At 46.3% G+C, this 70,910-nt stretch overlaps 4 protein-coding genes across 6 annotated transcripts; 3 read left to right on the top strand and 1 right to left on the bottom strand.

Moving 5' to 3' along the window:
• The first annotated feature begins 20,704 nt into the window (after window positions 1–20,704).
• Window positions 20,705–21,874, top strand: LOC109769379 (uncharacterized). Its single transcript, XM_020328130.4, has one exon. The coding sequence runs from the start codon at window positions 20,890–20,892 to the stop codon at window positions 21,622–21,624; it is 735 nt and encodes a 244-aa protein (XP_020183719.1). The 5' UTR covers window positions 20,705–20,889; the 3' UTR covers window positions 21,625–21,874.
• An 8,807-nt stretch (window positions 21,875–30,681) lies between these two features.
• Window positions 30,682–35,529, bottom strand: LOC109769360 (nuclear pore complex protein NUP35). Its single transcript, XM_020328110.4, has 3 exons — window positions 34,935–35,529; window positions 32,068–32,179; window positions 30,682–31,152 (listed from the first exon to the last, which is right to left on the bottom strand). Exons 1-3 carry the CDS (start codon window positions 35,453–35,455, stop codon window positions 30,829–30,831), a joined length of 957 nt encoding a protein of 318 aa, XP_020183699.1. The 5' UTR covers window positions 35,456–35,529; the 3' UTR covers window positions 30,682–30,828.
• Window positions 35,530–35,599: 70 nt separating this feature from the next.
• LOC109769369 (uncharacterized) lies at window positions 35,600–41,516 on the top strand. Its single transcript, XM_020328121.2, has 11 exons — window positions 35,600–35,886; window positions 35,992–36,036; window positions 36,352–36,408; window positions 36,579–36,648; window positions 37,878–37,919; window positions 38,870–38,943; window positions 39,124–39,194; window positions 39,824–39,909; window positions 40,063–40,163; window positions 41,059–41,120; window positions 41,205–41,516. Exons 1-10 carry the CDS (start codon window positions 35,677–35,679, stop codon window positions 41,116–41,118), a joined length of 816 nt encoding a protein of 271 aa, XP_020183710.1. The 5' UTR covers window positions 35,600–35,676; the 3' UTR covers window positions 41,119–41,120; window positions 41,205–41,516.
• A 269-nt stretch (window positions 41,517–41,785) lies between these two features.
• LOC109769345 (homeobox-leucine zipper protein HOX29) lies at window positions 41,786–49,412 on the top strand. 3 transcript variants are annotated; one of them, XM_073510084.1, is made up of 17 exons: window positions 41,786–45,363; window positions 45,475–45,581; window positions 45,721–45,811; window positions 45,906–46,001; window positions 46,122–46,235; window positions 46,327–46,410; window positions 46,497–46,652; window positions 46,745–46,819; window positions 46,922–47,028; window positions 47,122–47,314; window positions 47,396–47,581; window positions 47,673–47,750; window positions 47,908–48,042; window positions 48,128–48,447; window positions 48,535–48,643; window positions 48,755–48,915; window positions 49,203–49,412. In XM_073510084.1, the coding sequence occupies exons 1-17, from the start codon at window positions 44,989–44,991 to the stop codon at window positions 49,336–49,338; spliced, it is 2,523 nt and encodes an 840-aa protein (XP_073366185.1). In that variant the 5' UTR covers window positions 41,786–44,988; the 3' UTR covers window positions 49,339–49,412. The 3 variants fall into 3 exon arrangements, with proteins under 3 accessions (XP_073366185.1, XP_020183693.1, XP_020183687.1); XM_020328104.3 differs by having other exon boundaries at window positions 48,755–49,231; XM_020328098.4 differs by having other exon boundaries at window positions 43,126–45,581; window positions 48,755–49,231.
• The last annotated feature ends 21,498 nt before the right edge of the window (window positions 49,413–70,910 follow it).

Here is a 70,910-nt window from a genome sequence, read left to right on the forward strand (position 1 = left end):
CCATAGAGCACCTGCTTCCTCATGAGGTTGCCGAGCGGGAGCTGGAGATGCAGGAGGCGGCGGAGATCGAGGAGTGCCGGGAGGAGGAGTTGTGTGTGGCCGAGGTCGAGGTAGAGAAGAGTCTGTCCATCGAGGAATCGACGGTGGAGTACCAACACGAGCTCTAGCGCAGCCACTACTACGAGTACTACAACCTTGAGGGCGGCGCCGAGGACGAGGACGAGGATGCGGTCGACTTCAGCAGGGGGGGCGCGGAGTCCACCAACGGCGGCATGTCGCCAGGACAAGTCATCGACGTCTCATCTCACACCGGCGATGCATAGGCCGGCGCGGCGGCGGATTTTTAATTATGCGTACTTAGGTTTTGTTTTTAATGCTGGTCTTTTGTTAGAGCAATGTTTAGGTCAACTGGCTCTGTGTAATTACTAAAATTGCTCGATTCAGTAAGTGTGGTCTGTCTGTTGTACGCTCTTTTGTGTGCCCAAATTAGCAAGCGATGTTAAATTATGCAATGACGTACCCGGGGAAATTTCCACCAAAATTTGAATTATCAAACTCATCCCATGCGCGTAAAGCAGAAGAATCGTTTGCGATGCACACAATCGTTCAAAGTGAATGGTCCGGCGGCACCGCGCGCGTTCAAAGTGAATGTGCCCATGCCTTGAGACCAAAATTTGAATTATCAAACTCATCCCATGCACGTAAAGCAGAAGAATCGTTTGTGATGCACACAATCGTTCAAAGTGAATGGTCCGGCGGCACTGCGCGCAAAGTTTCCTCCTTCCCCCCTTCCCCCCTTCCCCAACCCCTTTTCTCCTCGACCACAAGTCACATTTCCCCTGTTTCCTCCTTCCTTCCTTCCTTGCTAAGCTATAGCCGCTTCCTCGCTCCCACCGTCTCGCATCCTACCGCCGGGGTCGCCATGGTCTTCTTCAAAGACATCTCCAGCGGTTCCTCCTCCGGCGACTACTACTTCACCACCCGGGTATGCCTCTCTTCTCTCTCTCGGGCGATGACTTGGAATAAGGATTTTTACCCAGAGGTCGATTTGAGTCGTTTCTTCCTCTTGTAGCTCCCTAAGACCATCAGTGGCAACGAATGGAGCGGGGTGGCTGAAGATCTATCTGCTCGTTGTCACCATCAATCTCCATGCGTGAAGCTACTTGCGTTTGATTCTGTGGACACTGGGAGGAAGTTTCTGGCATGTGCAGAGAAGGTTAGACCCTATTCCGTTGTTACAAATCATTTGTTAGATGTGATTCAGACACTGTCACGGTCCCAACCCATTCATACCACACCTTCAACCAAACGCATCCTAAGACAGTGTCACAGTTTGTACCTAGTATTTTAAATTGTTGCCATCTCATCAGCGGTGCCATTAGAAAATTATTTGGCACTGCTTCAGCAGTTTGTGCAGCCAACTTTGGTCCACGCATCTGAGCAGCCAAGCAGTAAAATACTAAATCTTTATGGCACGAAGGAACTGGGCATCGGAGCAACTACGTGCTCCGGAGTCCGGGTCCCTGATCTTTTTTCTACAGCATCGGCTCACCAGTTCAGGGCACCGGTGCGAGATGTAGCAACAGTTGTCTTTACACCAATTTTGGCATACATAGTGGACGGCCTTAGTGCTATTAGTTCTATATTACTAAATTTGTGCATGTACACACTGAAGGAAATATGCCCTAACAAAGTGTGCAAGCTCCTGCGATCCATTTATGGACTGCTGCAAGTCTCTCGGAGTTGGAATAAACGTTTTGATAGTGTGATCAAAGCATATGGTTTTATACAGACTTTTGGAGAAGCCTGTATTTACAAGAAAGTGAGTGGGAGCTCTGTACCATTTCTAATATTATATGTGGATGACATATTGTTGATTGGAAATGATATAGAATTTCTGGATAGCATAAAAGGATACTTGAATAAGAGTTTTTCAATGAAGGACCTCGGTGAAGCTGCTTACATATTGGGCATCAAGATCTATAGAGATAGATCAAGACGCTTAATTGAACTTTCACAAAGTACATACCTTGACAAAGTTTTGAAGAAGTTCAAAATGGATCAGGCAAAGAAAGGGTTCTTGCCTGTGTTACAAGGTGTGAAATTGAGTAAGAATCAATGCCCGACCACTACAGAAGATAGAGAGAAAATGAAAGATGTTCCCTATGCTTCAGCCATAGGCTCTATCATGTATGCAATGTTGTGTACCAGACCTGATGTGTGCCTTGCTATTAGTTTAGCAGGGAGGTACCAAAGTAATCCAGGAGTGGATCACTGGACAGCGGTCAAGAACATCCTGAAATACCTGAAAAGGATTAAGAATATGTTTCTCGTTTATGGAGGTGACAAAGAGCTCATCGTAAATGGTTACGTTGATGCAAGCTTTGACACTGATCCGGACGATTCTAAATCGCAAACCGGATACGTGTTTATATTGAACGGTGGAGCTGTCAGTTGGAGCAGTTCTAAACAAAGCGTCGTGGCGGGATCTACATGTGAAGCGGAGTACATAGCTGCTTCGGAAGCAGCAAATGAAGGAGTGTGGATGAAGGAGTTCATATCCGATCTAGGTGTCATACCTAGTGCATCGGGACCAATGAAAATCTTTTGTGAAAATACTGGTGCAATTGCCTTGGCAAAGGAATCCAGATTTCACAAGAGAACCAAGCACATCAAGAGACGCTTCAACTCAAGCCGTGATCAAGTCCAAGTGGGAGACATAGAGATTTGCAAGATACATACGGATCTGAATATTGCACACCCGTTGACTAAGCCTCTTCCACGAGCAAAACATGATCAGCACCAAGGCTCCATGGGTGTTAGAATCATTACTGTGTAATCTAGACTATTAACTCTAGTGCAAGAGGGAGACTGAAGGAAATATGCCCTAGAGGAAATAATAAAGTTTTATTTATATTTCCTTATATCATGATAAATGTTTATTATTCATGCTAGAATTGTATTAACCGGAAACATAATACATGTGTGAATACATAGACAAACAGAGTGTCACTAGTATGCCTCTACTTGACTAGCTCGTTAATTAAAGATGGTTACGTTTCCTAACCATATACATGAGTTCTCATTTGATTAACGGGATCACATCATTAGGAGAATGATGTGATTGACTTGACCCATTCCGTTAGCTTAGCACTTGATCATTTAGTATATTGCTATTGCTTTCTTCATGACTTATACATGTTCCTATGACTATGAGATTATGCAACTCCCATTTACCGGAGGAACACTTTGTGTGCTACCAAACGTCACAACGTAAATGGGTGATTATAAAGGTGCTCTACAGGTGTCTCCGAAGGTACTTGTTGAGTTGGCGTATATCGAGATTAGGATTTGTCACTCCGATTGTCGGAGAGGTATCTCTGGGCCCACTCGGTAATACACATCCCTATAAGCCTTGCAAGCATTGTAACTAATGAGTTAGTTGCGGGATGATGTATTACGAAACAAGTAAAGAGACTTGCCGGTAACGAGATTGAACTAGGTATTGAGATACCGATGATCGAATCTCGGGCAAGTAACATACCGATGACAAAGAGAACAACGTATATTGTTATGCGATTTGACCGATAAAGATCTTCGTAGAATATGTGGGAGCCAATATGAGCATCCAGGTTCCGCTATTGGTTATTGACCGGAGACGTGTCTAGGTCATGTCTACATAGTTCTCGAACCCGTAGGGTTCGCACGCTTAAAGTTCGGTGACGATCGGTATTATGAGTTTTTGTGTTTTGATGTACCGAAGGTAGTTCGGAGTCCTGGATATGATCACGGACATGACGAGCAGTCTCGAAATGATCGAGACGTAAAGATCGATATATTGGACGACTATATTCGAACACCGGAAGTGTTCCGGGTGGTTTCGGAGAAAACCGGAGTGCCGGAGGGTTACCGGAACCCCCCCCCCCCCCCGGAGGAATAATGGGCCTTATGGGCCTTAGTGGAGAGAGAGAGGGCTGGCCTAGGGCAGGCCGCGCGCCTCTCCCCCTCTGGTCAAAATTGGACTAGGAGAGGGGGGCGGCGCCCCCCTTTCCTTCTCCCTCTCCCCCTTCCTTTCCCCCTCCTAGTAGGAGTAGGAAAGAGGGGAGTCCTACTCCTACTAGGAGGAGGACTCCTCCTCCTGGCGCGCCATGGAGGGCCGGCCGGCCTCCCCCTTGCTCCTTTATATACGGGGGCAAGTGGGCACCTCTAGACACACAAGTTGACCTGTTGATCTCTCCCAGCCGTGTGCGGTGCCCCCCTCCACCATAATCCACCTCGATCATATCGTAGTGGTGCTTAGGCGAAGCCCTGCGTCGGTAGCAACATCATCACCTTCACCACGCCGTCATGCTGACGAAACTCTCCGGCGAAGCTCTGCTGGATCGGAGCTCGCGGGACGTCATCGAGTTGAACGTGTGTTGAACTCGGAGGTGTCATGCGTTCGGTACTTGGATCGGTCGGATCGTGAAGACGTACGACTACATCAACCGCGTTGTGCTAACGCTTCCGCTTTCGGTCTACGAGGGTACATGGACACACTCTCCCCTCTCGTTGCTATGCATCACCATGATCCTGCGTGTGCGGAGGATTTTTTTTGAAATTACTACGTTCCCCAACACACACTTGTTAGTATCAATTTGCTGTCATCCAAACACTGTCGCTATGCTGTTGTAGTTATATTTACCTTCCTCATAAAATGTTCAATTTGTTATTTATTGTACATGAGTAAGAACTTGTAGCGTTGTTGTAGTTAATTATAGCTTCTGATGTTCCAGAATTTGGTTGTTGTCTCAGTACCAATTATTTCATTTGCACATTGATCTTGTTGAGAAGATATGTCATAATTAACATGTTTGTTCAGTTTTTCAAAATAAGCATTTGTGATTTTCTATGTTGCTATAAACCCATTTCCCCTACAATTGTTACTGATCTAGTTTTAAACATTATAGGATGAACGGAAGTGTTCTTACTTGGAGTGGGTTGATCAAGAGTTGCCACAGTCTTTGAAGATATGCCTAACAAAGCTCTGGAGCATGTATGAGGAAGTGAACACAGCTAGGCTTAGAGAAAGTCTTGTCAATGCTGAAGCATATTTCAAGATGCGGGATAAAAAGTTGAAGGTGGAGAATGAGCTCAGATTTTTTTAAAGACTTTGCTAAGATGGTGTTGGCGAAGGAGGAGGCACTTTCCCAGTTGGCCCGTGCAAAATCGGTTCTTAGTGAACTGAAAGCAGAGGTGGATAAGACGAGCCTGGATGATATCGATTAGGGAAATGAATAGATTGTTCTTATGAAGTTGAACTAGCTATATGTTGTACTGTGTTGTTTTCATGTAGCTACCGTACTGTGATGTTATAATATATTTATGTGCCTGATATGAAATTGGCAAACAGTTATTCGATATGAAATGTGAATTTGCGTAATACTGGAATTATTAATTGTAAACTAATAAACCTGCTAAATGTGTCATGGACCTTTGCAAACGGTTCTAGCAGTAAAAGCGGTTGCGATGGATAGCCCAATGCCACAAAAATTTCTTCATCAAATCGTGTGTGATATAGTTGATAAAAGCAAACAGTTAACCAAGGAAGACCGTGTGTGATAGTTACACCTTTCACACACGAGCCTACACATAAAACTGTGTGGGACTTACGTCCTAACGAAAACATTTTCCCTGGATTGACTGTGTGGGATGTACATAAGAACGAAAACGTATTCCTTGGATTGACTGTGTGTGATATACATACGAAGGGAAATGTTTTTCTGGGATTCACCGTGTGGGATGTACATACCTACGGAAATGATTTTCTCGGATTACCGTGCAGGATGTACATACCTACAGAAATGATTTCTGGGATTCACCGTGTGGGATGTAAATACATACGGAAATGATTTCTGGGATTCACCGTGTGGGATGTACATACCTACGGAAATGATTGGGTTTCGATGCCTCGCCCGATCGCACACGGCCCCAGCCTAGGTCCCAGGATCCCCGACAATTTCTGAGTCGTGTGGGAAGGACACCCTATCGCACACACTCACTTGGCGACGGTTCCAAATGCCGTCGCGGAAAGGGGTAAAAACCGTTTGTTTAGGACCGACGCGCACCAGTGACTCATGTTACTAGACCATGACGAACCTACAAACTATGAGGAAGCGATGATGAGCCAAGATTCCGTGAAATGGCTTGAGGCCATGAAATCTGAGATGGGATCCATGTATGAGAACAAAGTATGGACTTTGATTGACTTGCCCGATGATCGGCGAGCCATTGAGATTTAATGGATCTTCAAGAGGAAGACGGACGTTGATAGTAGTGTTACTATCTACAAAGCTCGAATTGTCGCAAAAGGCTTTCGACAAGTTCAAGGTGTTGACTACAGTGAGAGTTTCTCACTCGTATCTATGCTTAAAGTCTGTCCGAATCATGTTAGCAATTGCCGAATTTTTGAAATTTGGCAAATGGATGCCAAAACTGCATTCCTTAATGGATTTCTTAAAGAAGAGTTGTATATGATGCAACCAAAAGGTTTCGTCAATCCGAAAGGTGCTAACAAAGTGTGTAAGCTCCGGTGATCCATTTATGGACTGGTGCAAGCATCTCGGAGTTGGAATATACGCTTTGATGAGTTGATCAAAGCATATAGTTTTATACAGACTTGCGGTGAAGCCTGTATTTACAAGAATGTGAGTGGGAGCACTACAGCATTTCTGATAAGTATATGTGAATGACATATTGTTGATCAGAAATAATGTAGTATTTTTTGGAAAGCATAAAGGAGTGTTTGAAAGGAGTTTTTCAAAGAAAGACCTCAGTAAATTTACTTACATATTAGGCATCATGATCTATAAAGATAGATCAAGATGCTTGATAAGACTTTCAGTGAGTACATACCTTGATAAGATTTTGAAGAAGTTCAAAATGGATCAGTCAAAGAAGGAGTTCTTGCCTGAGTTGTAAGGTGTGAAGTTGAGTAAAGACTCAAAACCCGACCACGGCAGAAAATAGAAAAAGAATGAAAAGTCATTCCCTATGCCTCAGTCATAGGTTCTATAAAGTATGCTATGCTGTGTACCAGACCTATTGTATACCTTAGCATGATTTTGGAAAGGGAGTACAATAGTGATCTAAGAGTAGATCACTAGACAATGGTCAAAATTATCCTTAGAGAACTAAGGAAATATTTCTCGGTTATGGAGGTGATAAAAGAGTTCTTCGTAAAGAGTTACATCGATGCAAGCTTTTACACCTATCTGGATGACTCTGAGTCTCAATCTGGATACATAATGGAGGTGGGAGCAATTAGCTAGAGTAGCTCCATGCAGAGCATTGTAGACATAGAAAATTTGCAAAATACATACGGCTCTGAATATGGCAGACCCGTTGACTAAACTTCTCTCACAAGCAAAACATGATCACTCTTTGGGTATTAATCACATAGCGATATGAACTAGATTATTGACTCTAGTAAACCCTTTGGGTGTTAGTCACATGGCGATATGAACTAATCACATAAAGATGTGAACTATTTGTGTTAAATCACATGGCGATGTGAACTAGATTATTGACTCTAGTGCAAGTGGGAGACTGAAGGAAATATGCCCTAGAGGCAATAATAAAGTTTTATTTATATTTCCTTATATCATGATAAATGTTTATTATTCATGCTAGAATTGTATTAACCAGAAACTTAGTACATGTGTGAATACGTAGACAAACAGAGTGTCCCTAGTATGCCTCTACTTGACTAGCTCGTTAATCAAAGATGGTTATGTTTCCTGACCATAGACATGTGTTGTCATTTGATGAACGGGATCACATCATTAGAGAATGATGTGATGGACAAGACCCATCCGTTAGCTTAGCATTATGATCGTTCAGTTTATTGCTATTGCTTTCTTCATGACTTATACATGTTCCTATGACTATGAGATTATGCAACTCCCGAATACCGGAGGAACTCCTTTTGTGCTATCAAACGTCACAACGTAACTTTTTGATTATAAAGATGCTCTACAGGTGTCTCCGATGGTGTTTGTTGAGTTGGCATAGATCAAGATTAGGATTTGTCACTCCATGTATCGGAGAGGTATCTCTGGGCCCTCTCAGTAATGCACATCACTATGAGCCTTGCAAGCAATGTGACTAATGAGTTAGTCACGGGATGATGCATTACGGAACGAGTAAAGAGACTTGCCGGTAATGAGATTGAACTAGGTATGATGATACCGACGATCGAATCTCGGGCAAGTAACATACCGATGACAAAGGGAACAACGTATGTTGTTATGCGGTTTGACCGATAAAGATCTTCGTAGAATATGTAGGAGCCAATATGAGCATCCAGGTTCCGCTCTTGGTTATTGACTGGAGATGTGTCTCGGTCATGTCTACATAGTTCTCGAACCCGTAGGGTCCGCACGCTTAACGTTCGATGACGATTTGTATTATGAGTTATGTGATTTGATGACCGAAGTTTGTTCGGAGTCCCGAATGAGACCACGGACATGACGAGGAGTCTCGAAATGGTGGAAAGGTGAAGATTCATATATTGGAAGGTTATATTTGGACACCGGAATGGTTTCGGGAAGTATCGGATAAGTTTCGGAGTACCGAGGGTTACCGGAACCGCCGAGGAAGTTAATGGGCCACACATGGGCGTTAGTGGAAGAGAGAGGGCCGGCCAGGGAGGTGGCGCGCGCCCCCCTTGCCAATCCGAATTGGAAAAGGGGTGGGGGCGGCGCCCCCCTTTCCCTCTCCTACTCCTCCTCTCTTTCCCTCTTTCCTATTCCGAAAAAGGAAAAAGGAGAGGGGAATCCTACTTGGACTAGGGAGTCCTAGTTGGACTCCCCACACCTGGCACGCCCCCCTTGGGCCGGCAACCTCTCCTCCCCCCTTTATATACGTGGGAATGGGCACCCCAAAGGCATACCAAGTCTTCTCTTAACCGTGTGCGGTGCCCCCCTCCATAGTTACACACCTCGGTCATATCGTCGTAGTGCTTAGGCGAAGCCCTACGCCGGTAACTTCATCATCACCGTCGCCACGCCGTCGTGCTGACGTAACTCTCCCTCGTCCTCAACTGGATCAAGAGATCGAGGACGTCATCGAGCTGAACGTGTGCTGAACACGGAGGTGCCGTACGTTCGGCGCTTGGATCGGTTGGATCGCGAAGACGTTCGACTACATCAACCGCGTTCCTAAACGCTTCCGCTTTCGGTCTACGAGGGTACGTGGACACACTCTCCCCGCTCGTTGCTATGCATCTCCTATATAGATCTTGCGTGATCGTAGGAAAAAATTTGAAATACTGCGTTCCCCAAGAAAATTCCCTACTCTCAGCCCCCAGTTCAAGTTGGGCGTAGTTCGGAGGTGACACTTCCGTGATGGTGAGAGATTGTATTAAGTCCAGCGTTTCGTTTAAGAGTGAAAGATGGAGAGGCGTCTGAGGATCTGCGGAGCTGGGTTCGGTGATAACCACTTGATCGAGCCCGATGGACGCAGACCTCGAGAGTTCGTAGTTGGCGTCCAGAGGCGAGTACGGCTTCCTGATGACTGGGAGAGTCCCGTTTGAGTCCGGGTCCGCCGACGGTGTGGTCGCATCTGGGTCTCCGGCTAGAAGCTCCATGATGGGAGAGAGTCCGGCGGGGTTCACCCTCCCGTCTTCGGACAAAGTGGTCCGCCCCAGATCTAAGGCCAGGACGGACATGAGAGTCGACCCCTGGACAGGATCTGATAGTAGATCCAAAGGGCCTCCTTCGTATGGGTGAGGAGCGGCGCCCGAGGCCGTGAACCCCTCGAAGATCAGGTATCCTGGGATATCAGCGATGTAGTTCAAACTTCCAAACTTGATCTGGTGACCACGGGCGTAGCTGTCGACCTGCTCAAGGTGACCGGTCGAGTTGGCACGTAGCACGAAGCCGCCAAACACAAAGAGTTGACTAGGGAGAAAGGTTTTCCCGGAAACAGTGTCGTCGTTGATGACGAGGCGAGCCATCGATTCTTCTGTCGACAACACAGCGGAACTCTCAATGAAAGCACCAATGTCGGTGTCAAAACCGGCAGATCTCGGGTAGGGGGTCCCAAGCTGTGTGTCTAAGGATCGATGGTAACAAGGGATAGGGATACAGTGTTTACCCAGGTTCGGTCCCTCTTAAAGGAGGTAAAACCCTACGTCCTGCTTGATTATATTCGATGTGTATAAGGGTTACAAGAGTCGATCTACCTCGAGATCGTAATGGCTAAACCCTAGCTTTCTAGCCTATGATTATTCTGATAGCCTCTACGGACTAAACCCTCCGGTTTATATACACATCGGAGGGGCCTAGGGTTGTACAGAGTCGGCTTGCAAAGAAAGGAAATAGTACATCCGGACACCAAGCTTGCCGTCCACGCATATAGGAGTCCTACCCGGATACGCGTGATAGTCTTCTGCTTCATCTTCACGGCCCATCAGTCCGGCCCATATCGAATAGACTGGACACCCGAGGCCCCCCTAATCCAGGACTCCCTCAGTGGGGTTAGGACTGACAAGGGCTTCAAGGAGGTGCACTTGAACACCGTTGCGAAGCAGGTGTTCAAGTTATGTGGCCAGGAGGTGACCGCCACCCAGGTGTACAACCACCTGAGGAAGTGGAGAGCTCGATGGATCCAAGTGTCCAAGCTCGGAGACCTTAGCGGCGCCTCCTGGGATCAGAGCACTTGCTCTATCGTTCTGGAGGCAGAGCACTACACCGGTCATGTCGCGGTTAGCTCACTGCCCCCTTGTTTTCACACTGTCAACCATTGCCTTGTAGCAACTAACAACACTTGTGCTTCTATCTTAGGACCACCCCAAGGACGCTAAGTTTCTCAAACCACCCATCCAGAATTACAACCAGACGCAACACATCTTCTCCTTCAGCATGGCAACCGGCAAGCATGCCATGGGCTCCGGTGAGCCTCTCGGTTCTCCCATGATGGAGTTCCCAGGCACCCCGGACGTAGAGGCAATCCTCGATGGCCCTGACAAGCCATTTGAGCATGTCCCTATATGGTCGATAGGAAGAGGAAGAGGGGCGTCTTGATGGAGGAGGAGATCAGTGTCTTCACCGGCATGACTGAGGCCGTGAAGAAGGTGGCAACCGCCATTAGGGAGAGCAAGACCCTGGACGTCCACCCTGGCCTATATAGCACCGTCATGGAGCAAGGTGGCTTCAGTGATGAGGCTCTCATGGCAGCTCTAAGCCACCTGCTGGACAACAAGGCCCAGGGTGTTGGGCTTGTTGCCATGGCAGATGCCCACAGGGTGCTCTGACTCAGGAGCTGGCTGGGCAAACACTACTACTAGAGTTTGTTGCTGGTTACCGCGTGCATGATCCTGGTGGGCGATGGCGACGGTGATGACAATGTATATTTTGTGTAGCTAGGGCTTGAAAATTGTTTGATGGTCTGTATATTTTGTTGAGGTGGTATATACTAACCCCTCATGATGATCGTGAACTTGTGGTGGTAGGATGACACCCTCTTTAGGATGTGGTGGTAGGATGACACCGTAATAGTGCTAGGTTAGAACTTGCTATGCCATATGATCATGCATGCTTACTACTTCTGCTCAGTTGCTTGCTTCTTGATTATTCTTTTGCTTGATGCTTCAACTGCTGCTCTTGTGCACTACTAGGACAAATGGTATGTGGTGTTCGTCGGGAGGGCACCAGGGGGTTATAGTTCATGGGAAGCTTGCGGTGAACAAGTTGCATCTTACAACAACAACAACCATAGAGGGTTTAAGACTAGGCAGGCGGCAGAAGAAGTTTACGCCAACTACGTGCGAAAGCACATAGTTGGCGTGGTTGAAGTTGGCAACGTTGCAGTTGCCAAGACGGCGCCATGCCTTGCGGTGAAGAACTTCATCATCATCGTGCAGTTCGTCACCATTGTAGTGTTGTGGCGTTGATGTGCTAAATGTGATCATGTGTAAGGTAACCTCACCTCGTAGGGTACAAGGTTAGCACACCTTGCACCGTGTGTGAACCAAGTAACGTGCTTATGTGTGAGTTCACACAATGCGGGCAACCAAACACCGTGCGCTAAGCTATCCCCTAATGCGTGAGAACTAAATGCGGACAACCAAACAGGTTGCAGATGTTGGTTTAGAGGGTGCATTTGTTCAACAAGCCTCATGTGAGCCAGACTCGGCTGCTACAGCTGCCAAACACGCCCTTCATGAATCAAAAAATTATTCATGAATTGTAAAATGTATTCTTTATTTCAGTAAATTATTTGAAATTGCAGATAAAATGTTGATAATTCCAAACTATTTTTGTAAAATATGACCATTTTTTATTAAACATGAACACGTTTTGAAAACCCGAACAAAGTGTGAAATTTCAAACGAAAATTGAAGATTTTGAGCATTGTTTTTGAAAAAAAACTAAACAAATATTGAAACCTTCGAACATGTTTTGATAAAAACAACAATTTATGATATTTGAAAATATCTTCAAAATTTATGAATAAAAAAATAAAAATACACAGTAAGAAGAAAAAAATGAAAGACAACTGAAAAAACCAGGAAAGGAAATGAATATACTAAGGAAACTAAACTGGCGAAATCACTAATTAAGGAGTACTCATTGTAAAGAACACTACACTTTCCCAGGTCGCGACAAGTGGCGCACATGCAGCGCGCCACTTGTCGCAACCTGGGAGTTTTCCCTTTTTTCGTAGATCCGTTTATTCAAAACGTTTTATCTCTTAAACCGTCCGTCCAAATCTCGAACCGTTTTCACCATTGGATTCCTCGCGTCAAGATCTTCAAAACTAGATCCCATGTTGATAGGTTTTGACGAACTTTTTTTCACGAAAAAACCGGACAAAAAAACCGAACCGGGAGCACGGTTTTTTCCCGTTCCGAAAGAGGCACGCCCGTGCCTCTCGCGAAATCACAACCGTTCTCGTGAAAGCAAAACCGTGACTCTCGTGGAAGAAAAAAAAACAAAAAACGTGTTTTTTTCGTTTCCGAGAGGCACGGCCGTGACTCTCGCGAAAGCACAACCGTGCCTGTCGCGAAAGCAAAACCGTGACTCTCGCGAAAGAAAAAAAAAGAAAACGCGTATTTTTTTCCCTTTTCGAGAGGCACAGCCGTGAGTTTCGCGTAAGCACAACCGTGCCTCTCGCGAAAGCAAAACCGTGACTCTCGCGAAAGAAAAAGAAAACAGAAAACGCATTTTGTTTTTCCCTTTTCGAGAGGCACGGCCGTGACTCTCGCGAAAGCATAACCATGCCTCTCGCGGAAGCAAAACCGTGACTCTCGCGAAAGAAAAAAAAAACAGAAAACGCGTTTTTTTTCGTTTCCGAAAGGCACGGCCATGACTCTCGCTAAAGCACAACCGTGACTCTCGCTAAAGCACAACCGTGCCTCTCGCGGAAGAAAAACCGTGACTTTCGCGAAAGGAAAAAAAAAAAGAAAACGCGTTTTTTCGCGCAAAAAAATGAATTTTTTTTTTATCGAAAAGTTAAGAAAGACCGAGGGAAAACTAAAACGTCGAAAAAACCCGTTTAAAAAGCCGAAAACACGTGCGGAAAAATAAAAAAAAAACAAAATCCGAAGGAAGCGTCCAGAGCACGACACGTGACGAATGGCTGAGAGCGCGCCAAGTGACGCTGATCGTTGCGAGGCTCCCGAAGGAGCGCTCGTTAACTAGTTGCTCCCACTAAACTGAAACCTCCAGAAGGTTCCTAAAACTGATTGGCCGGCCCATCTTCCAAGCTTAGTGGTTGAGGGAAGACTTAACGATTGCTATGAGCGATCCTTAGCATTTGTGCTCATTAAGCATCAAACCAACGCTGAAATGTATACGGGGGCTGCGGATGAGTTAAATGGGTCAGCCCATTTTTAGGTGCCAAAACATACCCCACATTGAACCAGCTTTCTTTTCTATATTGTTTTTTCCTTTTTTCTTCCAGAATTCACATTTTTTCGAAAACTTTCACAGTTTCAAAAAATGTTCACAAACTAGAAAAAATGTTCGGAAATTTAAAAGTGTTCATGTTTTTCGAAAAAAGTTCCCAATTTTAGAAATGTTCAAAATTGTTCACATTTGTCAGTAAATGTTCGGAATTTCCGAAATGCAAAAATGTTAAATTTTAATTCATAATTTTTTCACATAGTGCTAAAATACATTCGCGTGAATTTTAGAAAATTTGATATCATAAAAGATGTTCGTAACATTTTAAAAACGTTCATTCATTCCAAAAAATGGCCGTGCATTTTAAAAAATCACGAAATTTAAAAGTAATGTTTAGTACCATTCGAAAAATGTATGTGTATTTCAAAAAATGTCCACGTGTTTTAAAATTATGTTTGTGATATTTAGAAAATATTTTTGTACAACGTAAAAACATCCCCCTAGTTTTGAAATCGTAGCATTCAAAAAACAAATGGTCAACGTTGATTTGGATAATGTGCCCTCAAGACTCTGGTTTCATTATCCTTGGCCTATTCAGAGGTAATGGCTCCCCATGCAGTTAGGAATAGTGCTACACACCGGGAGTTAGGTCATTGCTTATGTTATCTGTGCAGACGGGCCATTGCTCATTGCTGCTCTGTGCGACCCACCCACGGCCTGTAGGTAAATTAATTATTCAGAAACCAGTGGCAAATAAACAATGGGTCGATCCCTCTGATCCGATCACCCACCCATGCAGGTTCTAGAAAGGAGGTCCATCCGAGGTCGCCAACACGAACAGATGGGCGGCGTACTGCACGCCATGAACATACGCGTACGGAGCTTGAATGTAATGTATGCAGGCCCATCGGCATTACAGCTTACATCGATCCATCCCTCCGTCCATCTCCTTGATCTGAAGCCTGCATTCCGCTCATTCAAGAGGGGGGCATGCGAAGACAGATTACAGAGGAAACACCGAAAAGGATTTAAAAAAAGCAGGAAAAGTGGCTAGCTAGCTACTCTCTCCGTCCTATAATATAAGAGCGTTTTTTACACTAGAGTAGTTTACAGAGGAAACACTGGTTTGTGAGCTGGGTAGCTAGCTACCTCTATACCACAACTCTGCTGATCTCTGTGAGAGAGCAGAGCACCCAACGGCGAGCAACTAGCATGGCCCTTTTCATGACCCAGCTGCTGATTAATCAGTTTCGGGCGGCACGAGATCTTTGATCGGTCCATGCTTGATCTTTCTAGTGCCCCAAAAGGCTCGCTAGTCGCTAGCTAGCTTTGCTCACGGACGCACGTATCTGTTGTGTCCTGTCCCTTTTGCAGATGCGCCTGAGCCTGCGATGGTTGACATGATTTGATGCGTATCTCTTGCCCCCAGCCGCAGGTCATTCTCCGTATCCCAACCACCGGCCGGGCTGCACCAACGGATACGGATGGATGCATGCGCATGCACGAGACGGCTCTCGTCTTTCCTCTCTCGCCGCCGTCATGTATGTAATACGTGCTCTCCCTGGTTTTGGTCTACAGCTAGAGCTCAAGTCACCGTTCTGTGCTACAGCATGCAGAAAACAATTTTCACTGCCGTAAAAAAGAAAGGAAGCAGGAGAAGAACAGGGACGTCCTTCACTCCGAATCCGGGGAACACGAACCCATGCTGCGCCGGATCGATCGATGAATACGCACATGCATTGATGCATGCACCCAGCCCAGCACCGCATTAACCTTGCACGCGCACGCGTGCTCGCCTGCATGCGTGCAACTCCCCACAGGGCGCCCGAATTAACGCGCCAAGCCAGGACTGCAGGCATGTACAGCGCTGCGAGAGGGAAAGCTACGTGCTGGTGCTCGGTCTCGCTCTCGTCCTGTGGCAGGATTGAAGATGCGTCGCGTGCCTGCAGGTCCAGCTAGCTATCTGCAAGAGGGCAACATGCATGCTGTCAAAAAGAAAAAGAAAAATCTGCAAGAGGGCAACGTGCCAAAAGTGAACTGAGTACACTGAACTGGTTATAAAATTTAGGAAGATCGAGCCAGTAAGAAATGAGTTAGCCGATGGGTGTGCTTAGTTCTTAGTTGGGTGAGATTTAATCAAATCTCAATCAAATGACATAACAATAATAAAGAAAAACTATTTTTTTTGCACGATCTCTACGCAAGAGCCCATGAATATTGATTAAGTCTCAATCGACTGAGATTTAGCAACACTGTTAGCCGATTGTGCGGATTTCCGTATGCTCTTCTCATCCCATAAGATGATGTGAACATGACGTGATCTCATGTGAGCAAAAAAAGAAAAAAAAAACTAAAATGATGACGTGATCTGGCGATGTGTACTCTTGCCTGCAGACTGGAGCGGAAAGGGGCTGCGCAATCTAAGAGCAACTCTAGCAGACCCCGCATTTTACCGACCCGTAAAATGTGTTTGTAGGTCGCACGGAGGTGATTATGCAGGCCAAAAATTGCGGCGGCAGACTAGAAACCGCAAACGGACTCCTAAATTAAAAAAAATGTTTCGCGCGAGAAATTTAAACAACAGCTCGCCGGAGCTCGCTCGCATACATGGTTCTTCTTCGCATAATAAGTTCATACACGCCACATACATACATAGAGGTTAGATATGCTAGACAGGGCCTACGCTACCGCATCACTGCAACAAAAATGAGCTCACCGGAGCTCCTGCGGTAGCTGCCCACCGGCGGCGATCAGTCGGAGTCGGAGGAGTCGAAGCCAAGGTCGACGAAGAGCTTCGCCTGCTCCTTCTTCATCACGCGCAGGTCGGCCTCCTTCGATGCCTGCGCCTGCGATGCCGTGAGGCCCGAATTAAGAAAGAGCCGCTCGTACTCGAGCTCGCGCCGGATGCGCTCTTCCATCTCCTCCTGATCCCTCGCCGACCGCTCAAGGACGACGCGCTCGAGGAGCTCCTCCTGCCCCGGTGGGAGGTAATCCTCGGGTCCGATGACGCCTCGACGCGGCGGCGCATCGGGCACGGCCTCCTCCGGCTCCCTCTTCACCGGAACGAGCCGCGAGCTCGATGCGCCCGCGGATGAGCTCCCCGCGGACCAGTGGCCGGATGAGCTCCCTGCGGACCAGTTGCCAGGGGAGGCGCGGCGGCGACGGGCGCGCTCGAGCTCGCGCCGGTCGAATGCCGGCGGCGGCCGGGCACCCTGGTTGAGCCACCGACGCGCCCCCCGCTTGCGCGCGGCGTCAGATCTGGCGCGGCGGCGGCGCTCCGCCTCGCAGCAGCAAAAAAATTTACAGGCCGGACACCGATGCGGGCTTTGATCTAACCAGAAAAATAGGCCGAGCCCGTATAATCGCCGGAATTATACGAGTTTGCGCCGGATGCGGGGTTTGCTAGAGTTACTCTAACCCGGCTGAAGCCTGGCCCGCCGCATTTGGGACATTTCTCTCCCGGGGGTTTTGGTTGGTAGCCCGAGAATGATTGGCATCAAGGCCGTGTGGCCCTGCGGAGGCAGCGCCGCTGCAAAAAACGCCGTCTCATTCGGGAAGCGCCCGTAGCATGCACGCACGAGACTCGCCATCCTGTTGCAGAAATGGCTTCCATCCACCCTAGATATCGCAGCAACTCATCGTGTTACCAACAAATTGCTAATTGCTTGGGCTGCTATGTACGTACAAAAGGAGTTAGGCATGCAGATTCTCTGCGTAGTACACACAATTTTCAGTGGTTGCGGCGTCTAATCCGATCGGGCGAGGCTAGCGGACGCTGTGCGTAGCATAGGGTTTCTTGGATCCGTGCTAGCGCCAACAGGGAGAGACGATTCCGTTTCCGAGAAGCAGCTGCTTAACCAAGTAAGGATGAGTGCGCCATGCATATGGCTGTTCACGTACCCGAGACGTTCAACGGGTTCAATATAGCCCCCTGTTTGTCCGTTTGCACCAGCTAATTAATCCCCTGCATGCCTCGTCGCTGTCTAGCTAGGCCAGACGGGAGAACAGGCGCTATATAATTGCTTGCTCAACTTGCCACTAATGGCCGACGTACCATCTAAAAGAAAGGCCGACGTGTTTATATACGAGACCACAATTAGAGTCGCTTAAACTAGTGCCATTTAGCGCCTCTCATTCGCCCAACAGTTTTAGCTATTCCACTGTTTGGCTAGCCGATATTCATCTTATTTTTTTACGGCTATTTTCCAAACTAGGTCATAGAATAGAATAATTAAGTTTGCAGTAACACAATTCAGCATATGAAAATTAAGGCACAGTCGTTGAGGCACGGTTTGGAACAAGCAAATTATTTTCTACTCCCTCCGTCCCATTATATAAGGTGTTATTAAGCATCTCCGACAGCCTTTGTATATTGGATTGCTAAAAACATGTTATAGTAAGAGGAGAGAGAAGATTTACAAAGCCAACATGTTTTTTGCTTTCGTAGACTTTGTATATTGGATTGCTATATTTTCACAAAACACAAAATGACATGTGGGGACCATTTGTCATAGACACATCACACGTATACTAGCACAACTCGTGTACACGTACGCACATGCGTACGGTCAACGCATGCAGCACACACGTATACACACATACACACACATACATGTACACACACATACACGTACACATCACACACGATCCCACTAGTCATTGAGACAAAAATATGAAGGGGACCACTTTTACAAAGCCTTGCCAAAATTTAGCAAGTGCTCTTTGGGTTTGCAAATATGCAAAGTGGGGTGGCAGATTTAGCAAGCTTTGTTAAAAAAAATTGGGTGGCGGACCACTTATACAAAGGTTATTGGAGAAGGTTTTTTGCCCAAGGTTGCTAAAATAGCAAGTGACTGCAAATATAGAAAGGTTGTTGGAGGTGCTCTAACCACTGTGCTATTAGGGTACGGAGGGTGTTGTACATACTCATTCAGAAATACACGTCATTCCATAATATTGTGCGGTCAAAGCTCACAATTGTGTACGCGGAGTATATCATTAGATTTTTGTTTGCGCGATAAATAATATCATTAGATTGATTGTAAAATATTTTAAGTTTGTAAATCTGACCAATAAATCTGTATGAAAGGTTGCCTATTTCTTATTGGTTTTACTCTAGGCCCGCTTATTCCTCGGGCCACTGGATTTTTTTTAGTGTCACTCAATTTTCTGTATTGTTAGATCATCATCCCCCACACACGAGCAGTTTCTCCGCCGTCCACCGATGGGATATCGCTTCCCCGGCCACCCCTCTAACCCTCCTTCCCCCAACCCAAACAATAAACCCTCTTATTCCCTCCCGCTTTCAACGCCGTGCTCGGGGATGCATTGGAATCAATTGATGCATCAATTTTTTAGGTGTATGAGCTTTAACCCAAAAAGAATCCTATTTATTATTAGGGTCTGAGCAATAGCTATCTCTAAGTTCACCACTGACCATCCTAACATGAGACTTATACAAGTACAAAAGACACGACAAGATCTTGATCAGATGGTTATCAATATCAAATGCAAATCGTTTTTGGAGCTTTGTTTATCCCCGAAGAAACATAAATCTGTTGCTCTTGAGGGCAGATCCAAAGGAAAAGTCAAGGGTGCCTTTCTTTATGGAAATTATTGTACTTGCTTCCTGGGCCATCTGGATTTCCAAAAGCAATAAGATATTCAAATGAGGCATGCAGTTTAATGAGATGGAAATAAATTTACCCTCAAGAGCTCACCCTGCTGAAATTTAGGATTAAGAGGAGACATGAAGTTGTTTTTGTCTTCAGGTCTGACTCCTTTTGTAAACTTTAATCTGTAATCTTTCTTTCTTTCCTTTTTTTCCTTCCTTATCAGGCTTATCTGTAGTCATTAGTTGATATTGTTTAAATTATTTTCATTAAGAGTGAATTCTATTTTTTTTACCTCTTAGTTACACACGTTTGTGACATCAACTGCTATATTTAACAGGTTTTCACATATTTACCCAATTTAAGCAACTGGTGCGACAAATTATCCTATTTTTTTTCTCTTTCAATGTTGATTGTACAAGCCATTTTGGCTGATTTTTTTTTTACTTTTTTATTTGCTCTTGCTTTGTCAAGGGATGGTTCCTACCTGTCAATTGGGGAGCAAGAAATATGAGTGAAAAATTGGAGTGCGGTTTTAGTTCGATCTCAAAATCTCCCCCGCGGACAGGTAAGACTCATCCCCGCGGAGCTGAGAGCAAACCACACAAAACCAAACAGTAAAATAAACCAGCCAATGCACAGTCAACACTGAAACAGAAAAAGTAAATAAATGGGATAATTTGTGGCACAATTTTGCTTACATTGAGTAAAAATATATTGAAAAACTACTAAATGGGATAATTCTTTTCACAAACGTGAAACATGGGGTACAAATAGAATTCACTCTTTAATAATTAATTTATAAAAAATTATAGTGGAGTTTTATCCTACCGTTGCCCTTCAAAGAAAAATGTCGAGTGAGAAATGACTATTTCTAATTTGACTGTGCTATAGACGTTTTTATTTCGAAGACAACATATACTGCGTTCTGAAATGTCAGTGAGTCAAGTGAATCGTTGGGAGGAATTGAATATCTACTTCCTCCGTTTCAAAATAGATGACCCAACTTTATATTATTTAATAGTACAAAGTTGGGTCATCTATTTTAAAACGGAGGGAGTAAGTTGTAGCAGGGCATGGAGTCAGGAGAGGGAGGCATGCAGCTCCGGGCCGGGCCGGTCCATCCCTGAGAGAGACCATGCGACCCTAATTATTGATCAATGGCGGAGTCAGCTGTCGTTCATGGGTTCCTATCCCACGCCACGTTGCCTCCACTCTCCTCTACATATACAGCACCACCTCCCTCTTCCTCCTCGCTCTACCCCTCTACTTGCTCGCAGTAACTCTAGTTCTAGCTACTCCCTGCACGGTCCTCCCATTACCACGAGCGAGCGCGTGTCATCTCATCTGGGCGCCCGGGCTACGCGGTGCTCGATCTCTGCGCGCGCATGGCGGCGAGCGAGCAGAGCTCGGAGTCCTCGTCGACGTCCTGCACTTCCTCCTACTCCACGTCCTCGTGCTCCCCCAGGGCCGACGACAAGAAGCAGAACGGCGGCAACAAGCGGAAGCGCGCAGCGGCGGCCGACGAGGAGCCGGCCCCGGCGGCGGCGTCGTCGGCGTCGTACCGCGGCGTGCGGATGCGGGCGTGGGGCAAGTGGGTGTCGGAGATCAGGGAGCCGCGCAAGAAGTCCCGCATCTGGCTCGGCACCTTCCCGTGCCCGGAGATGGCCGCGCGCGCCCACGACGCCGCCGCGCTCAGCATCAAGGGCGCCCGCGCCGTGCTCAACTTCCCGGACCTAGCGCCCGCGCTCCCGCGCCCGGCCTCCCTCGCCCCGTGCGACGTCCAGGCCGCCGCCGCGCGCGCCGCCCTCATGCACGACCACGACCACCAGTGCTGCTCCGCCTCAACCTCCCCCGCCGCCGCTCCCGCCTCTCCGCGCGGCAATACCCCGGCGCCATGCGGCCAGCCGGCCGCGCGAGACGAGCCGGAGCATCAGCCGCCGTTCCAGCCGAGCCAGGGAAACGAGCAGCAGCTCACGGCTGCACAGGTGGAGATGGTGTTCGACGAGCTGGCGCCGCTGTGGGTGGAGGACGTGGTGGACTTCGCGCCGTCCGATCACTGCTGGACGGCGTACGATTGTCTCGACCCCATCGGCTTCCAGCCTCTCCTGTGGGAGTATTAGGCCTGTGCCGTACAACACCTTGATTTCCTTTCTTCTTCTTTTCTTGGTTTTGTGTGGTTTTCTAGTGCTGCTTAAAATGAAGCACATTTTTCGCTTTGTCATTTGGTTTGCGCATGCTTGGGTTTGGACTACTTGTAAGTTGATATGCTTGTGACCAATTTAGCTTAGATGTGAGCTGAGTTTGAACATATAAGAATCTAATGTACATGTGAATTATGTGGGGTTTAGATGACCGCAAAATTACGGGTTTTCTTACAGGTGAAATGAACCAACCTCAACATGATAGCTCTGGTGATACTTTGGCCATGCGATGTAGTTTTCGGGAATTAACTTGACATACCACCTCAGATATGTGACGCAATTGCTTGACAACGATGCTAGCTCGCTTGTTTTACAACACGGGAAGCGTCATCTTTCTCGAACCTATCTTATTTCAACAACGGAGAAATTAAAACTCGTTGTGGTATAAGCTATTGACTTTCACTGAGCAGTAACTTATATTGCTCAACAGGTCGATCGCTTTCGTTATACCACGTGATGAGTTGATGACATGACTTGGTGTGGTCGCGATTAGTCTGCGTTGATCGATAGAGCACGCCTCCTCTGTCGTTTGCATGGATCTTGGATTTTCTTTCCGAGTATATTGGTTTCAAATACATCTCATGTATTCAACCACAACATGTTTCTAAACATGATTATCTTCTTAATGATCCCCTTAATCACTCTATCCCTGTGTAGAAACGATATAAACTACTAAGTAGCTTAATTATTCAGGGCATGAAATAATTGATATTTCAGGCTGGAGCGGAAGAGTCTTTCTTCTTCTTTTATGCGTTCTGAAACGATGGTGAGGACTTCCGGCCTCTACATCGATTGATGCATGCAAAGCTGAAGAACCTTGGTAATCATTTTTCTTTGCATTAATAGACCAATTATTTTTGACACCTCAGAGGCCCTACCGAGATTTTTCATAAATGAATCGAAGAAGGTACTGCTATATAATTGCGTAGGAAAACTGAAAATGTATACAAAGTGATCTCCACCCACAGGTGTTCATTCATAGGCGCCACGAAAGAGTAAATGGGTGCATGTATCGGCCGGCCGGCGATGTGAAGATCGATCGATCAATCGATCTAAATTAAACTAGCTAGCTGTCCGAAGTACTAGTACATATAGTATGCTTGTGTCTCCTGCCCGAGGTCGGCCAAACGGGCGCAACGGATTTAATAGCTTCTCGTCCTGGAGAGAAAAAGACGGACCTTTGCGTGCAGGTGTTTGTCGAGCCCCAACGACTCGCAGTAATCATCGATGGTGGGCAGGGGGCGACGGCTCGCTCGCTCCATGCCACGGCGCATTCAAAGGAACTACTCCTAGTTGCCTATATGTTACGGAATATGCCATGTTTCTTGTATCTTGACATCCACATGCCATGTCACCATTGGGAAAACACAAGTGCCCATCTGACTAACTTTGCGTCTGATTCTGATCATGTAAGGCTAACCACCCAGACGTCCTTGAAAGGTCATCCTTTCTAAGAGCCAAAGCTTTCATTATCTCTGCCATCTGCGCGCCTAAAGCTTGGCGAGTGAAGAGAAAAAAACGCATGCCATGCCGAATTGCCCAACAGAATGCATGACAAAAGCAAATCTCCGCTCCTCTTGGATCGCCATATCAATACTTGAAGTCCGGGTGACAACCCATAGTCGTGACAACACCGTTCAAAGGCTCACAACACAGTTTTGCAGCTATGACTTTCTCTTGGATCTTGGCTTGGTGGAGGCGGTTTCTTCTCCTTTCTCTCGAACAACAGCAGTGGTTGAAGATTTTGGTCCTTTGTTGGTGGTTGCGAGGATCGGGAAGATTTTTTCTGTAAATTTTCGTCATCCCTATAATTTCCCTGGGTGTGTTGTCTCTTTGGATTTTTCATGAGAGATGAAATATGTGTTGTAATTTGCTGATATTTTTTGTGAAAGATTTGCTGATGTTGTTAATATAAATATGGCACTTCTCCTGAAAACCTGACAAAATCAAGTTCTTGTAACACCTACACAAGGGCTACAAGAAATAATCTACACGCAACATCAACTACACATGGTGGATGAGGCTAATTGCCAAATTGACAACTCCATCGAGTTTCACGACTAACCAAAGGTTGTCAAGATCACGATTCTAAATCGGACCGCAACCCATAAAGTAAGATCAAAAATTGTAGAAATCATTATTGTTGTGTCTTAAAATCATATATTCTATTGAGTAGAAACAATCTGATCAATTTGGATAACAATCTCGTAGAATCGCACCATAGATACTATTCTGATAATCACGACTCACATCATCGTCAACAGATTCGGTTAGTGAGGGAATCAATCCGATCAATTTGGATAACAAACTAGTAGAATCACATGATAGATAGCAATTCCGATAACCCCACATGTCACATTGTCATCACCTGATACGGTTAGTGAGAGTTAAGTTCTAAGGTTTCACCCTAGACAATACATATCAACACACATTAACGTCTTCAATAAACGAGGCGCTATAGAACGTAGTTTTCACTAGGTCTAGACAATGGCGCAAATATATTGCCTAATTGAGCCCTCACCATGCCAGAATCGCCGTATTAAAATTCAAGGACTAGGCAACCACCACAATGTCTTTTGGTTAGCCACCGCCCTAACCAGAGTACCGCCGGCACCACTCCTCATGCCCAAAAGAAGTACCACCAAACACAATGAAGGAAAAGGAGACGCCTCATGAGGAGACATGTAGAACCGCAATCAAACTAGGTGGATTCATTTTGTTGCCCCCCGAAAGGTGGATCTTATTTTTGCCTAAAAAAACTAGGTGGATTCAACTACACATGCAAAAAATAGCTCATCGCCACCACCATCTGCCAGACATGGCCAAACACTGCGATCTTCACCGACCGCCCTGAAATCCTCACGATCTCCAGAAGCATCATACCTCATTGGATTGGTCACACATCTATCGCCACCACACCTCTAAGCACACATTGGCTAAGAAGCAATGCTAGAAGAGAAACCAAAGAGGGTGAGCAAGGAGAGTCGTCACCGTCGACGAGGGTAGGGTGAGGCCTCCTCCAACAATGACGATGTGGTAAAAGGGCGGCGGCGGCTCCCGCAAGAAAAGTCTAACCGCTCTCGGGTCTCACACATGGGCGCCCCCGAGGGGTCTGTTTATGAAAACGACATGTAGACGTAATTGATTGGGACTTGACAGGCTATCTTTCTTACTCCCTCGAGATGGGAATATAAGTCGGACACGGGTTGGTTCTTAGGTCTTCGATTTGACTAGCGAAACATGTGTTGTATGCCTCGAAAAATATATCCTAAGTTTCTAAATATATTTGTATGCCCTTTTACACATGTTCCACCAGTTATATTAATAACCTAAAATCCCGTGTCTGACTTATATTTCCGTCCGAAGGGAGTAACACAATTTTCCTTCTAGGAGATCATGCACCAGCACGAAGGTTTTTCTTTCCATTTTTTCCGAAACGGAAGCATAAGATTTGCCTCATCCATTAAATAAGAAGAGAATAGAGTTTAACGTTTTACAGAACACCCCACACAAGCGGCATGACAATTATTCACACAAAATGATAGTCCCTAGTTTCTTTGCGCCGGCAGTAACCCATAACTTTGCCTCTTCAAGAATGGTTCTAACAAGAATATGTGGTGGAGCAATTTTTTTTCGGAACACCCTAGCATTCCGCTCCTTCCAAACTGTCCATGAGATGAGCATGGTAAGGGAGGTCATGGCGTGCCAATTTGGGTTTCATTTATCAGTTCGTTTGTCCCACCACACATTGACGGATTCATCTAGATGCCATTCGGGGATGTTGACGTGAGGTAGCCCAAGCTTTTCGTGATTGACCTACAAAGTCTAAGCGTGTAGCGCCACTTGAAGAAGAGGTGATGCCCTGCTTCTTGTTCTCTCTTGCTTAGTAGACAAGGAACACAGTTGACCCAACCACGCTTCTGCAACCGATTGGCGGTCCAAATTCGGTCTTGTATGGCTAACCAAGCAAATAATTTAACCTTGGGGGGAGCCCAAGCCTTTCAAACCACGCGGTCCATGGGAGGGAGGGAGAGAGAGAGAGAGAGAGAGAGAGAGAGAGAGAGAGAGAGAGAGTGTCAAGCCAAGAAATTGAGCCTTGTACGCGGTGGCCGCCGAGTAAATCCCATCGTTCGCGTGCTTCCAAATAATCTCGTCTTCGGCTTGTCCATCAAGGCGGAAGTCATGAACAAGCATCGAAAGAGTGAAGGATTCACTAATGTGGCGAACGGTGACAACGGTGCTGGGCTTGATTATGAGAATCCACGCATTCCCCCTAAGGGCTTCATGCACCTTCCAATTCTTTCTCCTTGAGGCCTCGTAGATTAACGGTGCAATATCCTTGGGCTTCCTCCCAAGCAGCCAAGGAGAGTCCCAGAACGGCGTTTTTGCGCCGCCACCCACGATGATAGTTGTGGAGGCGGAAAGTGTTTTTCTCTGTTTCAACATGCATTCTACTCCCTCCGTTCCTAAATATAAGTCTTTCTAGAGATTCCCCTACAAACTACTACGGATGTATATATACATATTTTAGAGTGTAGGTTTACTAATTTTGCTTCGTATGTAGTCTATAGTGAAATCTCTAGAAAGACTTATATTTAGAACAAAGGAAGTACAAAGGCATCGGAGTATGAATGTGCTGGTATTTCTGATCATAAGGTTTTTGTAAACACCCCAGGAGAACAGTGAAAGGCCAGGGACGGCAGAGCGCTGCAGAGCAACAGCCCAGGTTTGCACCATACTAAAAAGTAAGAATTTAACTTCCTCGGCCGAGCAGTACATGCAAGGCGCGCGCACACAAACACGCCTGTATATCTGTATGGACGTGTATCGCTCGCTCATCGACAGTGCATGGGCATGGGAAACAATGCTGCCACCTGTTCCCCTCCAAAGAACCGCGGAAGGGACACCTGTGCACACGAGGACGCCCGCGATAGGCCGGGCCAAGATCACCGGAGATCTCGTACATGAATGCCACTAACTGCGGCGATGCGTACATGTACAGTAGTCAGTCAGCCAGTCAGAAAGAAAGAGAGATGCATCCAGGCGCGCCGCCGCGATGGGAGAAAACTAATATTCGGATTCTGAGCTGGTTCGAATTGGCCCGAGTTAGTTATCAATGGCGGGTGCGCGCATGTGTGGTGCAGGGGATTCAGAGTTGTATTTACTTATTACTCCCTCCGTCCCACGATATAAGAGCGTTTTTGACACTAATGTAGTGTAAAAAACGCTTTTATATTATGGGACGGAGGGAGTATTACTTATATATGGATCGGAGGAAGTATTGTCCAATCCCCTCTAACCTAAGAAAGAAATAAAATTCTGTGCCCCGTAAAAGGAACAATTCAAAAAAGAACGAGCAAAATTACCTCGGAACCCCTGCTTAACCGTCGCATGTAGTTTTGTTAGCAAATGTAGAAGCATATATAATTTGCGGTAATGACTCCTGGCTGACGTTCGCTGTAAAGGGGTGGCAAATGAACGCATTTAGATGACGGTTTTAGTTGTCAGGAGATCAAACGGCCGCAACTTTTAAATGAAATTTGCCTTCTCGGGAAGAAACTGTCAATGTCGCCTGAAGAAAATGCCATCCTGCACACTTCCTCACAACTAAAAAATGCCAGTAAATCGTTCGCATATGTCACCCTACCCGGCGAACATTCGCCAAGTAAGGGGTCCATGATTTGTCCCAATGAAGATCTAACTGATTACAATTTGTCCCATTCTCCGACTTTCGCCACCAGACCAACTGATTTCACAGAGTATCAGTATGTAATTTCTAAACGGTAATAATAACTCCCGAACGTTCGGGAGTTAAGCATGGCAACCCGAACGGGTTTAGATGGCAAGTTTAGTTTGCGTGAGATTAGGGAAACATGGCAATTTTCTGTCAAAAACGAAAAAGGACGAAGTTGCCATCCCTTATGAACTAAAGTTGCCATGTAAAAACGTTCGGGACGAACTGCTCAAAATCCGAACGTTCGGGAGTTATTGGATTCCTTTCTAAATTGGAATTGTACTAGTGATTAGACTTGTTTGTATATGTACTTATGTAGTAACAACCTGAGTTTTGCACACAGTTAGGCGAAGCTAGGCAAAAATTAAGTTTACCTGATGTAAACATACACTAAAACAATTGACACATAAATTAAAACCAAAGATCACCCCTTTAAAAAACCAAAACAAAAAATAAAGGTCATAGAGTTTAGCATCATAGGGCATTATTTATGCAAATTATGCAATAGTTCTAAGAATGTACATATGCACGATTAGATACCAATCATGAGCACGTATGTATATAGAGTTAAATAAGATCGTAGTATTGCCTCGTGCACGTATGTATACAGAAGCTAACTACATGACCACGTACGGTATCAATCTTTTAAGCATCCTTGTACTGTAGATCTGCGACAAAGAAATCGTCTAGTTAATTAAAGCGATGGAGATAATCAATTCAAATACACAAACAAGTAGTATAGTTTAGTAATTAATTAATCCATGATACATGACCGGCCAAGTCAGGACGCTGAAGTTTGCGCCCATGGTGCCCGGCAGGTGCTGTCAACAGCCGCATTTCTGGCTATTAAGATTAGTATGTCAACGAGTTCAGTACTAGCATTCTTGATTTTAAATTGACAGTGAAGCTAATTTGTTCCATTACAGAAAGTTCCACCCTAGGATGATGTTAAATCTGACGCATATGGTTCTGAAATTCAGCAAGGATACGTAATCAGTGTGTACCCTTGAAAAGTAACTACTAATATTTGAAACTAATGGCCGGCTGAAAGATAATTTTCTTAACATGATGGGATTATTTGTTGAAAAATGTGATATACTATACACAAATGACCATATACGTTTGTTAATAGTCTACCTCTTATTAGTTTGCCACACTTTTCTATCCTTTTTAAAACTTTTATACTCCCTCTCTCTTAGTTGATTTGACCAACCTAATAGAAGTCATATATTACAAAAGACATACCATTATTAACTTCATATGTTCTATTTTCAAACGATATGATTTTTGTGTTATATAGTGTATATTATGGTGATAAAATTGCCCACCTAGGTATACGCGCATGACTTGTAAACTGAAACTGAAGGAGTACATGTTGCTAGTTGTGAGCATATACATTCTGAAGCTGCAATAAGGAGATCTCCACAGAATGAATTAGTATAGATATCTAAAACCAGCCAATTTCGCAATGAAAAGTGGCCACCTACCTAAAAGATTAATACCGTTACTCTTGTGATAAACCAACAACCAGGTCTGTTTTTCTTTTTGACTATTAACAACCAGGTCTGTTTAGTTCACAAGATTGTGAAAATATAGGACTACATGATCGAGATGCCATGCCATATGAATTCCTACGGGAATTGAAAACACACTATTGAATCTACAATAGAAGTTGTTTGTCTAGACCACATAAAAACACGTGAATTTTCCTAAAAGATTACCACATAATATAGTTGGCATAGAAATATCAAATAAAATAATCTTGAGGTTAGATTTAACAAAAAGATTAGGAACTGTATTGGATTTCCATACAAAGTAGACCATAGAAAAAGCCTATGATTTTTGTTGTTGCAGAACAACCTCGTGATTTGTAATCCTATAAACCAAAAGTTCTACAGAAAAAAATCCGAAGGAACTAAATCATCCAAAATCCCTATGATATTTCTTTGAACCGAAGAGGCCCTAAATGCCGCATTGACTCGGTTGTGATCAGGTCGTTAACTACCTCCTTTGACAGTGATTGCTCATCACTAATGACCAAACTAACGACAAGCCCACATCACACCTCCTCGATTGGGTATTACTGCATTTCTTATTCAAGAATAGTGATTGGAAGTTGCCTCTTCGGTTGAGAGGTTTGTGTCATAACAAAACTCCAATGGCCATGTTATCATGCATAAATCATCAAAGTTTTGTCTATCAAGTACTAACACTATATGTTTTTAAGTACGTGCTCTCTCCGTTTCCACATGATTTTAAAATGTCCAGGATTGGCAAGAGGACAAGCTCATGTCTTAATAAAATGCAATGTTTTTGTGTACGGCCTTCGGTAAAGACAGCTTTTTGGGAGACACTTGGCCGGCTGAGAAGACATACAAAAATATTTTGATGCCAGAGGCACTCCCTAGATAATATTAGTAATATTATCTCAAAGAAAGAAAACTTCTGGCGTTTAATTCAATAGTACAACAGATGTACGCTTTTGATTAAAACGAATGCTCACCATTGTGTACCTGGAGTTGACATATTAGTATTATTTTCTGCAGGTGCAAAGATCGCAACGTGGTGGCTTCACACATTTTGTAGCCTGCACCAGCCCGCAATTTTGGAAAGATTTTAGTTTACCTTGTGCTAAAATATATCGGTTGACATTTCCGTGTACTACATTCATCGTTGATTTGTTCATGAGACGTGCTGAAATTCTGACCTGGAGCCGCCCGGACGTACTTGATGTTGTTACTTATCGAGTTAATTATATTTCATCATCTATAACAAGTACTGTTAAGCAGCATAGTACTACTCCCCGCTAAAAAAACACAGCATAGTAGTACTCTTAATGTTGAATTTAGTGTATTTTTAAAAAATGTTGAATTTAGCGAGCTGGGACTGACTAAAACCGCGCTATGTCAACGAATGATGGATCGTCAGCTGTTTCGATTTGTCAAACCGTTTGCGTTCATACCGTAATCATGAAGAATTCAGAATGCGTGCTGAAAGTCTACCCGTAGCTGACTAGCAGAGGTCAACCTCCTTTTTCTCTCCGGTTCCTGCAAGATACAGAGAACAACAGAGCAGAAGCAACGCCGGATCCGTTGTTTCCACGGGGGGAACAATTCGCATCCTGTCTCCAGGTTGATGAGATATCATTTCTTCCGCGCCCGCTAAATCTCTCAGTAAAGACGTGTGGAACATTAGGCCGGCCAGCATCAATAAATTTAGAAGGGAGGTTGACACCAGGGACAGATGATTCATCTGCCATACGCATGTAACTCCACAACTTCTAATTCATGGGGCGAAACACCATGTAACGGCATCACAACAACGGAAGCAAACAACAAGAAAACATATGGTATATCCTCGTTTTGCCTTGATACAATCGCCAAAAAAGTTTAGAGGCCAAACATCACGTCCATGACTTTGGACAAGACCGATTTCGCGGGCGAAGCGATGGCTCCGGACGCCCCGCGGTTGCTCTCGTTGCTGTTTTGCATGGGATTGCTCGGCAAAGGCGCTAACGCGTTCCTGGTAGCGAAACCGCTCGGCGCTACGGCCTGCGACGGAAACGGAACCGACATGCCGCCGTTGTAGGTGTCATCGGTGTTTTCGTTCAGATACGGCCGCTGCCATGGATCCACTTGCTTCACCCCAATGATAAGAACACTGTTTAGCTGCTGGCCGTGCTTGGCGAGCGCTTTCTGTGCATCATGACGGCTCTGAAACATACAAAAGGAAACACAAATCAGCGATGAGACTGACCCACAACCAACAAGGGGTGGATCTGGGGCCTTAAAGTGGAATTTTGCATACTTTCTACTAACTGTACGAGTTTCAACTAGAGTACATTAGCAAGGTCCCACATAAAATAATTGATGGTAGGCAAAGCTTAGCACATCAAGGCACTGTGTCATAGTAAAGGACAATCAAACTACAGGGCAATATAGACCATTGTGTCCATCATCACTTCATATGATATGCTGGTATAGTAGAGTAGGTGCACAGACCACAGAAGGAACTGTTGTGTCACTCACGGTTTGTTTCAGTCTTCATTTTTTTTTCAGTTCAGAAACAAATACATAAGCTAGCAAAAAATTGGTGTATTTAGTTGCTTCTGTGATTTTGAATTTCCTTAGCCGCTACTGTGATTTTGATTCTCCCGATACACCCATGTGTTTCAGACTATCTAAAGTCGTTAAAAAAATTCTGAAAATACTGATACTGCATGTACCTATCTTGTCACAAAATTTCAAATGCAAACTCAATATGTAGCTCAAGAAACACAAATGACAGATACAGTGCTGGCAGTGATAATGGGCCAAAAATTCACTACTCACAGCTGGATTTGTATTTTTTTTTTGTTTCTAGATTTGAGATTGGAATTTGGATTTCAACACATGACATAGTTGACACATGTTGTGTCTCTGTCTTCCATTTTTCTTGAATTTTTTACCACTTTTGAAGTGGTATTTGCAGACAGAGTACCGGAGCACTCCAAGTTTTTGAGGATACACCCTCGCGCGCAATGATATTATAATATTACTTTCAGATTAATATTTTCATTATGAGTAGGGAAAAATAGAGATCTGTTATATTATAAGTATCAGTACTCAAACAATTTAGTACAAGTTTACCTGATACAAGATATGCATCCAGTTCGCATCCCTCGGACCAGGAACGTGTCTCAAGACTAACCCACATTTCTCAAATTCTATCAGTACAAAGTTGGTATCAACCGGCAGAAAACTGGCAGAACAAGGCAAGGAGCATGATCAGACATAGAATACATAAGCACATTTTAATTAGGACAGGAAAATTAATCAATGAACTAGATCATGCATTGGAGAAGATCTGCTTCAAAGGACATAGCTTAAGAAATTATACATTCAAGTACAACAATAATAATCATGTCTGTATATCGGACGCTGAAAAGATGAGAGGGGTATAACTGGCACCGGGGGGATGCAATCTTATTGATATGTTCAAGAGACATCTCCATATGCAACGATAGCATAGGTTTATCCAGATGTTATGTCTGACTATATATACTATAGTGCATCATCCAACGTCTAGATGCTGAACTTACATAAGGTTCCTATAAAACTATTTATTGCTACATTACCAGCTGTTCTCATTGCTCAACCTCCTAATGCAAGGCGAGGCGGTAAGGCAACGCCTTAGACATAGAAGGAACAGAGCAATCAAGCAGTTTAGCACGCACCCCCTCTGTCCCATAATATAAGAGCGTTTTTTATACCACACTAGTGTAAAAAACGCTCTTATATTATACTCCCTCCGTTCCAAATTACTCGTCGTAGAAATGGATGTATCTAGAACTAAAATACATCTAGATACATCCATACTTGCGACAAGTAATTTGGAACGGAGGGAGTATATTGCAAGGAAAAATAAGAAAGACCGAGAGATGGGCCACTACCTATGCACTTCCCTGTGGCCCAAAAGCCCATCTAGTAGACTCCTCCTGTGACCTAATTCCACTATCCTCACTCCCTCCTACCTCACCACAGCCACCGCACACCTTCTGCTCTCTTTCCTCGTTGTAGCAGCACACAACCCTAAAACTCCTCCCTTCTGATCATGACCCTAGCCTTCTCTGATTCTCCCTCACCACAGCATCCCTTCTTCCTCAACAGCAGAGTAGATCCGGCAAGAGAAGGCGACGGTGGAAGCAGGCGCATGAAGGGATGCTCGCCGGAGTGTTGGGGGATGGTGGGGTCGTCGTCTCCAAGCCCCAGAAGCAGCCACAACAATGATGCACAGCCACAACGATGATGCACCGAGGAACAGGCAGTAGCAGAGACCTCTGACGACAGTGGACCTTTCACTGAAGCAGTCGTGCGTTTCATGTCTAAGCCAGGGCGGACGCCGGACGCCATACCATCCTGAGGCGCCTCAGCGCTTAGGCAACACACTAAAAACAATGCTACTACCTCCTTTTAGATTAGCTAAGTTTCCACTAAATGTAGGTATCTGTATGACAGGGCCACAAATGAGAAAGCATAGAAAACCACCATTCTTGGGCAGAAATAAATCCATTGAATATGGACATTAAATCACTCCCACTCACACAAGGTCGCAGAACAATAAGCATAGCAAATAATAAGCTATCACAAAACCAACAAATGTGCAAGGGTAGTAGGGTACCAAATCGTAAATATACCGAGTAACTGTATAATACAGAGAACATGTGTTAATCAGGAAATGCAGTCCATAGCCTAATACACATGTGAAATAACAAGAGAACTGTAACATTTTCTCATCAGGCACAGCTGGGCATGGTTCTTTTGTAACAATTGGTACGTAAAGCTTGAAAATGAATAGCTCTCAGACAATAAACGTCACAAAATCTGTGACAAATAACAAATTTCATCGATCATAAATACTAAGAGATTTCCACAAGGTCAGCACTCAGCACATCGATGGCTCGAACTACCAAAATATAGTTTGGTCTAAAAAATGAGCAGAAATGAATTGGTTAATGTGTTCAGGAGTTCGGTGATTTGGTCAGAGTCAGCAATAGCATAATAATGGTACTATGTCCCAGAATTATCATTCTTAGGCTAATGATCTTCCAAATTTCAACATGTTAACGATTGGACTTTAGGCCTCAGCTCTCCATCGTTCTTTTACATAGTACGATTGGTATTTGGACGTTGCTTCAAGCATTAAGCTGGAGAAATGAATGCAAACAATCATTTTAAGTAGTTTGTTGTTTTCAGCTAAGGTCATATAGCTAATCTTGGTATAAAAACACAATTATATCACGGTATGTTGAAACTGCATCAGCGAATCGGAACATGGTTCTGTTTGATCACATACAACTCCTACATGTGTACTGCATACAAGACATACAGGAATCCCTTTTTTTTTTGTACACTGATCCACTTCAGTCACATACCAATCAGTTAATGTGTTTACGAGTTTGGTGATTTGGTCAGAGTCAGCAATAGCATAATGGTACCATGTCCCAAAATTATCATTCATGGGCTAATGGATCTCCCAAATTCAACTTGTTAACGATTGGACTTCTGGCCTCAGCTGTCCATCACACCTTTACATAGTAACCTGATGGGTATTTGGATGTTGCTTCAAGCATGAATGTCAATAATCATTTTAAGCACTCTATTGTTTTCAGATAAGGTCATATAGCTAATCTTGGTAAAAAAAACACAAGTACAGATTTAAAAGGACACAGTATTTCAAAACTGCATCGGTGAAACATCACATGATTCTGTCTCGTCCCATACAATTCCTACAGTGCACCACATACAAGACATACATGATTCCTAATTCTTTGTACACTGGTCCGCTTCAGTCACTTACCAATCACTTAAACAACAACCCCAACTAGCTCTAATTGCAATAATAACATAGTATAAGCATAGTAGACATACACAACTATATGAATCCGACGCCACAAATTCCATCAGAAATCTAGAGCATTATTCGCATCGAGTCAGCAAGAGGAGAGGCGACATACCCAAAAACGGTGACCCATTCCTCCTCGTCGACCCGGCCAGTGGAGAGCACCGAATCCCTCGGCATCTCCGGACGCGCGACCTCCCTGGGCGGCGGCAGCGTGATCAGCGCCACCTGCTGCTGCTGCGGCTGCTGAGCGGAGGCCGTCGCCGGGGACTGCTGCTGATGTACGACTCCGTCGACCGGGGAACTATCCCTGGCCTTCTCCTCCCTCGAGGGGGACCACCACGCCGCCGGGGAGGGGGAGCCGTTGGAGCGCTGCGGGGTGGAGAAGAGCCCCCCGCGAGGTGGAGGAGGCGAAGGGGACATGGCTGCCTGCGGAGGCGTGTGGGGCGGCGGCGAGGGGGAGTGGCGGGACAGGTCATCGAGGGAGAGCAGCGGGGGAGGCGGCGGCGGGGTGGAGGCCTGGGCCTCGCGGCGCACGGACGCCGGGGGCATGCGGAAGGACGAGGATATCGGGGAGGAGAGGTCCCGGAGGAACGGCGACTGGTGCCGCCGGTGGTCCGGCCTGGTGGCGCTCATCGCGGCGGCGAGGAGGAGGAGCAGAAACCCTAGTGACACGAACACGATCGACTGTCTGAGTGTGGCTTTGGGTTTATCGACGCGAGCGAAAGCGTAAGCAACGGAAGCTGACCGTCACCGACTGGTGGACCCGTGACTGGTGGGGCCTACTTGAAGGGAAACACACGAGAGGTTACTGCGAAGGCGTATCTGTTTCCGGGTCAAAAGTTGAAGCAGGCAAAATGGAGGTTGCGACGGCGACGGAGGCGTCGGCGCCGGCGGCGAGCGGCGGGGCGAGCAGGCGGGGGCACCCGTTCCCGTGGCTCGACGTGGCCATCTCGGAGCCCTACTACTTCCTCCACCTCATCGCCTTCTTCTCCTACTTCGCGGCCCGCACCACGGCGCCCTCGGCCGAGGACGACGCCGAGCTCCACAGCCGCCTTATCCGACGGGTGAGATCCCGCGGCACCCGAGTGTAGATCCGGATCGTGCCGTCCAGCGGGTTCTTGAACTGTTTTGGCTTATCCGGATCGGGGTCTGTGTCTGTGTTTCTGCAGGAGATCCAGGCGGTGCTCGTGTTCCTGGTGCTCTTCACGGTGAAGGTACAGTGTTTAATGACCACAATTAGTGTTTCCGAGTAAAGTTTCCCTTGTACCGTACTGGAATTCGGCAATTCGACTTGTTGGAGTACTGAGCTGCGTGTGAAATAGAGCTGGAAATGTACAGTTTCCAAGCAATGCTAACGTGACCATAGTGCCACCATGTGATATGATGCTCAGTAGTCATGGTTTTTGCGATTTTCTATCTTTGCATTCGGGGTTAGTTAGGTCCCAACGCAGGTCTCTCAAAAGCACTCATATGATTTGTATGAAATTGAAGCTTCTAATTTGCTGACCAAATAATATAATGCCTACCAGATTGTTAAGGAGGAACACTGGGAGACATTCATCGCTGATTCATTGCTCTACGCAAAGGTGTGTGCTTATGGAATGGCTGTGTTTTCTTACTTTGTTATCATGATTTCTGGTTTTTATGCATTTCTAGGCAAGGGTAAACCAAGTTATTAAAAGTCATCGCTGTTCCCTACTACAGTTGCTATTGCTAAATATCTTAATGCTCCTTATGTTCTTGTTTTGCTTTGCAGGGTCTCTTGTTGGTTGTTACTTTTGTTATTGATTATTGGTTGACTGTCGGCTACCTACTGGGATTTATCGGTATGCTTTTGTTTATCTTTGTGTTTTATGGATGTGCATTCATGTGAAGAGCAAAGTAAAATAACTATCGCGTTTTATATCACCCCCTGACGATGTGGTCAAGTTCTGAGCACTTAATAGGGAATTTCCTTCTTCTCTGAATCTCCCACAGTGTTTTTTTGCTCTATTAGACTGGTCTCAATCGTTTTCCAACATGACTTGTAGGTTTATCAGTTTATGTAACAGTCACTTAGATTGATCATTTGTTATGATGTAACATTTGTACCCTTGTCCTGTATACTTGAATCTGTCTCTTTTCTTAGATCGTAGCCCTGATCATCGAACACCCATCCAAGTTTGCAAAACGAAGCTGTAGCCATGATATTAGTAACACCAGACTATGAAAGACTATGAATGAGTTAATATTAAATAACTGGAATTGTTAAACTGTAATTGTATTGCTGTGAATTCATTACTCAGCCAGTAAAGAAAAAAAGGATCACTGACTGAACGTTTCCTACCAAAGCACTGAGGAGGAACATATGCTATGCAACAAGTGTCAGTTGCAATGTAATTTTAGCCCAAGCTCTTATCACATTATCCATCCCTTGCTTGTAGTATACCGCTGAGGATCATAGAAATGGTACTCCTGATCGGGGTCATCTTCTTTAGGCAGGATGCGAACAATTTGTTTTCCTTGATATGTAGCATGGCAAGACACTCCCAGACCCAGCAAGATCCACATTGGCTAGCTCGATATGAGTGACATACTGTGTGGCAATGCTGACGCCAGTGGCATTGCAGCCCCCACTACTGCAGAGTACCAAGTGTATTTTGTGTGTTAAGTTATGAGCTATTATGCTAGTCATAGTACGCCGTTCATGAATATAAGATGTTTTGGATATTTCAGTATGAACTACATGTCTATATGCATCGAATTTAGAAAAAAGTTAGAACATCTTATATTTGTGAATGGAGTAGAAAAAGCATTGATACTGCCAATGAGAAGTATATCTGATATGGGGCACACTGGCTGTTGGTTGCCTACTTGCTCCTCTAAGATTTCCTGGTTTATCTAAGTCTTGATGCTCCTTAATACTCTGATTTCAGGATGCATTCAAATCATAATCCTATCAGAAGTTTTTCCTGGCAGTAAAATTTGAGATATGCTATACATACAATTTTCACGCTAATCTGAACTGCTTCATTCACCCATTTTAACCGTTGCTTATATTTTTTTTCATCTGCAGTTATATATGCTATGGCTCAACAGCCACCTTATGATGGCCTAGGTATGTTTTACAATTGTATTTTTAATCATTTAGTCATGGAAGTTATGCATAGTTTTGCCCCCCTCAAAAGAAAAAAAAATCTCTCTGTCAGTGAACTGTATTCCTAAAGTTAGATGATATTCCCTCAGTCTATATTCGTATCTTTTTTCGGCATCATTGATGTGATTATTCCACTTCTTGGTAATTAAACTTTAATCAATGCGTGCTCATAGTTGCAAACCCATTGATTCTGTCAGGTATATCCTATGTGGGGCACATTTGTTGTGGCTTACCTACTTGAGAATCATCTGTCATAGCGAACGAGTGAGATGGCTGTTGATTGTGTCTTCAGATTAGTGGATGACAATATAGATAAATAGGCAATCGATGTGGCCTTTTTTGTTCCCAGTTGTCTCATAGACAGGAGTTTGGAACCCTGAATCACACTGGTATACCAGGACATGTCGTAGGAGTAACCCTACTTTCACTGGAATGCCACAACGTGGGCATTCTAATTACTTCTTGGCAAGTATTATTGCAGTTGGAATTGTGACACCTATTCTCTAATTAGCCTAAAAGGCCTTAATCTGAAATTGGTAAACTGAATCATCTACAAAAGTTAATTTAGCTGGGGATTGCCAGTATTGCAAACCTTGACAAAATGCTTGACAGAAAGTTTTGAGCCAGATCAAGATCACGAGTTGAATAAATTATACTCACAAATTGGTTTCTAGCTTAACAATTTCGTTCCTTTTACTATATGCAAGTGCTCCTCTTTTCCTTAGGCACACCCATATGTGATCCAATTGCTAAAAATGCGACACTGTAGAATCATATTCTTCTGTTAAGTCATAATGCTGAAGTATTACACTTACTCCCATTATTCATATTCATTTTACACTAATTTCAAACATCACTGCTGTTCTCTCTTAAGTCGGAGATGAAATAAGATGTTCATTTTTTTTGCTTAGGTCATTTAAATCATTTGACCCCGTTGCAACTGGAAAGCCTGCTAACTGAAGAGCCAACAACACGATTTTGGCTGGTAATTTCCTGTAATTATTTTTACCATTTACTCCGTTTTTTTTACTGCATTTACTATTTCAATTTTTGGGGACTTCTAATAGCACATATTTCAATCCCATATTGTATGTTACCGCCTTCAGTGAGTAGGATCCTAAACAGATTTTGCTCATTGTTCGATTTGTTATTTCAATTTTAACAGGTTGAGTTCCGGACTTCCTTTTTAACACCATGTATACAAGCAAGCAGTGTCATGCCTGAACTCTCTAACTTGTAAGTATTTGGAGTTTTTTTACTCCTTTTACAGTTGTTTTTGCACTTCTGAGCTCAATATTTGTACAAAAAGTCTAAAAATTCTCCAGTATAATAGACTCTTTCCATCATTTATTTGACAATTTGTGGTAATTTACAATCTATGGCCACTGGCATGGTTTACAAGGCGGTAAAGCGACCTAAAGTGAGCACCGCTCGCTCTGACGCTTAAGCGAAGCCTAAGTGCCTATAGCGGGCATATTCCTAAGGCGCTGCCAGGGCGCCTTATTATCTCTTAAGCTTCTGAAGCAGGATGCATTATAAACAATGGATACTAGAGTTAGGCATTAGCTGGGCATTACAATTGTGAGAGAGTTCGTGGTTGAGTCTTAGCTGGAAGCATGAGATATTCCTGTCATTTAGCTTTCCAGCCTCATGCCTCTTACATTACTTTACTTCTGAAGTACACTATTTTACTCTCTTTTTTAAAGGATATACACTATTTTACTGATTAGCGAGCTGATCTTTTCCCAGCAATATTAGTACGATGAGTGTAATAATCTATCAAAATACCTTTAGTTTGTTCTGAGCACAATATCAGTAGCATTTTCTTTTTATGAGATCATACTCTGATTATTCTCTTAATGCAGATACTCCAACAAGAACATTTCTTTTGGATTAGTTGATCTAGGGCATTTTCCAAATGCTGCAGCGAGGTTTGGAATATCCATGTGGGGTAAATCTTTAGTTTTACTTCTGTCATCTATGCTGCTTTCTACTTGGTTTGGATGGTCTACATTACATGTACTCCTTACTGGATCTTGTTCAGAATGTGCTTAAGTGTTTCTTCCCACGAGGTTTACATTCTCTCTGTTGATTTCGTTGACAGACCATCTTCCCACTTATATACTGTTTGACAAGGCGACTGAAGTTGCTCGGCTCCCAGAAATCGGAAACGGAACAAAAGTATTCGTGCCAAAAGTTACCAAGGTTAATTTTCATCACTTCCATAGTTTTATTATGAATTATGACTGAAATAAGTTCATCGTCTCCCCCTTTTCGTGTACAAACTAATATGATATAGATTTGGAATATTATCTGTTCAACCAAACTGTCTTGTAGCAAGAGAATCAATAAGTGCACAACTGGAGGAATAACCGGAAACAAGTTACTTTTAGGCATATAGCCAAATCAGGTTTTGGCATTAAGAAGTAGGAATATGGTTATTTTCTCTAAAGAGCTTCATTATTCTACTTCTGTATCTAATTTTGATCTGGCTGGTTATTCCAATTGTGGGAAACTGATAACCCCAGTTCCTGAAAAGAAAAAAGGAAAAAAGTAGTTCAGAGAAGCTAATGAGGGTGTCGGACCTAAAACTAGGCCTACACAGAGTAGTCCCTATGGCATTTTTATGAAGGAGAGACAACCATGAGCTTCCTGCCTGGTCCAGAACTTAAACACAGGTGGGCTGAGCGTGCACTCCACACCTAGCTAACTAAGCAACGCTCTCTCCAGTCCTCCCTGTTAAAGAAAAGGGGGAAAATGAATTAGTTGAGATATGGCCTACCTAAAAAGCCGTGAAACCAGGTGATATGCGGTGCAATATGACACCACAGTTCCCTTTCGTTTCAGTTCCGACAAAACATCAGGTGCTGGTTATCTGGCATTGTGACTTAATCAAAGCACTGATTACTGAGATGATAAACACATCAAAGCTGCACCAATGATAGAGCTCCTGAAACTTCAGTTAGCTATACTGTCTTCCTCACTGACCTTATTGTGAAATTCAAATATGTCAAGCATTAATGATGAGCTCCAACTATGTGGTATTGCTTTTGGGAGAGATGTCTGATATAGTGATATTATGCCTTTACCTTTCTTGCAGAAGCTTCTCTGCCATCACTTTGATCTTGACAGGAGACTGATTGAATTCCTGTCGACCTAGTTGTAAGTCAGCCACAGATGACTTTCACTGTCCTTTTCATTTCACCATCTAGAGAACACCTGTCAACTGAATTCATCCTGTCGTAGGATCCATCGTCTATCCCAGGTGTCTCGAATTGAAGGTGACAATTCGGACGAGATAAATGGACCAGACAGTTGTGTGGAAACGATTACTTCAGGGGAGCATCTTCAAGAAGCTTGTTTTATTCGATGGGTTTGGTTGCGCCCATCCAATCCAAGGCCAGTATACTTTGTGGCGACAAATATGTTTTCGCATCTTACTACGATCTGTCACTTCTTGAATTCTGGAACGTTACTGCCACTGTACAGATCTTGTAATGATTCACCGACCATGCTTTGCACTGCAGTAGTGGTCAATCCAGACACCATTCGTTTCCACAGAGCAGTGTCTTGGAATTTGTATGGATCTCGGCACCTTTTCCAAGCGGTAATGGCCTGCACGGTAGGCCATCCTGTCCCCCCTTAAACTCCATTCCATTATCTGTCACATGCATGATGCTTTTCCATGTGAATTCGCATCTTAAATATGTGCTTAGTGCTCTCCTTGATAATCTTGATTGAAAATATATAAAACTCAAAGCTTTGCATTTGGCCACCACCATTGTTAAGTGGGGGAAAAGCGGGATTTTGGTGGCATTGTTAACAAAAGCTGACTGCCCAGTGGAAGGAGGGATTGGTGGTGGGTTTAGAATAAGCCTGCTGGTTATTCAAAAGAAGGGGGGAATGGGCTGATAAGATCAGCAAAAAATATTAGTTTTGCAAATCTGGGGAGGCCAAAGAGGACCATGGATGGGTGATTAGCTTAGAATAACACAAAAGGTGTGCATATCCAGGCCATGACACGTCAGACCCAGGTTAGGTGTTGGTAGTGGGATAGGACAAGCTCTAGCTTTTTAGCTTTGGCTGTTTTTAATCCAAAAAGAATGTTTTCATATGTTTGCAGCAGAGTATCTCCTCTCCTTAGAGTCGGAAAGGAAACATGGAGTATCTCCTTTTGAGTTTTGATATGAGGTAAAGTGTGGTCTTGGCAGGTGCCATGTGGACCAGTGCTCAATAGTGGTTGGCTTGCAGCTGTCAAGCTGATAGCCTGCAACCCCCCCTTTGTGGTTACCCGCATTAATACGACATCATTGCAGTGTAATGCAGATGGGAAATAAAACTAACTTGTCATTTGAATCATCAAACCAAAACGTATACTGAGACCTTTCTAGGCCCTTTTGATTGCACATTCCTATAAAATTTCTATGAATGGCTCAATCTAAATATGATGAGGAATTCGAGCATGCTGAGGCTATACCTCATGGAAACTTTCGAGGAGCATCCAAACATCTTTCGAGGACAATAAACTTCTTTGTATTCTTATAGAATTGCGCTGCATTGACACTCCTATATAGTTGCCATGTTTTTCTTCTTCGATTTACCTCACTTCAGAGTTGCAATGCTTTGGTTCTAGAGAAAATGACCATATGTAGAATCATTTTGGCTATTTTTAATATAATCTGTGAGTGTCCATGCTACTAGTTGTTATACTCCTATTATTTTATGTAAACCATTCATCTCAAGGGCTCATACCATCCTGAAGATGCTAACTTGCTCGGTTGCTCCCAAATACTCCCTCCATTCCAAATATAAGATGTTCAATTTTTCTTTCTTTCTGAAATCGGATGTATAACGCCCCGTTTTAGTGTTTTTGTTCACTCATTTTAGTCCATATGTAGTCCATATTGAAATATCCAAAACATCTTATAATTCGAAACGGAGATAGTACTATAGGGATGGGGAGAAACCACTTTAGCATGTCCACAGAATCTGTACCAATAACACACATGAAATTCGCCTGCATATTCATGCATGTACATAACCATGGAAAATAAGAAGAAACACCCATTAGACCAAATTTCTTTTCTACCCAAATAGCCCTGAATCAAAGATTTTCTCAAGGAATATAAATGCCTGAGTGTTTGACGAGTGTCTGGAGCCTTGTGAAGAGGTAAAAGAAAGCTGTTTGAAATGATCGCTGCCCGTTCTGGAACCGAGACCAGCTGCAAAGCAGTAAAAATAAGCGGTAAAGAAAGAAGCGGTAAAAAGAAGGGTTGCAAAGGAAGAAAGCCTGGGCGGATTTTCACCGACGCCGTGGTGTGTTGCTGATACTGACACGGAATCTGTATGGGGCGGATCGGAGTCCAAGATGCGCGACGCCGCCTTTAATCAGGCTCCAATTGCCGAGGAAAATCCGCTTTCTCGCCGGGTCTTCTGCGTTTCGCACACACACAACCCGACCCGTTACATGTTTTACTACTCTTTGGATTGGAAGATGAAATCCGCCTCTCTGCCTCCCGTCTCCAATCTCGAGGAAAATTCTCTGGTTTGGATCAGGTACTGCTGCTTTGCTCTTTGGAACAGCGTCTTGTTCCCTGCTTTGCTTTCAGAAATGGCTGTAAGGAAAATCGGAATAGCACCAAAATTGCATACATATTTTATGCCTTGAGAACTTGAACGCTAAAGAAATCTGGACTCATTTCTGGACCGCTGAAGGCATGCATTTTTTCTTAGTTTTCCAGAGGAGTTTGAGTGTTCCTATGGAAGAGAGATCAGGGAAGGGATGCGGCTTCTCCAAGAGGGCCATATAATTAGCGAATTTACGCGAACCCACGAGGAATATCCGCGGGCGATCTCAAGGATCGAGAGCTCACGCCCTGAGCCAGGGGGAATGTCTCTTGAGTAGAGCGCTGGCGAAAATATTGAAAGGAGAGCAGGAAAAAGATAAAGGAAAAGGGATTCCTTTGGCCACTGCTGCTGAATTTTCAGTTGTTTTCTCTCCTTCCCTATGTGCGTGGCGCGCGCGACAAAGGAAAAAGATGCAGCTTGTATTCTACCGATAGAAAAACAAGTAAAGAAGGAAAAAGATAAGCAAAGCCTCGAATCTGCTAAAGCATGTGCGGAAAGCTTCCAGTTAGTTGCGTAAACTAGTGTGTGGTCCGTTGTTATTTTGTTAAGCTAAACTGCGGTACTGATTCTAACGGGGAATGTATTAGTGATCAGCTGGTAGCTGTCCTAATAATCCTCACTAGCTTCAAATTGCTCCTGAATTTTAACAGAAGTAATGTATCTAGTAGGCCTGTTTGGATGAGTATTTTCGCCAGATTCCATGGGTGCTGAACTGTTTCTGTAAAATTTATGCAAAATTCAAGTGAAGTCCCAACATTCTGAATGGTTTGCTGTTGTTGGTGGAGGATACGGAAAATGCCGGAATCGGGTTTTTGATGGGCCAGCACGGAGTTGAAGTGAGTGTTTTTTTTAATCTTTTCTGTAAATTCCTGCCTTGTAAAGGCAAATGATTTACCGCCGTTGTAGGTGGGGGATACGAAATGAACGATCGATCCCTTGGCAAAAACTATGCCGGACGGCCGGGAATGGGTTGGATGAGGCCGCACGGAACTTTCCTTTTCGAAATTTAATAGCACGCGCGCGCGGTTGGTTCGATCGACCGAGCGAGTTTTTATTTTTTTTCCTTTTGCTTCTTGCTTCTTTAAAGAAGAAGCGACACAGCTCGTCGACCAAAAAAGCACGGCCCTCCTTGTGCTTGCCGATGCCCCGCCCGCCCCGGCCACTAGACTAGAGGGAGCAAATTAAGCTAAGCGAGCGAGCGGCACCGGCACCGGCGCTCCGGCCATGGCCTCTCGCTCCCTCCCACCTTCCCCATGCTGACCACATGCTAGTCCACCATCTAGGCCTTCTTCTTCACTCCACTCTACTAGTCCACGTACGTACCCTTCAACCAACGGCTGCGGGGTAGAGAGAGGGAGAGGGACAGGTTGGTAGGCACGTACGTACGTGCGGGTAGGTGCCGATGGTGACGGCGAGGGAGGCGAGGGAGGCGGCGGCGGCGGCCATGGACGCGAGCAAGTACGTGCGCTACACGCCGGAGCAGGTGGAGGCGCTGGAGCGGCTCTACTACGAGTGCCCCAAGCCGAGCTCGCTGCGCCGGCAGCAGCTGGTCCGGGAGTGCGCCGTGCTGGCCAACGTCGACCCCAAGCAGATCAAGGTGTGGTTCCAGAACCGCCGCTGCCGGGAGAAGCAGCGCAAGGAGTCCGGCCGCCTGCAGTCGCTCAACCGCAAGCTCACCGCCATGAACAAGCTGCTCATGGAGGAGAACGACCGCCTCCAGAAGCAGGTCTCCCACCTTGTCTACCAGAACGGATACTACCGCCAGCAGACGCACAGCGTACGCACTCCTCCACCTCCACCCCCGGCGACGATGAGCCCTCCTCCCTTGCGGCCGCCGCGAGCTCACGCCTTCACTCCTCCTCCTCCTCCTCTCCCGTTGCCGTTGCAGGCGGGGCTGGCCACCACGGACACGAGCTGCGAGTCGGTCGTCACCAGCGGCCAGCAGAACGTCGTCGTCGTCGTGCCGCCGCCGCCCCGCGACGCCAGCCCTGCTGGGTACGTGAATTGTGTTCAGTCCTTGCAGGCCATGTTCTCTTTGCTTTTCTTTTCTTTTCCTATGTATACCATTAGCAGCTACTAGTAGTTTCTGTGCGATATGTATGTATGGATTTTCAGTACTCTTTGTCTCCTGCAGATTGATGTCCATCGCCGAGGAGACACTAACGGAGTTTCTGTCCAAGGCCACCGGAACCGCCGTCGAGTGGGTCCAAATGCCTGGGATGAAGGTCTCTTTCCTCTCAACTGAATTCGCATTAGTTTCCTGTTTCTGAACTCTCAACTTCTTGCATGGTGTGCTCAATCAACCATTCTTGTCTGCAGCCTGGTCCGGATTCCATTGGAATCATCGCCATCTCGCATGGCTGCGCGGGTGTTGCTGCGCGAGCTTGCGGCCTCGTAGGCATGGAGCCTGCCAAAGTAAGCTCCTTGCTTTCCTTTTTTTTTTTTTTTGACTATCTCCTTGCTTTCACTTCACTACATCTCTTCGCTTTTAATTTTGTTAAAATCAAAGAGTGTTCCCGACTGTTGCCGACTCAGGTTGCCGAAATCCTCAAGGATCGGCCACTGTGGCTGCGTGATTGCCGGTCTATGGAGGTAGTAAATGTGCTGCCTGCTGGCAGCAATGGCACGATTGAGCTGCTCTACATGCAGGTACCAAATTCTTGGTTAACTCTACCTGTCTACCGTGACACCTTTCAGCTCATGCCATATCATGAACTTGAGATTCTTTTTCCATCTCTAGCTCTATGCTCCGACGACACTAGCGCCAGCTCGTGACTTCTGGTTGATGCGCTACACATCCATTCTCGATGATGGAAGCCTAGTGGTGAGTTGCTAATCATCAAACATCCGTGTCCAATTAGTATCATAGCGTGTTCATGCGTCAGCCGCTTGACTGCTTTTGCTCTAAAGGTATGTGAAAGATCACTCAGTAGCAAGCAAGGAGGCCCAAGTATGCCCCTTGTGCAGCCTTTTGTTAGAGGTGAGATGCTTCCCAGCGGTTTCTTGATCCGGCCTAGTGATGGTGGAGGTAGCGTGATTCACATCGTTGACCATTTGGACCTGGAGGTAATAGCAATCCAGCAACAAATGATAAACTGTTTCTTTATCTAGTTCATCTATCACAGAAACTTAGCAAGCTACTTTGCGTTCGTGCACAGCCTTGGAGTGTGCCTGAAGTTGTGAGACCACTGTATGAATCTTCTGCCATGGTGGCCCAGAAGATGTCGATGGCGGTACAGTTACATGGACTATACTGTTTTTTATTGCTCTTGATAACACTTGATGCTTAGGCATAAAACATTAATATTTGGAGTAACTCAATTTTGCAAATCCAGGCCTTGCGCTATCTCAGGCAAGTTGCTCATGAAGATACTCATTCTGTAATCACTGGATGGGGCAGACAGCCTGCAGCCTTGCGAGCTCTGAGCCAAAAGCTCACCAGGTTGGGCTCTTGAACAGCACAGGCAGATTGTAGATGCTTCTTGTCATGAATCTGTTTCAGTAAAAAGTGTAACTGGTTTCGCACCTGTTTCAGAGGTTTAAATGAAACTCTCGGTGGGCTTGCGGATGATGGATGGTCCGTGATTGAGAGCGACGGCGTAGATGATGTTTGTATCTCTGTTAATTCATCCCCGAGTAAAGTGATGAGTTGCACCGCAACATTCAGTGATGGACTGCCCATGGTTAGTACTGGTGTTCTTTGTGCAAAGGCCTCGATGCTATTGCAGGTTAGTTTCATGCCACACTTTCCAAGTTTTATTTCTGGAAAATGAATGTGATATTAACATCGACTCTGGTAATGATTGTAGGATGTGTCTCCACCATCACTACTGCGGTTTTTGCGGGAGCATCGGTCGCAGTGGGCTGATAGCAGTTTAGATGCATTCTTTGCTTCTGCGCTGAAGCCCAATTTCTCCAATTTACCTATGTCTCGTCTTGGAGGATTTAGTGGCCAGGTTATACTCCCTTTAGCACACACGTCTGACCCTGAGGAAGTAAGCTCCTGGTCTTCGGTAAATTATAAAATTCCCTGCTCCGTAGTGTCCCCCTGCTCGATTTTCTAATTGCACAATTTCTTCTTTTCAGTTCTTGGAAGTTATCAAGATAGGAAATGCCAGTAACTATCAAGATACACTGATGCATCGCGATCTTTTCCTCTTACAGGTAACTTTTGATTGTTACACTTATGCAATAGGCTTATTTCACCACCTAACCGAACCAGATAACCTGATGGACATATTTTTCATCAAGTTGCTCAACTGAGCTTTGGGAAAATCATTTGTCTCCTTTGTAAAACTTGTGCTCTGGATTGCATTGGCAGATGTACAACGGGATAGACGAGAACACCATGGGCACCTGTTCAGAGCTTATCTTTGCACCCATAGACGCATCTTTCGGTGATGATTCTCCGCTGCTGCCTTCCGGTTTCCGCATCATTCCGATGGAGTCTCCTCTTGTAAGTGGATTTCACCTAAATATGAGACAACATCTCAGCTTGCGACTACAATTTAATCCTCTCTTGCTGCATGTATGTTTTGCAGGACACGTCTAGCCCGAACTGCACGTTGGACCTCGCGTCCACCCTTGAGGTTGGAACACCCGGAAGCAGGATACCCGGTCACTCCAGGAGTAGCTCGAAGGCTGTGATGACGATCGCATTTCAGTTTGCCTTCGAGAGCCACCTGCAGGACAGCGTGGCAGCCATGGCGCGGCAGTACATGCGCAGCATCATCTCGTCGGTGCAAAGGATAGCGCTGGCGCTGTCGTCCTCGCACCTCGTGCCACATGGAAGCTCTCGCCTCCTACCGCCTGTAACTCCAGAGGCGGCCACGCTCTCCCGATGGATTGTCCAGAGCTACAGGTCTGTGGTCTTGCAGTCATCATAGTATACCAGGGTGTATTCGGCCAGTCTGTGTTTTGTGCTGATGCTGCTGGGTTGATCGTGCAGATTTCACTTTGGGGCAGAGCTCATCAAAGCCGCAGACGCTAGCAGCGGCGAGTCGGCGCTCAAAGCCCTCTGGCAGCATACCAGCGCCATCCTATGCTGCTCTCTCAAGGTACTGTTCTAGGATTTTACTCACCTTGAACAGCTTCTTTCAGCACATACTATATACTATTATGGCATGTTTGTTTTTGCTGACTTGATCTATCGTGCTGTGATGGTGCAGGCGATGCCGGTCTTGACGTTCGCGAACCAGTCCGGGCTGGACATGCTGGAGACGACGCTGGCGGCGCTCCGGGAGATCACCATGGACAAGGTGCTGGACTACGACCAGGGGAGGAAGAGCCTGCTGTGCGCGGACCTGATGGCCAGCGTGGCGGAGCAGGGGTACGCGTGCGTCGAGGGCGGGACGTGCGCGTCGAGCATGGGCCGGCCGGCGTCGTACGGGAAGGCGGTGGCGTGGAAGGTGCTCGACGACGGCGGCGCCGGCGCCGCCCACTGCGTCTGCTTCGCCTTCATGGACTGGTCCTTCGTTTAGTCGAGGGACCGATCGTTTGTTGTAGCTGTTGTTGCAAGTCTCGAGCATGGGTGATGGACGCGGTACAATGTTGGATGATGGTGGTGTTTTGTACGGCTTGATGGTGTGCCGAGATTGGTGATGCTGTTTGTACTAGTACTTTAATTTCCTCTTTTCCTTCTCCTACGCACAATGGGGCAACTGAGAAGCGGACCCACTGGCTCTCCGGCTTTGCTACACCTACGTATAGGTGTCCCATTTTCCGAGGCTACCCTCTCCGATTTTCATTGTAAAAAATCATATGTCTTGACATATAGACTACTACGATTTTCATTATAAAAAACTTATGTCTTGACATATAAATAAACTACTAATAGAAGATAAGAAACCATTGTAGAAGATAAGAAACCCCTAGACTGAAACCAGCTAAACTAGCAACTGATCATGCAAGATCAACAGAACCTAGAAGGTCAGGCACAAAATATAACAAGGTAGTCCACGATATGAAATATCATTCTAGTGGCACAGACCAAAGCCATCTACTACGACAAAGCGGCAAAAGATCGAACTGAAGACAGAAACGCAGCTAATAGGGATGAAAACGAAGCTAATGGAACAGAAAGATAGATCCGTCGGGTTCAGTGCAGTTCGGAACAATCAAGTGCTAACAATTTAAGATATAGTTTCAGTCTAGGGGCGTTACATATTTCAGCACACAACTCATACCAAAATCTTCGACTACAATCTCAAAAAAGAACTGAACGGCTGATTCTGTGGGCAGTTTCTCATAATCAGATTATGGAGAATCAAGAGTTGAAAAGAGCTGAGCCTTAAGTGGATGAGAACGTATCCCATGCACCGAATGAACTTATGCACCTGGTTCACCATGGGTTCCTGGGCCGTTGGATGGAGAACGGAGACACAAGATCTACCAACAAGGTGGGCTACTAGTACATTTAAAAAGCGATCCTTGTACTACCGCTGAATTGAGTGTACTTGGGGCATCTCGGTTATCCCATTAAAGAAATGGCATGGTAGTATATATTTAGGCGTTGATGCAAAGTGTATTTTTCATAATGCTCCATGCATGTAGTAACAATACAAATATGCTAGGCGCCTTCTACAAATGTGCCCGTAGCCAACTTGTAGGTACATCTTGTACATTCCTTCTCCATCCAACGGCCCAGGAGCCATTGGTGCAGCAGGTGCACAAATTCATCCGGTGCACAGGATACGCTCTCTTAAGTGGATAGGGGGCGCTTGCTTGCCCCCCACCCCCACGGCGTGCTTCACGTGGTTGTATTTATCAAATAGTTGAACATGTATCTTACAATTATCACTTCTAGCTTATAGTCACATGTACATGGTTTATTAAGACTTTATTTGCTAATTAATTTTTTATGTTTATGCGTTTCTAGTGATTTTTATGATATGCTATATATATACCAACAAAATGATTTATGTTACTCCATGTCAGCCCCTGCGCCCTGTCGGTGATGCGCCTGGAGACCAGCATGAGTACTAGCAGGTCGAGCGTCACGAAAATTACCGTCGCGATGAGGAGTAAGACGTGGAGCGACTCCCCTTCGAGAAGGATGCTCGAGTCGCCGTAGAGATGGAAGTAGCTAGCGCCTGCGAAGACTGATGCCCTGCTCGATGGAGAGGGTATGCATGCGAAGTAGATTGTCCAGAAGACAACGGAGGTGAACCATGCGGGCGATAGCTTGACGATGCTATTTCGTGCGGCTACGAGCACCAATGGAGAGCTTCCCTGCGGCTGCGAATGGCGGTACTTCGACGCTCCAGCGAGGAAGAGGCCAAGCCGAAAACCATGGTGGCCATTGATGCCACGAATGCTGCATTGTACCGACGTATCAAAGCACCATGGCGAAAAAAGAAGTGTTGATGGGCAGGTAGAGACTGAAGTACACCAACACGACCCTCTCTCTCTCTCTCTCTCTCTCTCTCTCTCTCTCTCTCTCTCTCTCTCTCTCTCTCTCTCTCTCTCGGAACGCGGGCGTCGAACTCAAGGCCAGCCCTAGGCCATGGCAAAAGGTGCGGCGGCCTAAGATCTAACTCTACCAGCCATGAAGGACTACTTAAGTTATGATTATGGGGCGGACAGGAGGAGGGGGCGCTTGCCCCCCTGCATTCTTCATCATATTATATTTGTTCAATAGTTTAACATGTATCTTGTAATTATTGCTTCTAGCATATAATAGTTGCCAATCACAATAAGCCGAGATCAGAATGGCGCCAACAACTGTGATGGCAACGAAGATGGAAATGGTGACATGTCGGCGGAGTCTTCGGTCCACCAGCAAGCTGCTGATGACAGCGAACAAATATAATGCAACGAGGAAATAACTGCCAATGTCGTTAGATACATGGGTCAAGATGCGGAGATACACGAGGTAGGTGATGAGGTTGCTAGATATGCCCACAACGCACAACTCCTGATCTACCTCGGTAGCTATGATTAGGGTGCCGGCCAACCGACCTCCACTTACATAAAAAAAGATAAAGTGTGGGCAGACCCATGAAAAACTTAAGATGGGGCGAGAATGTGTGACCATATTCATGAATAAACAAGTCAAGCATCCATATAAACTAAAATATGGGCTTAATCACTTCGTTCTTTCATAGCAGCCCCCCCCCCCCAGGTTCCATTATCTAGAGGCGTATGCAGGGGAAACTTGAGAGGGGCAAGAATTTATGATCATATACATGAATCATAAACTAAAATATGGGCATTATCACTTCATTGTATTAGATCACCAAGGTTCACAACCCAATTCAGATACAAAGTATAACTACAGGAAAGTAAAACGACAAATCTTTGGCAATACACAACACAACTCAATTGGCAGCATTGCAACATTTTACAAGTTAAATGCAAAAGGCTACCAGTGCACCAGGATTCTACAATCCCGGCTCCCTCTCTGAAGATTAGATAGCGTCCATCTACTTCAATCTTGCCAGATCCTCGGATGGAAGAACTAGGCACTCTATCATTGATTTCTTTAGGGGCGACTGGCAAGGAAAGTTGACATCTCTAGTGGTGTGCTTGAACTTAGTGTTGAAATTTCTAGCCCCCAACAATTGCAGGGCGTGGAGATGAAGCATTCCCTCTCCAGTCCAATGCCGAGAGTATACAAAAGGGCCCGGAGTCTTCGTACTTTAATACAAAAGGTAGCGTGGTACATACTGCATCAACTGTAAAATCTTCGGAGGAGATTTGCATTCCATGGCCGCTGAAAGATCGTGGATGTCGCCTAGAGGGGGGGGGGGTGAATAGGCGCTTTAAAATAATTACGGTTGAGGCTTGAACAGATGCGGAATAAACCTAGCGGTTAATTTGTCAAGCACAAAACCTACTACAACTAGGCTCACCTATGTGCACCAACAACTTATGCTAAGCAAGAAAAACTACTTAGGTGATAGCAAGATATATGACAAGAAACAATATGGCTATCACAAAGTAAAGTGCATAAGTAAAGGGTTCGGGTAAGAGATAACCGAGGCATGCGGAGACGACGATGTATCCCGAAGTTCACACCCTTGCGGATGCTAATCTCCGTTTGGAGCGGTGTGGAGGCACAATGCTCCCCAAGAAGCCACTAGGGCCACCGTAATCTCCTCACGCCCTCGCACAATGCAAGATGCCGTGATTCCACTAAGGGACCCTTGAGGGCGGTCACCGAACCCGTACAAATGGCAACCCTTGGGGGCGGTCACCGAACCCGTACACTTTGGCAACCCTTGTGGGCGGTCACCGGAACCCGTCAAATTGCTCGGGGCGATCTCCACAACCTAACTGGAGACCCCGACGCTTTCCCGGAGCTTTACACCACAATGGTTGAGCTCCGAACACCACCAACCGTCTAGGGCGCCCAAGCACCCAAGAGGAACAAGCTCAAGGGTACCAAGCACCCAAGAGTAATAAGCTTCTCAACTTGTAACTTCCACGTATCACCGTGGAGAACTCAAACCGATGCACCAAATGCAATGGCAAGGGCACACGGAGTGCTCAAGTCCTTCTTTTTCAAATCCCACCGAAGCAACTAATGCTAGGGAGGAAAATGAGAGGAAGAACAAGAAGGAGAACACCAAGAACTCCAAGATCTAGATCCAAGGGGTTCCCCTCACATAGAGGAGAAAGTGATTGGTGGAAATGTGGATCTAGATCTCCTCTCTCTTTTCCCTCAAAAACTAGCAAGAATCTATGGAGGGATTGAGAGTTAGCAAGCTCGAAGAAGGTCAACAATGGGGGAAGAACATGAGCTCAAAGGATTAGGTTCATTGGGGAAGAAGACCCCCTTTTATAGGAGGGGGAAAATCCAACCGTTATGCTCACAGCCCGCACCGAGCGGTACTACCGCTCCTACGAGCGGTACTACCGCTAGGGCGGCAGAAGCCCAATGAAACAACACTGCAAATGGGCAATAGGGCGGTACTACTGCAGGAGCGGTACTACCGCCTGCCCTTGCGGAACTACCGCGCGACCACGGAAGTAAAAATAACTGCCGCGCCTACAACCGCTGGAGCTAGCTACGAGAAAAAGGCGGCACGGTACTACCGCTCACAGGGAGCGGTACTACCGCGCAAGGGCGGATGTAAAAAAATACATCCGCGCCTACTACCGCACGCAATCAGCGACAGGATGCGAGGCAGCGGTACTACCGCTCACCACGAGCGGTACTACCGCGTAGGATGCGGAAGTAAAAAATTACTTCTGCGCCTACTTCCGTGCGCACCGGCGTTCTGGGCTAGAGGCAGCATTACTACCGCTCACAGGAGCGGTACTACCGCTCCCTTGAGCAGTACTACCGCACGCCACAGAGGCTTTAACACTTGGATGCCTTAAAAACATAGCTAAAGACAACAGATGGATCCAATAAAACAAGAACTGCCATAACTTCTGCAAATGAGCTCCGAATTGAGCAAACTCAAGCTTGTTGGTTATAGTAAGAAGAGGCAGTGGAGGTATGCCTAACACATAGAGGAGTGAAACCTCCAACAGAGAAGAACTGACATAACCTCCAACATCAAAAACATCATAGAAGATGCAAGTGAACTCCGTTTTCGATGAACTCGAGCTTGTCAACAAGATGACCAAAAGCTCCAAAACTCACAAAGAGAAGCAAACAAGAACCAAGAAAGATGATGCAAGGATGCAATGGTTTGATCTCTCTACGAATGATACGATCAAGCTACTCATCGAGAGCCCCCCCTTGATAGTACGGCAATCGATCCTATAACCCGGTCTCCCAACTACCATCATGAGATCGGTAAAATAGAAAACCTATCAAGGGCAAACCTTTGCCTTGCACATGGTCCACTTGAGCTAGATGAAGATGATCTTGACTCCCTCAAGTTGGACCACCTTTCTTGATTGCGTTGGCTCGATGAAGACTAGTTGATTGCTCCCCCATACTCCACTATGGGTGAGCCACTCTTCCGCACATCTTCACAAGTCCATTGTCACCACAATGGACGACAAGCTTCAAGCATTTGATCTCTTCGTGATGCTTCCTTGAACTTGCACACCGCAACGTAACCCCACAAAGAACTCTCACGAAGATCATGGGTTAGTACACAAAGCGTAATTGACAATGCTTACCATACCATGGGATCGCTTGATCCCTCTCGGTACATCTTCTACGCTTTGTGTGTTGATCAACTTGATTCACTCTTTTACTTAGTCTTGATCAACCTCTCACAAGACCAATCTTTAGGTAATTCCTTGAATAGCACCTTGGTCATCACAAACTCTCCTTGAAACCAACAAATGTACTCCAAGAAAAGCCTATGGACAAAACCTTCAAATATAACTCAAGGCAACCATTAGTCCATAGAGATTGTCATCAATTACCAAAACCAAACATGGGGGCACCGCATGTTCTTTCAGCTGCTCTGTCTCCTTGCTGGAGTCGTCCCTCTTGCGCGCTCGAGGCTTCTGGGCGTCGATCAGGTAGTAGGAGTCGTTGCCCAACACTTTGCTGATGATGAAGGGGCCTTCCCAAGGCGCTGAGAGCTTGTGCTGGCCGGCTGTTCGCTGGATCAGCCGGAGCACAAGGTCTCCCTCTTGGAAAGATCTCGGCTTGACCTTCCGGTTGTAGTATCGGCGCAGGCTCTGCTGGTAGATGCTGGACCGGCTGAGTGCCAACAGCCGGCCCTCTTCCAGCAGATCGACGCCGTCTTGACGTGCTTCTTCTGCCTCCTCTTCGGTGTACATGGTGACTGGAGGGGAGTCGAATTCTATGTCCGTTGGGATGACAGCTTCGGCACTGTAGACGAGGAAGAAAGGTGTGAAGCCAGTTGATTTGTTTGGAGTTGTGCGCAGGCTCCAAAGGACGGCCGGCAGCTCATCGAGCCAACAGTCGGCCGAGCGCTCCAGAGGCTCGACCAGTCGGGGCTTGATGCCGAACAAGATGAGGCCGTTTGCTCGCTCTACTTGGCCGTTTGATTGCGGATGGGCAACGGACGCTAAGTCCAGTCAGATGCCCTGCGTCGCGCAGAAATGGGCCAAGGCACCTTTGGCAAAGTTCGTGCCATTTTCGGTGATGATGCTGTGTGGTATGCCATACCGGATGGTGATGTCGGAGATGAAAGTCACAGCAGTCGGACCATTCAGCTTCTTGATTGGTTTTGCTTCTATCCACTCGGTGAACTTGTCCACCGCGACAAGTAGATGAGTCATGCCACCTCGCGCTGTTTTGAATGGTCCCACCATGTCCAGGCCCTAGACAGTAAAGGGCCAGGCAATGGGAATAGTCTTGAGTGCAGAAGCCGGCTGATGTGGCTTGGAACGGAACTTCTGGCACCCTTTGCATTTCTGGACCAAGTCTTTGGCGTCTTCTAGAGCAGTCGGCCAGAAAAAACCATGGCGGAAAGCTTTGGCGACAAGTGCTCTTAAAGCCGCGTGGTGACCACACTCGCCTTGATGGATGTCTTTAAGGATTGCTTGGCATTGCCCCGGCTCCACGCAGCGCTGGTAGACACCAGTGACAGTGCGCCTCACAAGCTCTCTGTTGACTATGGTGTATGCTGCTACCCGGTGTTGCACTTGCCGGGCCAAGATCTCATCCGTCGGCAGCTCTTTGGTTACCAGGAAGTTGAGGATGGGATGGGCCCATGAAGGTGCTGCAATTTCTTCGACTGCTAAGACTGCGACTTGCACGAGGGCGGTTGGGCCGGGAGGTGACGGGTTGGAGTCAGCTGCCGCTTGCTGAGTCGATGAAGTCCCCGGGCCGACTGCTGCAGTCCCCGAGCCGGGTGCAGCTATTGCAGTCCCCGGGCCGCCTGCCGGATTCCTCGTACCGGCTGCTGGGGTCCTCAAGTCGGATCCGACTGCTTCAGGAGGAGCCGGCACAAAGATGGAATCCGACTCTGGCGATGGCTTGACAGACGGCTTGAGGAGGCATTGTAGGGCGACGCCGGTTGGTATTGCTTGACGGGTGGAGCCGATTCATGCCAAGGCATCTGCTTGCTCATTGTCATTCCTTGGCACATGGAGAAACTCGCACCCTTCAAAGTATCCACTGAGTTGCTGTACGAGGAAGCGGTAGCTCGCCATGTTTGCATCTTTGGCGTCCCAGTCGCCCGACGACTGCTGGACCACCAAGTCAGAGTCACCATAGCAGAGGATCCGGCGAATGCCGAGTTCTTTGGCAAGCCGGAGCCCGTGAATGAGTGCTTCGTATTCAGCGACGTTGTTGGAGGTGGCAAAATGGATTTGCAGCACATATCTGAGCTTGTCGCCTTTGGGAGAGGTGAGGACGATGCCAGCTTCTAAACCGGTGCGCATCTTGGAACCATCAAAATGCATCCGCCAATGGGTGGAGTCTGGCGCTGGTGGCAGGTACTGGGTCTCGGCCCAGTCGACGAGGAAGTCGGCCAGTGCTTGTGACTTGATGGCGATGCGAGGCTGATAGTAGATGGTGTAGGGGGCCAACTCTATGGCCCATTTAGCCACTCGGCCTGAGGCATCCCGGCTTCCAATGATCTCGGCAAGCGGAGCAGTGCAGACAACAGTGATTGGGTGCTCTTGAAAATACGGCTTCAATTTCTTGGCGGCAAAGTGCACGCCGTAGCACATCTTCTGATAGTGGGGGTAGTTTTGCTTGGAGGTTGACAGCACTTCACTCAGGTAATACACCGGTCTCTGGACTGGTAGTGCCTTGCCTTCCTCCTTGCGTTCTACCACTATGACTGTGCTGACCACTCGGCTGGTGGCGGCGATGTAGAGGAGCATGGGCTCCTTAGGAGTCGGAGCCGCCAGGACAGGTGGAGTAGTCAACATCTTCTTGAGCTGGAGAAAAGCTTCATCTGCCTTGTCATTCCACTCGAAAAAAGTGGTCTTCTTCATGAGCTGGTACAGGGGAAGAGCCTTCTCGCCCAGCCGACTGATGAATCGGCTGATGGATGCCAAGCAGCCGGTGAACTTTTGTACATCGAGCAGTCGGGTGGGCACTTCCATCCTCTCGATGGCCTTGATCTTCACAGGGTTGCACTCTATGCCGCGCTCTGAGACAAGGAAACCAAGAAGCTGGCCGGCTGGTACTCCGAAGACGCATTTCTCCGGGTTGAGCTTGATTTGAAATCGGCGCAAGTTCTCAAAGGTCTCCTTGAGGTCTTCTAGCAGCGTTCCACGCTTCTCCGTCTTCACCACAACATCGTCCACATAAACATGGGCATTCCTGCCGAGTTGCTTGAGGAGGCACTTCTGCATGCAACGTTGAAACGTGGCGCCGGCATTCCTCAAGCCGAACGTCATGGTCAAGTAGCAGAAGGCTCCAAATGGCGTGATGAAGGCGGTCTTCAGCCTGTCGGCCAGGTTCAGCTTGATCTGGTGATACCCTGAGTATGCGTCCAAAAAACTCAACATCTCGTATCCGGCTGTGGAGTCTATCACTTGGTCAATTCTCGGCAAGGCAAACGGGTCTTTGGGACAGGCTTTGTTGAGGTTGTTGTAATCAATACACATGCGCCACTGCTTGTTTTTCTTCAGCACAAGGACTGGGTTGGCCAGCCACTCTGGAAAGAACACTTCCATGATGAAGCCGGTTGCCAGCAGCCGGGCTATCTCTTCTCCAACGACTCTTCTCTTCTCTTCTGACAGGCGGCGCAAGGGTTGCCTGACTGGCTTGGCATCAGACCGGACATGTAACTTGTGCTCGGCGAAATCCGTCGGAACACCCGGCATGTCCTTAGGTGACCATGCAAAGATGTCCCGATTCTCACGGAGGAAATCGACGAGCTCGCCTTCCTATTTGCTGTCAAGGTTTGCACCTATGACAGCGTACCTCTCCGGGTGCTCCGGGTCCAAGGGTATCTTCTTTGTCTCTTTGTCCGGCTTGAACGAGCCCTCGGCTTCCGACTCCTTGGGGTTGGGTGACATTTCCGGCTGCTTGCCTGCCATCGCCACAACTCGGTCAAGGAGCCGCTTCTCGGCCACGATCACAAGGGACTCGGCCAGCCGGCTGCTATCTGCTGCGCAAGAGGACGACTTCTTATAATCCCCTGCTATGGTCAGAATTCCCCTGGAACGCGGCATCTTCATCTTGAGGTAAGCATAGTGGGGGACCGCTATGAACTTGGCCAGAGCAGGCCGGCCAAGTAGTGCATGGTAGGGGCTCTCAAGGTCCACCACCTCAAACCAGACTGGCTCTCGGCGGAAGTGATCTTTGTCTCCAAAGAGGACGTCTATCTGGATCTTGCCGATTGGTGAGAAGGAAAGGCCAGGAACTATGCCATGGAATACGGTCCGGCTGGGCTGAAGCTGCCTTTGTTTGATTCCTAACTTCTCCATGGTATCCTTGTATAGGATGTTGATGCTGCTGCCGCCATCTATCAGAACTCGGGAAAAGTGAGCAGCTCGCCTATCTATGGCAAAAGTGGCATCCAGAACCAGGGCGTAGGAGCCGGGATTGGGCATTACTTCCGGGTGGTCGGCTATGCTCCAGCTGATGGGCTTCTCGGACCAATGCATGAACTCGGGGGTCTCTGATGCCATTGCATTTACTTCTTGCTGGCGTTGCCGTCTGCTGTGCTTATCGTTGGCCACGCTGGTGAACACGACATAAGCTCCGTGCTCTTCAGGGTACTCGTCTTGTATGGCTCCAACTGTCGAACCGCCGGCTGCTGGGGGGAGGAGGAGGCGGCTGCCCAGCAGGCGGAGGAGGCAGAAGGCCGTCTCCCTTGGCGATCCTGGTGAGCCAATGGCACTTCCGAGTGGTGTGGTTGGACGGCTTCGCGCCGCTGTGAAATTTGTAGGGTGCATCAAGAGTATGCTCATACGAGAAAACAGGCAGCCAGTTGGGTTTGCCGCCCTTCTGGCGCTTGGACGGAGGCTGCCCTTCCGGCTGCTGGTCTTCGACTGTCGCCACCTGCCGGCTTGTGGAAGCCGGCTGCATGGCCTTGCGCTTGTTGTCGCTTGGTTGCTGGCGCCGGCTGGTGTTGCCAGCCGGGGTCCGAGGAGCTTGAGGGGCCACTTTGCCAGATGCATCAACTTGGATCTCTGCCTTCATAGAGGAGTCGGCCGTGGCGTATTTGTCTGCTATGATCAACAGCTCGTCGAGGGTCGCCGGCTCATCGCAGAGAAGCCTGTGCTTGAGAAGGGTGCCCTCTCGGCACCCGGCGGTGAAGTACTCGATGGCATGTACCTCGTGCACGCCTTCGCATGAGTTGCGGAGCTCGGCCTAGCGCGTGAGATAGTCGCGAGTCGACTCGTTGGGGCCTTGTACGCACAAGGAGAGCTGGCGAGGTTTGGGCGGCCGCTTGTACGTGCTGGTGAAGTTGCGGATAAAGGCTTCGGTGAAGTCAACCCAGCTGTTGATGCTGCGGTGCTTCAGGCTGTTCAGCCATGTCCGGGCCGTGCCTTGGAGCATGAGCGAAACGTACTTCACAGCAACGCGCTTGTTGCCGTTCGCGATGCTGACGGCTGTGGAGTAGTCGACCAGCCAGTCCTCCGGCTTCACGGAGCCGGTGTATTTGGGCGTATCTCTCGAGAGCGTGAACCCTTTGGGGAAGGGCTCATCTCGAATGCGGGGGCCGAAACAAGGCGGACCCAGCTCATCTTCTTCTTCTAGCGCCAGGGATCGGTGGAGACGATCGATCCGGTGGTGGGCATCGTTCTCTCCGACTCCTTCTCGGCGGCCAAGGCGGTCGCCGAGTGTCGGATGTTCAACAGGCCGCAGGGAGATGCGCCTTTCCCTGCGAGGGGGAGGAGGCGGACAGTCATCCCGTCGTTCCACTGCTCTCGGGCGGCCGTCTTGGTCGCGCTCAATGGTGATGCGAGTCCGGCTGCGGCTGGCTCCTTGTCTCTTCTTCCACGGACGCCACCAGTCGGCGTCCGGGATGTCGCGCCTTGATCTCGGCGGGGAGGCAGATCGTCATTCTACCGGTGGGGCGCCTCAGTGCGGCAGCCGGCCTCGTGCTGCTCAGCAGCCGCGTCGAGGAGTCGCTGGACGTGCTCCGCCATCTGGCGACGCTCTTCGCCCTCAAACTTGTCCAACTCTTCTGCTACCGCCTGGGCAGCCCGTATGTTCACCGCAGGCGTGGCGTAGACGGGGCGATCCACCCCGAACAGGCTGGCAAGGGCCGCACCACGTTGCTAGACCGTGCCGATGCGGCTGGGCCCGCTAGGAGCCGGCGTGCCACCCACAACGCGGTCCATATCGCACTGGTAGGTCTTCGATAGGCGTCTCATGTTGGCTAGCTTCTTGGCGCTCTCGACGAGCTGGACGCGGCGTGCTTCCAGCGTCTCGGCGTCGGTGTCTTCTGGGATAGGCGCCGCCAGGTCTTGTAGTGCTGCATCGAGCGGGTCATGAGCACCTCCGCCGGAGTGCTCGCCGTGGCCGATGACAAGCACCTCCGTGATGGCGCTTCCGCCGCTCTCCGCGCGAGGAAGCGGCTCGTCGTAGACCACCACGTTGGTGGGGAACGTGTCAAGCGACGCAGTGTCGGAGTCGACAAGCATTGGGTCGGTGGAGCCTACAGACTCCAAATCCACAGCAGGCTCGCTGGTGATGTGGAGCTGATCGAGGAGGCTCGCGAGGCGGCTCTCGGGGCCATCGGTGCCCGCGTCAGACGCGGGCTCGCCGGAGAGCCGAACCTCGCCAACAAGATCGACGAGGCAGCTCGCCGCGCAGGCGACCTCCGCGTCATGCAGCGCATCAGCGCAGACTCCGTCTGGCGTGCCGGGCTGGCTGCGCTCGCCAGGGAGGAAAAAGGGTTCTCGTCCAAAACAGGTCTCCGGACGACGGTGCACCTCGCCCCACGGTGGGTGCCAAATGTCGGGGGTTGGGTGCGACATATGTCAATGGATGGCTTATCATGGTGGGAGCGAGTAGAACGTCGTCGGTGCCTGGAAGCGGGATAAGGCGTAGACACGAACGCCGGCGCACTTTACCCAGGTTCGGGGCTCTCCTAGGAGATAACACCCCTAGTCCTGCTCTGCGGGGTCTCCGCATGACCACTAAGGCACTAGTGAGTACAATGGTGCTCCTTGAGCTGTTTGCTAGAGGTGGAAGAGAGCAAGGCTAGCTCTCTCCTTTCTCTATGGGTCGGTCTAGTTCTAACAGGTTGGGAACCCTCTGCATGGGTGCCCTGGGGGTTTATATAGGCCTACCCCCAGGGGTACAATAGTAATCCGGCCGGGTGTAGGACCCGGCTGTCAGTCTCTCTGGCGGCCGGCTTCTCCGCCGGCTGCTAGGGCTCGCCGACTGGTCTGGTACGGAGCCGATAGGCCGTCCCCGCCGCTCACGAGTCTTGTTGGCTGCTGATTACTGTAGCCGTGATGCTAATGACGCAGGCTCGGTCAAGGGAGCGTGGCTACAGCCCCGCCGTCTGGCGGGCGATTACTGTAGCCACTCTGTGTCTTGTCTGGTTAACGGCGCATGGGTCCCGAGGAAGGGGCGGGCCGACTGCTGGGGGCCGACCTCCCTCGGATCCGACTGGTGGGGCTCTAGCCGTCTTCCGGGCTCTTGCTGATCGGTGGGGCCCGTCGTCCTTGGGCCGTACCGACAAGCCGTCGTGGGAGCAGGGCTCCGCCGGCTTGTGGTGACGTCAGAGGTGGAGTGGCAATAGTGCCGCGCCGGGCGGAGATCTCCGCCTGTACGGTGCACTGTGGCCACGCCCATCCTTGGACCAGGGGGGATGGGCTACACTGTAGCCACTCCCTGTCTTGTCTTTCTTGATGAGGGCGCAGGCTTCGTGGGTGCCACGGGCCGACTGCTAGGAGTCGGCTTGTCTTGATGCCGGCTTCTGGAACTCGGCCGTCTACGGGCAGCCGGTTATTCCTCCAGCCGGCCACCAGAAGGCAGCACTTCGTCTTGGTGCCTTGAGGGGCGCAGCCAGCCCTGATGTCTTGAAAGGTTCTGGGTCTCGGGTTAGCCTACCCGTGGCCCATTACTCCGACACATGCTTTCCTTCAAACAGATTTCAGTGGAGTTCAACGTCATTTTAATGAAGAGTGGTTCAAGGATCACAAGTCTTTGTTGGAGTACGGTACAAAGGAAAATGCAGCATTTTGTCTTTGTTGCTATTTGTTTCGGAATGAAAGTCTAGGCCATGGTGGTGGAGATGTATTTTCAACAAAGGGGTGGAAAAGTTGGAATAATGTAAAGAGATTGGATATTCATGTTGGGGGTCCTTCAAGTACTCATAATCAGAACATGAAAAGATGTGATGATCTAATGAACCAGAAGCAATCTATTGGAGTTGTCTTTCACAAGAAAACAAAGAAATCCAATATAGAGTACCAAACTCGGCTAATTGCGTCAATAGATATTGCAAGGTTGCTTCTTGTTTTGGGCTTGCCATTTCGAGGTCATGATGAAAGCGAGTCTTCTTTGAGGAAGGGAAATTTTCTAACTTTTTATGAGTGGTATGTTGCACGTTGTCCTGATGTGGCTGCTGTTGCTTTGAAGAATGCTCCTCAGAATTTAAAGTTGGTTTCTTCTACTATCCAGAAAGATATTGTGAAAGCTTGTGCTATAGAAACAGTGAAAGCAATCATAGAAGATCTGGGAGATGAATACTTTGCTATATTGGTTGATGAATCGCGTGATGTATCTCACAAGGAACAAATGGCTCTTGCTATAAGATATGTTGACAAAAGGGGGTTTTCAGTGGAGCGTGTTATTGGCCTTTCTCATGTTACTCAAACAACTTCTCTTGCTCTCCAACAAGCTATTTATGCAGTGCTTAAAAAACATAACCTTAGCCCTTCTCGAATTCGTGGCCAAGGCTATGATGGAGCTAGTAATATGCAAGGGCATTTGAATGGTTTGAAAACTTTAGTAATGGAAGATTCTAGGTCTGCTCATAGCATCCATTGCTTTGCTCATCAACTTCAGCTGACACTAGTTGCAGTTGCAAAAAACCATGAAGATGTGGCGTGGCTTTTTGAGTGGATGAGTGTTCTTCTCTCCACAGTGGGGAATTCTTTTAAGAACTGAGATATGCTTAGAGAGAAACAAGCAAAAAGAGTCCAGACGACACTACATACTGGAGAACTTGAAACTGGTAGAGGTTTGAATCAAGAACTTGGACTTAAACGAGCTGGGGATACTCGTTGGGGGTCTCATTTCAGCTCTCTCTTGAATATGATTGTTATGTTCCCCTCGGTAATTGAAGTTGTTGATGATAATGCACAAAAAGCCAGCAAAGCTCTCGATGGGATTAAAGCAAAAGGTGTTCTGGATGTTATTCAAACATTTGACTTTGTTTTCATGATGCACTTGATGAAGGCTACACTTGGGATTACTAATGATCTGAGCGTTGCTTTGCAAAGGAAGGATCAGGACATTGTGAATGTCGTGTCATATCTTCACACAACCAAAAGAAGGCTACAGGACATGAGAAACCAAGGTTGGGAAGGTATGATTAAAAAGGTTACTGATTTTTGCATTGAACAAGATATTGAACTTTCCGATATGGATTCTATGCATATACCCCGAGGATCGAAATCAAAGCGTAAGGCTCAGACTGATGGCATATCAAATAAGAATTACTACCAAAGTGTGATGTAGCTGTTATTGATATGTTACGTGTAGAGATTGATGACCGCTTTAGTGAAAGCAGCAGAACCTTGCTTCTTGGGATGGCTTCTTTGGATCCTTCTGATTCGTTTGCTAATTTTGACAAAGAAAGAGTGTTATCAACGGCTCGTTTGTATCCAGATGATTTTGGGAGTGAAAGCAAGATTGAAGATCTTAGTGTCCAACTTGATAACTTCCTTGAAAATGTTCGTGATGATTCAAGACTCTCCAATTTGAAAGGGGTTAGTGATCTTTGCAGAAAACTCATTGAGACAAAGAAGTACAATACCTTTCCTCTAGTATTCCTTTTGGTAAAGCTAGCATTGATCTTGCCGGTGGCGATGGCAACAGTTGAGAGAGCATTTTCCGCAATGAAATATATCAAGTCTGATTTGCGCAATAGAATAGGCGATGATTTCTTGTACCATTGTCTCATAACTTATGTTGAAACTGATGTATTCCAGTCTATTAGTACTGATGCTATTATGCATACATATCAATGTATGCATCGTCGCAAAGAACTACTGCCATAGATGGTTTGTAATAAAGTACGATGTTTTATTCCTGCTTATGATCTAAAAAATTTATTAGTAAAGCTTGACATCACATGGTTTTGATCCTGGCACCGCCACTGGCTGCATATGCATCACTTGTCGCAAATAGGGAGCTTTTTTCCCTAGATCCATTTATTCAAAACGTTTTATCTTTTAAATCGTGCGTCTAAATTTTGAACCATTTTCACCGTTTGAGAGGCCGCTCGTGGCAGTGAGCGTTCAAGCCCGGGCCACTGCCACGGATGGGGGAAGCATTGAATTCTGGCATTGTTTGGATTTTTGTTGCCTTTCTCCTATATAATTGGGTCCCATATGCAAGGAGGGGTCAAAAGGTGACGCCCCGGTGCCCTGTAAACAGTCAAGAGGGTCAAAACCACTCCAATGAGTCGAAACCAGATAGATGGTTGATTTCTTATCCGTATGGTTAATTTGAGGTGTAGGATGACTGGTTTTGAAGTTGTGTAGAATTGTAAACCAAATGGTTAGTTCAGGGTTGTAATGTGAATAAAAGAAAACAAAACAGAAATCCGGAAGCAATCAGTACATCGACCACCACGTCTCAATCAAAAAGGGGAAATAACTAGCTAAGGGTTACCCATTGTAAAGATCACTCCCCAACTTCTCAGACGTGTGCCACTTGTCGCAACATATAACTATTTCATCTTTTTTTTGTAGAGTCATTTAGTAGTTTCAACAAACTTTTTTTCCACGAAAGATTGGACAAAAACCGCATTGTGGAAACAAGAAAACAAAAAGTGAATACAAAAACAAAAAAAATCTAGACAAAACTAAAACAAAAAAGGCAACCGAAAAAGCAAATACGAAAAAAGGAAGATAAAACGAGAGCCTGAAAGCACGGTTGAGGGTTTTCCTCCTTTTTCCATTTTTCAAGAAGCATAGCTCGTGGAAGCACAATCCCCCCCCCCCCCCCCCCCTCCTTCCTTTTTGAGAAGCACTCACAGAAACAAATTTGTACTTCCATGAGGAAGCGCATGTTTTTTTCCCAAGAAACACAATTGAGCTTCTCGTGAAAGCGCATATTTTTCTTCCATTTTAAAAGGCACAGCTGCGCTGTGAAAAAAATCTTCAAAATCTAGAGAAAATTAGATGAAAAGAAAAAAAGCCAAAAAAATCCAGAAAAAAAACCATTTAAATCCCCAAAACAAGTGTAAAATAAAAAAATACAGAAGGAGTGTTCAACACGTGACATGTGACGGTGGCTGGACGCACCACTTGGCGCGCTCCCAGGCCACAAAAGTAACCCTTAGTTATTTTTTTAGTAGTTCTTAGTTATTAGTTGCTCTCGTGAAAAGATGAAGAAAATGATCTCAAATTGAAAAAAAAATGTTCATTTAAGACGGACGGTGCACTCGCTCAACAATGTAAAAAATGTTCTCAAATTGCAAAAATGTTCATCGAATTCAAATTGTGTTCATCAAATTTAAAAATTATTCATCAAATTAAAAAAATAAACAAATTCAAAACAAATTCATTGAATTAAAAAACTTTCCATCAAATTCAAAATTTGTTCACCTTTTGTTTTCAAAAAATATTCGTCAAATTTACAATTTGTTCATCGATTTTTCAAAAAATGTTCATCGAATTCAGAATTTGTTCATCAATTTTTCAAAAAACAATGTTCTTGAATACAAATTTTTTTCATCAATTTCAAGAAAGGTTCATCTAATGAGCAAACATTTGTTTTGAAATTTATGAATAATTTTCGAATTGATGGATTTTTTTAATAGACGGACATTTTTTTGTGAAAATAGTGAACATGTTTTTTAAACCATGAACATGTTAGAATTTCTGGAATATTTTCCCAAAATTCGTTTTTCCTGATTTTTTTGATATTCCGAATTGTTTAAAGAAGAAAAAACAAAAAACAAAAATACGGAATAATAAAACTGGGGCGCCCAACCCCGCTTTTGGGCCGGTCCCTGAGGGGCGCGCTGGCATGTTCGCCAGCGCCCCACGCGTGGAATAGGAGCTCCGGTTATATAGGTTTTGCGCAATTTAGGACAGGCGAAACCATCACATCCTTTGTCAAACTGGGCCTAGCAGGCCCATCTCCCTTCCGCAATGCGTTTTGGCTAGAGCCAAAAAAAAAAAAAAAAAAACTCCACCGCAAAATCCAGAAAATCCATCGTTAATGTACCAGCTTCCTGCTCGAAGTTTTAATTGCACAATAGCTTCTTTTCAGCTCTTGGAAGTTATCAATATAGGAAACAACAGTAACTATCAATCAAGATACACTCATGAATCGTGACCTTTTCCTCTTACATGTGGTTAAACTTTTTTGTTGGTGGGGCAGGTTGTTACACTTATGCAATAAGTTAATTTCACTACCTAACCGATGGATTTGTAACCTTTGATTGTTACACTTATGCAATAACTTAATTTCACTACCTAACTGAACCAGGTAACATGGTGCACATATTTTCATCGATTTGCTCAATTGAGCTTTGGAAAAATCATTTGTCTCTTTAAAACTTGTGCTCTGGATCAAATTGGCAGATGTGCAATGGGGTTGACGAGAATACCATATGCACTTGTTCAGAGCTTTTCTTGGGCAGTTTTCTGGAATCATACTCTGGGCAATCAAGAGCTGAAAAGGATTATGGGGTGGATAGGGGGTGCTTGCCCCCTCCCCCTCCCCGCGTGCTTCACCACGTTTTATTTATTCAATAGTTAAACATGATCACGGGTACCAATGGGTCGACCGTAGGGAAGACCAACACTGAGAGGAGTAAGGCATGGAACGACTCTACTTGGAGAAGGATGCTTGAGTCGATGCCGTGGAGCCAGAAGTAGCACCTGCGAAGATGGATGCCCTGCTCAAGGGAGAGGGTATCTATGGCAAAGTAGGTTGTCCAGGAGATAATGAAGGCGAACCATGTGGGCAGCAGCTTGACGACGCTATTTCGTGCGGCTGCGAGCCCCAATGACGGTACGTCGGCGAACCGGCGAGGAAGATGGCAATGCCGACAATCATGGTGGCCGCCGATGCCACGAATGATGTGTTGAAGCCGACATACCAAAGCATTGTGGCGCAGCGGCCTAAAATCTAAGTCTAGCAGCCATGAAGAACTACTTAAATTATGATTATGGGGTGGAGAGGGGGCAGGGGACGCTGCCCCCCCTCTCTTCATCATATTGTATTTGGTCAATAGTTTAACATGTATCTTATAATTAAATCTTCTAGCATATAATAGTTGCCAATCACGATTTGCCGCGATCATGATGGCACCAACAACTATGATGGCTACAGAGATGGAAACGGTGACATGCCGACTGACCCTTCAGTCCGCCAGCAAGCCCCCGAGGACGGCGAGCAGATACAATGCAACGAGGAAATAATTGCCAATGTTGTTAGAAACGTGGCTGAAAATGCGGAGATACGTGAGGTAGGCGATGAGGAGAATGCGTTGGTCGAGGCGGCGAATGCGCTGTATCCAGGACGTACAGCTGCCTGCAGAAGGAGGAGGAGTGCCGGCGACTTTGGTCGTCGCCGGCGCCGGCTGGGTAGAGCAACTCGCTTCTCAGGCCATGGAGGAATAGGCGGCGGCCGGCCGGGAACCTTAACCAAATTTGGGTTTGAGAAATGAGAACGAGCGTTTCATGGGGAGGGCGGCCGGAGTTCTCGAAGAAATTTGAGGCCTTTGCATGGACAAGGGACGTAAGCGGTTTCATAAATTTGTTATGTTTTTTTGTGAACTTGTAAATCTGTTATGTAAGAGCATCTACAAAGCGGCCCATGTCTAGATCAAACGTCCGAGGCTCCGGCTGGCCTACCCAGTCACTCAAAACACCTATTTGACGCCTTGAACTTCGTTTAGAGTGCATTTTGCTAACATGCGCACACCCCTCCACAACAGTGGTATCTAAATGGGCCGGCCCATGTATGTTTATCTTTTCACTGGTTTTCTCATTTGGTTTTCTTTATCTTTGTCCCGGAGAACCCCTGCACAAACACATAGTCACGTGTGTATAGCTTATTCTACACCCCAGTAACGGTACATACAAAATATAGTAAAACACTATGTAAAATATAGTAATTTTTGTAAAAATATAGTAAATTACAAACATAGATGATAAAAAAATATTTTTGAATTACTACATTTTGTAAACCGTTTTATTAGATTTTGTATATAGCGTTATTAGGGGGTATAGAATAAGCTATTCTACACTCACGCTTAGAATAGCGGCTGTGCTGTACCCTGTAGACTGTCCCGAAGCCGCCGGCGCCAAGCTCGTTGGCGTTGCCGAAGCCATCGGTGGCCGCGTCGAGCTCCTCGTAGGTGAAGATGTGTGTGCACGGCGAGCCGGCGAGGTTGAACTCCTTCCAGAGCGATGCCAACGGCGATCCTTCACGGATGAGGCCGTCCATTGACGCAGATCGTTTCTTGTTCTTGGCTCGGTTGAGTTGTACAAGATGGCACACGAGCCCCAGTATGATGACAAACAGAACAGCACTTGTGATTCCCGATGGCATATATGTGCTGAGTGAGTGAGTGAGCAACCAAGATTACTGCATGCATGAAGGTATCAATTTTTTTGGCGGGGTTATCAAGTTATCATTACCTGTGACCACTGGCGGAGCTATTTGGCCCCCCAGGCTAAGAATATTTTGTGAAGAAACACTGTTTAGGATACACAAATTAAGATAAACTAGTAATTTGTATGTGCTTTGCACGTTAGATTATTATGAGTAATCAAAATACTAAATCATTTAAACTAAAACTAAATCGCCTATCTTATGATAAAACTGTCATGCAATTTTCAAAAGTACATCTGCGTTCTCAAGTGGGAGCTCATGGAAACCTTTTTTTTTTTGCTATTCACATCAAACAACAGTAGCACACCGAATTCCTATACGAAGAATGCTTTAGAAAAAACATACATTTTTTCCAAGAGAAATGTTATTGTTATTGACATGTTTGTGAAATCTTATATTTTTAAAATTGAAATTTGAAATATAGAGTAAATTAGTTTGATGCAGTAATTTTCACACCTTTATGCCAGAGGTTTCTTATAAAATCTATTATATTTGTGTATCCTCGACCTCACAGTGTGTTAAATAACTTAACATCTTGTTAAGAAAAATAAAGTAAAATGAAAATCAAAATTTTCTAATTGCTTTTTTGAATATTTCTCTCAGCGACCAGCAATATTGCGTGTACACTCTTTTCTTCACCTGCAAACAAAAATGTGTGCAGTCTTTTCTACAGCACATTACTTCTTTTGAGAGAAGTGAAAAATGCTTCCATGCATGTAGCACTCCGTGAGATGGAGTAAAACGCTACTGTAGTAGTATAGGCTGCTATCGTCTACACGCACCTGGTCTAGATAGTTCGAGCGTGTACATATGTAAATACTCGTTGGTGGAATATTTAATTCTTCACTGTAGCAGACCGCTATGGTTGCAGGCCAACAGCGCGTCCGTGACAAGTCTGGAAGATTCAGATTGGCAGCATTTTGGTGCGCGTCCGTACAACGCGAATCCAAGAAACCTCGGCCGTCGGATCAGTTAAGTCTAGTATTGATAAACAGCGAAGATTCACCCGGCGTAACAAATCAACGGCTAAGGATTTGCTACTACAACACGATGGACTGCTAGTCCATGCTCAAAAATTGATGTACTATAGTAGTAGAGATACAGTATTTGGCCCCTCCAGAACAATTATATACACAAATTAGGACAAATTAAGATAAATACAGTATTAAGCCATACTAGACACCATCCACTCGGAGGCGGAAGTGGAGGTAAACTGCGGCTTCCTTCGCGAGGCGGCTATGAGGTCAACGAGGCCTTGGCATCCAAGGAGGACGACGAGGTGGCACCACCATTTTGCCTGGCCGCCAATGACCACGAGGCCGGCGGCTCCGGCACAAGCGGCGTCGATATTTCCTATGACAAGTAGTGTAGGCGGTAGTTTGCTAGTGTCTTTTAGTTTGTACTCCCTCGGTTTTTATTTACTCTGCATATTAGATTTGACTAAAGTTAAACTTTCATAAAGTTTGACCAAATTTATAGAAAACAATATAAACATTCACATAGGTGTTGGGGGCTCTCATTTGTGTTGTGTGGTTGTAGATGCTCTAAGAACAACATGACTTGGTTGGTTGGATGAAATCAGGGGAGGGTGGCCCACCTAGTTGAATTAAGGGGGGTGGGGGTGTGGGGTGGAGAGATTAGTTAGGAAAGTTACGTGACTAGGCGTAGGTTTTTTTTTGCGGGTGACTAGGCGTAGGTTTTACATA

This window comes from Aegilops tauschii, chromosome 3 (genome assembly GCF_002575655.3).
Source record: "Aegilops tauschii subsp. strangulata cultivar AL8/78 chromosome 3, Aet v6.0, whole genome shotgun sequence".
In the NCBI taxonomy this organism is placed as follows: domain Eukaryota; kingdom Viridiplantae; phylum Streptophyta; class Magnoliopsida; order Poales; family Poaceae; genus Aegilops; species Aegilops tauschii.

Coding starts and splice junctions, on each gene's coding strand:
- LOC109769369 (XM_020328121.2), top strand. CDS start 35,677: ATGGAGGTTGCGACGGCGACGGAGGCGTCGGCGCCGGCGGCGAGCGGC. Junction 35,887..35,991: donor ACAGCCGCCTTATCCGACGG/GTGAGATCCCGC, acceptor GTGTTTCTGCAG/GAGATCCAGGCGGTGCTCGT. Junction 38,944..39,123: donor CAACAACACGATTTTGGCTG/GTAATTTCCTGT, acceptor CAATTTTAACAG/GTTGAGTTCCGGACTTCCTT.
- LOC109769345 (XM_020328098.4), top strand. CDS start 44,989: ATGGTGACGGCGAGGGAGGCGAGGGAGGCGGCGGCGGCGGCCATGGAC. Junction 45,812..45,905: donor TCCAAATGCCTGGGATGAAG/GTCTCTTTCCTC, acceptor TCTTGTCTGCAG/CCTGGTCCGGATTCCATTGG. Junction 46,411..46,496: donor TCGATGATGGAAGCCTAGTG/GTGAGTTGCTAA, acceptor TTTGCTCTAAAG/GTATGTGAAAGATCACTCAG.
- LOC109769360 (XM_020328110.4), bottom strand. CDS start 35,455: ATGAGCGCCACCAGGCCGGACCACCGGCGGCACCAGTCGCCGTTCCTC. Junction 32,180..34,934: donor GAATGGGTCACCGTTTTTGG/GTATGTCGCCTC, acceptor TTGTTCTGCCAG/TTTTCTGCCGGTTGATACCA. Junction 31,153..32,067: donor GGATGCATATCTTGTATCAG/GTAAACTTGTAC, acceptor TGTATGTTTCAG/AGCCGTCATGATGCACAGAA.
- LOC109769379 (XM_020328130.4), top strand. CDS start 20,890: ATGGCGGCGAGCGAGCAGAGCTCGGAGTCCTCGTCGACGTCCTGCACT.